General features: G+C 33.2%; 5 protein-coding genes and 2 pseudogenes across 8 annotated transcripts; 4 read left to right on the forward strand and 3 right to left on the reverse strand.

Moving 5' to 3' along the window:
• The first annotated feature begins 8,581 nt into the window (after positions 1-8,581).
• On the forward strand, positions 8,582-11,373 carry LOC107954402 (uncharacterized). 2 transcript variants are annotated; one of them, XM_016889946.2, is made up of 3 exons: positions 8,582-9,273; positions 10,193-10,360; positions 11,105-11,373. In XM_016889946.2, the coding sequence occupies exons 1-3, from the start codon at positions 8,797-8,799 to the stop codon at positions 11,306-11,308; spliced, it is 849 nt and encodes a 282-aa protein (XP_016745435.1). In that variant the 5' UTR covers positions 8,582-8,796; the 3' UTR covers positions 11,309-11,373. The 2 variants fall into 2 exon arrangements, with proteins under 2 accessions (XP_016745435.1, XP_040952615.1); XM_041096681.1 differs by lacking the exon at positions 11,105-11,373 and adding an exon at positions 10,531-10,614 and having other exon boundaries at positions 8,673-9,273.
• A 225-nt stretch (positions 11,374-11,598) lies between these two features.
• On the reverse strand, positions 11,599-14,837 carry LOC107956096 (putative expansin-A17; annotated as a pseudogene).
• Positions 14,838-16,153: 1,316 nt separating this feature from the next.
• Positions 16,154-16,657, forward strand: LOC121219148 (leucine-rich repeat receptor-like protein kinase PXC2). Its single transcript, XM_041096833.1, has one exon. It carries the CDS (start codon positions 16,154-16,156, stop codon positions 16,655-16,657), a length of 504 nt encoding a protein of 167 aa, XP_040952767.1.
• Positions 16,642-19,711, forward strand: LOC107954404 (LRR receptor-like serine/threonine-protein kinase RPK2). The gene has a single exon (XM_016889947.2). The coding sequence runs from the start codon at positions 16,660-16,662 to the stop codon at positions 19,525-19,527; it is 2,868 nt and encodes a 955-aa protein (XP_016745436.2). The 5' UTR covers positions 16,642-16,659; the 3' UTR covers positions 19,528-19,711.
• A 6,089-nt stretch (positions 19,712-25,800) lies between these two features.
• Positions 25,801-29,019, forward strand: LOC107956097 (mannan endo-1,4-beta-mannosidase 1-like; annotated as a pseudogene).
• An 11,201-nt stretch (positions 29,020-40,220) lies between these two features.
• Positions 40,221-45,297, reverse strand: LOC107954405 (glucose-1-phosphate adenylyltransferase large subunit 1). Of its 2 annotated transcripts, XM_016889948.2 has the most exons (16): positions 45,089-45,297; positions 43,959-44,323; positions 43,727-43,849; positions 43,450-43,623; positions 43,141-43,233; positions 42,878-42,961; positions 42,731-42,786; positions 42,337-42,430; positions 42,137-42,249; positions 41,823-41,895; positions 41,632-41,712; positions 41,454-41,540; positions 41,252-41,356; positions 40,904-41,010; positions 40,691-40,751; positions 40,221-40,478 (listed from the first exon to the last, which is right to left on the reverse strand). In XM_016889948.2, exons 2-16 carry the CDS (start codon positions 44,178-44,180, stop codon positions 40,377-40,379), a joined length of 1,575 nt encoding a protein of 524 aa, XP_016745437.2. In that variant the 5' UTR covers positions 44,181-44,323; positions 45,089-45,297; the 3' UTR covers positions 40,221-40,376. The 2 variants fall into 2 exon arrangements, with proteins under 2 accessions (XP_016745437.2, XP_040952617.1); XM_041096683.1 differs by lacking the exons at positions 40,221-40,478; positions 40,691-40,751 and having other exon boundaries at positions 41,004-41,141; positions 45,089-45,259.
• A 769-nt stretch (positions 45,298-46,066) lies between these two features.
• LOC107954406 (uncharacterized) lies at positions 46,067-48,704 on the reverse strand. 2 transcript variants are annotated; one of them, XM_016889951.2, is made up of 2 exons: positions 48,545-48,704; positions 46,067-47,848 (listed from the first exon to the last, which is right to left on the reverse strand). In XM_016889951.2, the coding sequence occupies exon 2, from the start codon at positions 47,759-47,761 to the stop codon at positions 46,448-46,450; it is 1,314 nt and encodes a 437-aa protein (XP_016745440.2). In that variant the 5' UTR covers positions 47,762-47,848; positions 48,545-48,704; the 3' UTR covers positions 46,067-46,447. The 2 variants fall into 2 exon arrangements, with proteins under 2 accessions (XP_016745440.2, XP_016745439.2); XM_016889950.2 differs by having other exon boundaries at positions 48,316-48,693.
• Between the last annotated feature and the right edge of the window lie 17,263 nt (positions 48,705-65,967).

Genomic DNA, 65,967 nt, shown 5'->3' on the forward strand with positions numbered 1-65,967 from the left:
AGGTTCCCATTTTTCTATAGGAATGATATTCTTTCTGCAACTACTAGTTGTAACTCCTGTATCTAAAAAAGCATGCAAGGAACATGTTTTATATTCTCTAAATTGCAATGTAATTTCAATATATGTATAATATTTCCTGGATTGGAAATTTAAAAATGTAATTACATCTTTTGTTCCAATTTTCATTTGTTGAATGATTGTTGAAACTTGTATTTCTTCCATTCTAGTGTTTCTAGAATTTCTACTTGGTTCAGTAGGAAAAATAGGTATATGATCTGTTTTCATTCCTAGTGGTGTAGAACTTGACTTATATTATCCTCTTCTCCCTCTATTGGAGTATTTGAGGGTAAAATTAAATTCTCATTTGCATTTATTATAGCAGTATTTTTAAAATATAATTTATTATTAGACGACATGTATTCTATAGTACTTACAGGTTTAGAAGTACTTGCACTACTTATATTTTCTATCATCCAGTCTTTTGGTATTGATAGATCTTTTATATGTAATAATTTTGGTTGTATTCAGGTAGTAAATTTATTAGGTTCAAAGAGTTCAATAATTTTATTATTAATCTCTTTTATTTCTACTTATGCAATATTTGTGTATTCATTAATAGAAATCCAACTTATTGCTAGATCTTCTGCTAAATCATTAATTTCAGAATTTTTTGTCTGAATTCTTAAACATAAAAACTATTCTATTAGAGGTCTGTAATGGATATAAAGATATTTGGTTTTAACTTTAAATCCTATTACACCAGTATGTAGGTTTGATTTAATTCTTCCAATAAGTGCTTTTATCGGATTTTCAAATCTTTTATCTAACAGAACTGCTATTATAGGTATATTATGACCTTTTCTAAATAAAGCTCTAATAGCTATCATTATTATTCCTAAATGTATATATCTAACTTGAGGGTATTTCTTTTTAATCCTCTCTATTTTATCTTTATTAAATAATGGGATTTCTGTTAATCCTCCTCTAGTATTGATACATATTCTAAAATCGATACCAAATTGACATTCTGTTTTCAATTTACACAAAAAGTATTGATACTTTACAAAAAGTATCGATACATTTTACTAGGTATCGATAATTTGTCTTTGGTATTATTGTAAACTAATTTCAACGGTCATTGAATTAGCCATTAAATGATAATAGTATTAATACCTTTTGTTGCAAGTGAATTTAATTATCTGGCATTTTCATCCCCAACGGCTCTATTAACCTTCACAACAACCCCAACGGTTGGAAATTTATTAAATGGTATAAATACCATGTTTCAAAGGTCCTACAATAAGTAAAGAGATCGTCAAGCTTAAAGATCAATCAAAACAACTTTAATGCTTAATTCTTTCATATCTTTCTTCTAAACACTTATGAGCTTTCATTGTATTCATTTAGCTCAAGTGTTATTCTTTGTATTTGTACTTAATTGGCAAACACATCAATCTTGTAAGGATTACTTCTTAGTTTGTTGTTTGTTATTCTCTTTGAGATGGTTGAGTTTTAAGGTTTGAGTAAAAACCATAAGGGAGTTACAATATTAAGATTTTGGGTAGAAATCTTAAGAGAGATTGTAAGGTTAAATATTGTCCTCAAAGGTTGTCAAATTAGTGAATTTGGGAAAATCCTTAATTGTGGAAAGCTAAGGTAGTAGAGTAAGAAATTGGGGTCAAACCACTACAAATTGTTGTGTTCATTGTTGCACATTCTTTCGTTGCTTCCACAAATTTTCTTAAAGGCCAATTCACCCCCCATCTTGGTGATTTCGAGTTGATCTTTCGAGCTAACAGTGGGCACGGGTTGCTTGTTCTCAAACGAGCATTTTATCACAGCCATCTGTTGACAGTGGTCATATTAATTATTAAAAAGACACAATGGTGACAACAAGGTAAAATAGGATTGTATTGAGTGAGTGAATTTAACTCAAGGGAATTAAGGATATCATATGAGGGTAACACACACATGATGAGGTCATTGGATAAAACAGTTAGATGAATTGCTTTCGTAAAGAGTCTATAATAAAGTGCGAATTATTGGAACAATACTTCTAGATATAATTGCAATTACTCAAGCCTAATTGTATATGTCTGATTGGCCCTTTCGCTAACTCAACAAAAGCTCAATCGGACTACATTTGAATTAGAAGAAAAATCTACAACTTTGAAATTAATTTAATTGAGTGGATTTAGTCGATGTGAAATTAAATTAGGCAGTCGTGAGAGTTATTCAACTAGAAAATTTGATTAAAGAATTTTCTTGAAAAATTAATTTGGAAAATCTTAGTGATTTTTGAAAAAATTAATTTTGATCAAGTAAAATTAAATTAATCAAATTAATTTAAATAAATATAATATTTTTGGAAATTAATTTTCAAGTCAAACAATTGGTCCAATAGGTAATTGAACTTGAAAATAGACCTGAGATCGAAAATTAGGCGCAAGAACCCAAAATCGAGACCGAGACCTAAAAACTGGTCGAACCAAGCATTGTATGTGAAACAGGGTCGACGGTCCAATCAATGGCTAGATTTGATCGGTCAGGTCGTCACTGGCTCGAACCGAACCGAAAACAGCTGAGTCAGCTTAGAGTGCCGTGAGGGTGTCGTACTTGCTATGGCACCATCAAGCACGGCGGTGCTGGCTACTGCAACATTCTGGTGGCCGACAAATAGTCAACGATAGTGGTTCTTCAGAGATTGAGCAATGGGTCATTATATAAATAGAGTCATGGGTAATTATTTTTCACATACTTAAATTTAAGAGAAAGTTGTAGAGAGAAAATTCATTGATGAAATTATTTCAGAGAATTTCTAGAGATATTTTTAATATTTACAACTTGACCCCAGAATTTAGAGAAATTGTAAAATTACCCCATAGGTAATTTTTGTGAAAAATTTTCTGATTCGAAGGAAGCCTACGTTTGACAGACGTGAGTTTGAGGATAGTGGAGAAGACTACTTGGTCGAAGTGTTTATCCTAGATGAGTAAAAAATGTACAATTTTGATTAAGTGTTTATTACTTTAGATATCACAACCAAGTTCCTATTTTTGAAAGAAAAATTAAATTCTGATTTTTCCTCAATATATTTTCTGTTGCGTTTTCCAAACTCAATTTTCCAACAATTTTCGTCTATGCAACACATTTTATTCAACCTTATGGCTTGTAATTGACCTAGTTAGGCTAGAAAACATTTCTATATATATTCATACTTAGGCTAAATTAAAAAGAGAGGGTTTAGAGAGCTATTTTAGAGTAGATTTTTAGGATTTAATTTTGGTTTCTGTTTATTTTCAATTTAGTCTTTTGTTCTAAAAACAATTTTTTTCTTCTTGTTTTGGCTTGAATTCAATTTGGATTCAAGGCTTCATTTATTTAGTTCTTTCTAAATTTCTTTTGCGTCTTCTCTTGCGGTGCTTTTGTTTTCGTTGGTATAAGTTGTAAAAAACGTCACTATAACCCTATTTTGTTGTAATGAATTTTCAAGAAAAAGTTAAAAGGATGGTGCGTGACATGAAAAAACAAGACACTCGCTTTATTGGCTTTCTTCTCACGCTAGAATAAATATATTTTTGTTATGCTTTTTTAAAAAAGATAAATTCATTAATTCATTTAATGAATGGAACCATACGATTTAGGGAGAAAAAATAACACACACTCGTCGTAAATGGTGAATGACAAGCTCCATTTACAGAACAAAGGTTTTAGTCTCAACATCAATAGAACATCATGACACGTTGACAATTGACTTTGTCACAACTCAAGCACAACACAGCTAGAGTGATTGTAAGCACTTAATACGATAAGGAAATCAACCTTGGATGGTCCAAAGCGGCGAGCAAAAAATCGAAAAAAGAGTTCATCATTTACCAAACTAGAGAGGACGACAACAAAAATATCCCTAAAATCACTTGTAAAACTGTAACAACCCAATTTCGACCCTAATCGGACGTAGTGGTTTCGAGACCACAAATCTAAGTCTGAAAAATATTTTAATATTATTTTCTGTGTTTATTATGTGTGAATTTACATGTGTGAAAGTTTCGTGAATTTATTTTATTGTTTGACTGCTTAATTTGAGAATAGGGCTTAATCGTGTATAATAAAAATTAGTGGTTAATTATGAAAGAGCCTAATTGTTGTTGTCTTTATAGTTTGGAGGTTCTATGATGCAATTAGCCCACTATATAAGTTAGTGGATTGTAATGGTCAAGAATGACCTTATATTATATGTTATATATGTATATTAGTAAAGGTTAACTTAGTAAAATAATAATAATGTTAGTATAATGATAATAAAATAAAAAACAAAATAAAAAGAACCATGCAAATGTTCATAAAATAGCCGAAACTTCAAAAGGAAAGAAAGAAAAGAGGAAAGATAGATTCGGCACTTGTATTCTTTGATTTAGGTATGTATTTTGTTGGGTTTTTGATAATTTTTACGTTTTTGAGATCGTTGCTTCGTGTTCTTCAAAACCCATGTCTTAATTTTTTGAATTGTGGATAATTTTGAAATGTGTCATTGATGAATGCTTGAGTTTTATGATGCTAGTAGGTGAAATATGAAATATATTTGTTAGATTAACATGTATTGTTTTGAATTTTTGGTGAAATTGAGTAATTATGGTTAAATTATGAAAATAAATTTTTAAGGGACTAAAATGCTAAATAAATGAAAAATATAGACTTGTATGGACACTAGGAATATTCGGCCATTAGGAGTGTAGTTAAATTTTGTGTATCTTGTGTTTTGAACAAAAATGATTAAATTGTAAAAAGTGTGAAATGTTAGGGGAAAAATTGTAATTTTCCCATTCATGTGTTTTAGGCTAAATTGAATAGAATGATGTTTAAATAAGCTTAATTTGAATATGTTTAGATCAAGAATTAAAGAAATCGGATTTGGATCAGGGAAAGGCAAAAGTGGTCGAGTAGCCGATTTAACAATCGACGACATCCGAGGTAAGTTTATAAGCAAATAGACGTTGTAAATTTTAGATAAATATTAATTATATATGCTGAAATGAAATATGCAAAATATATATATGTGTGGTAGCCGAATGTGTATATGTTTGAGAAGCAGGGATATACGTGAATGTGATTTGTTGATATTTAGCACTGAGTGTGCGAGTATGAAATAGCTACGGCTATATGATTAGCACTAAGTGTGCGAATTAAATGATGAGGTTGAATAACGAGCACTAAGTGTGCGAAACTAAATAATGATGTTAAATAATTGGCACTAAGTGTGCGAAACCGAGATCAATTTGTTTAAGTGAGAAAAGAGCACTAATGGTGCAACTTTATTAATGCTTCGATAAATTATTTAGTACAAATTGTACTGATTCGATGAATGATAAATGTGACACATATGTATATGTTGGTATAAGTATGTAATATTTAATTAATATATGCTATCAAATTTAGTTGGTTATGTCAATTGGGATACAAAAGTATGTGTGTGTGTAAAAAAGCCTATATATATTCGGCCAAAGGGTAAGTATATGTGTGAAATCATAACTATGTTTTATATGCATTTATATATGAATGAGTACATTCGGTAAAGAGCGGTATATGATTTGAAGATGAAAAATAACTATGTTATTACTTAAAGGTATATTTAGCCAAGCTGAAATTGGTTCATAGTTATATATTTGATATATAAGATTTGCAAGCTCGAATGTGTATATATGAATATGATTGCATTATTCGGTTTGTTATTGAATTATTAAGGTCATTGAATTGTTTAATTGCTTATGACTTACTAAGCTGTGATAGCTTATTGTGTATTTGTGTTTCCTTCGGTTTTATAGATTTTGGAAGCTAGTTACGGGCTCGGGGATCGTCAGCGTAGTCAATCACACTATCGTCCGTCCATCGGTACCTATAGAAGTTAAATTTAAAATCTATGGCATGTATAGGCTATACTACCCTTTTGAATATATTTTGAATGAAGTGTATATATATAATAAGCCATGCGAAAATGGTTTGTTTATTTTGACATGAATGGTTTCATGCTTTGATTAAATATTATGGTTGATGATTTGGCTATGTTTCTTAAATGATTGAGACTAATATAAGTGATGTTATGCTTTGGAAGATTTTGAATTTTGATAATTATGAATATTGATTGTGATAGACAAGTAAAGTTAATTGATATGATACGGTATAAGTATAAGCTATGTTTGAAATCATGGATGGAAATATTTTAATTTTCTGTAATTGAGATTGAATTTGAATTATCATTTACTATGTGAAAGTTGTATATTGATATACTATGAAATTATACAAATGCTTATGGCATATTCAACCCAATGTTTTTATTTGCTTGTATTTATAAGGGTTGATATAGGTACATATGTTAAAATATAATGATTATATGTAAAATAGGTAAAATTTTAAATGTGAGTTTTATATACACATTTGTGTCATTGTTGTTTGTAATTGATTTGTTAGTTGAGTAGGCGAAATGAGGTATGGCCAAAAGTAGTGTTTGAAATATTCTGCATAATTTTTAATTATTAGTTATGTGTTTACGAATATGTTCGATGCATGATATGAAATGACTTGTAATAAGTTGATATTACCTTTTTGATTTAAGACTTGGTTGGTTTAGTAGGTTGAACATGTGTATATATATGATTATTCGAATTTGAATTTGGTTCGGTAATACCTCGTAACCCTATTCCGGCGACGGTTACGGTTAGGGGTGTTACAAAAACCAAGGTTACATGTATAAGCAACACAAAAAAACATGCTACAAGAGCATACAAAAATTTTTAAAACTGAAAACTTATTAAATAATGGAAAATTTTAAAAAATATATAAAACTTAAGACAACATGAGTCCAAATCGACTCGTGACATTATTTATTATTCTGAAATGCTCTCAAAACAGAAACGGATTAAGAAACTGACGAAAAACTATCACTTTCCAAGAAAAACTATTGGTGGTCGGTGGAGTTTAAATGAATAATAGCCGTCGTCATTTATCCATCATAACTTGTGAAGACCGCAAAGATTATTTTTTTGAGTTAACAACAATTTCTATTTTAATATAGAATTATGTGTTTAAAAGACAAAAAAAAAATCAATTAAACCGTACTTTTTGTCATCCAATTGCATTGTTGACTTGAGAATTTCAGTCAAAACAAGTTTGTTAGACTCATGTTAACCAATAATTTGGGTAAAAAATGTAAGGGGCCGTCAACGGCTTCGTGGTGTGTTGCCCGCTGTGTAAAAATGCTAATGTGGCATATTATTTTGAAAATTTTCCACTTGTTTTGTGACATGGATATTGATTTTAAATAGGAAATGAAATCACTCCTTTGCCCATTATCCTCAACTCAAAACAAAACTCAAATCCTCATATTTTGATGAAAAACTTTCGCTTCATATTATCAACAACCTACCCTAATTATTCTTTTATCTATTAGAACTGATTTTGGGATACTCGTCTATGTTTATAAGTCCGTTCAAAAAATGAGAGAGTTTGATTTAAAATATAGGCTCAGAAAATAGGCTTAGACAAAAAATAAGGCATATTTTCTAAATGGGCTAGGCCTCGAGTAGAATTTTTTACCTGAATCCGTCCCAAATAAGTTATTTTGTTGTTGTTTTGCTATCATTTCGTTATTATATTGCTTTTTTATTATTATTAATTTTGCTACTAATTTATAGGTATTGTTTGCTAAGTTGCAACCATATTAGTGTTATTTAAGTATAATTTTTTTAATGTATTTTCAATTTGTTCGAAAATATTTCTTTTAATATTTTTAGTTTATTTGATGCATTGTATTTTTTAAATTTATTTTTATATAAAAATTAATCTAAAAAAATTAATACAAACAGGCCAAACTAAGTTTAACATTTTTAATCAAGGTCGAATTTAAGTAAAATTTAAATCTATTTTTTAAGTCGAGTTAGATCCGAGCCTGAAAAATAAACCTAAAATATTAACCTGATAATCAGGTCTTGTAAATACTCTTCCATTAGCGACATCAAAGAACAAACCCAACCTTTGTTACCCATGGATAAAATTTGTGAAAGTAGAAGAGAAGAAGAGGGTTTGTTTTAGGGTTTACTTCTCCAAGCCGTTCATGTATTTCTACTTTTTAAGTTTTAGTCAGACTAAAATTGAAAAATTACAAGAATCAAATCCAAGCAAATTGAAATAGAAAATTTTGACATTTCAGAAACCATCCTTCTAAATTACTCCAAATGGAATCGTAGAATGCGCATGTAATGTCATCTGCTACAAATTTGCTAAAATTTCTATATAAAAAATATATTATTTAAGAAATAAATTCGAGATTGATGTTAATTTATGATTCAATCAACATATACATGTTTCTTTATATAATCTTTCAAAACTTTTTAGTGGATTAAGTGGGAATTAAATATTTGATAATTCAAAACAAATACATAATAAAAGAAATTTGTTCAAATTATGTCTTTAGCTAACCTTTTCCAATGAACTCCATTTTTCTACCTCCGTCGCAGCAAACTACACTTTCTTGGGGTAATTTTCTTACTTATAATAATCAAAGTTTCACCAAGCCCAAAATGGAAATGGATCTAAATTAGGGTTTAAGTGCCGGTAGAGAGTCACTAGGAAGCCCAACCGGCATAAAACTATTGGGCATGAGTCGCATTTTCTATTTTAATTTAATTTTAACCCTTTCGGTGCTATTCCTGAAAGGAAGCGGGTGGTGGGAAATCAGCTGAAAATTCAGTAGCACTGAAAAATGTGGGGCTGTGCTGCTCTTTCAGTTGAGCTAAACAAAATATGCGCGCCTCTCCAGTTTCACCCTCGCTAACTGCTGTTTCCACCGTCGTATTCCCGCCTTTCCCCGCCACCACCCGCTTCCTTCTCCACCCACCACCCTCCTATAAAGCCACCGCCTCTCTTTTCCTCTCAGTTCCCTGTCCCAGGTTTCTTTTCTCCAAATCCAGGCCCTGCCCCTTTTGCTCTAACTCCGATGCTACCACAAACGAGGAGGATGATTTTTATTTTGACGTTGACGATGATGGGATTGTTTCTTCAGATGATGAGACACAACCATTGTCTGAAGACGGTGTCTTTATTGAGATAAAAAAGCTTGGAGGGAATTCTCGTAGAATTCGGTCCAAAATCGGGATTGAAGCCAACCTCGATACTGTTTGGAACATCTTGACCAACTATGAGAAGTTGGCTGATGTTATTCCGGGTCTTGCTGTCAGCGAAGTTGTCGAAAAGAAACACAAATTTGCTCGACTTTATCAGGTACATCATTATCTCCCGTTTCTTTTCATTTCCTTTTTTATTCTGTCTTCTGTTTATCTAAATTTTAGTTGCATGTGAACTTTGGCAATGTCGTACTTATGTTAATTAAAACTTTTAAGTAAGATGCAAACAAATTTAGGATTTTTAGAACAAAATGAAGGCGTTTCTGGGTTTCTCTAAATATGGGTAGGAAATTTGTTGCACATGTTGAGGGTTTAAATGTGAGTGCCAATTGCTGGGTGGATCATTTGGAAAAAGAAAAAGGGCTATTTTGAGTTCCTTGAGTCCTACAGAGGGATGAGAGTAGAATGTAAGTACTGAGATTGAGAAGCTCTATTATATTAATCTTTTGATATTCTGGGCAATGAATCCATTTCCTTCACTCCATTACCTTTATTAGGAGTCGGATTGCATTTTGCCCCCTCCACTCAAAAAATGAGCAAATTAGTCCCTCTACATTAGATTAAAGAGTAAATTGTTCTTTTGTTAAAATTTTCGATGTTAAAAACTGGTATTATAAGGTACACAGTGGCAAGCCATGCATAACTCTTTGATTATTTCGTCAGTCATACCATTTTTTACCAGTAGAAATTGATGAAAATTTTAACTAAAAAAACTAGTTTGCCCTTTGATTTAACATACAATAACTAATTTGCTCTTCTTCTTTTTTGAGTAAAGGGACAAAATGCACTTTGACTCCTAGTACAGAGGCCTCTATGGTACTTTTACCTTGGAAGTGAGGGCAACCAGCCAAGCACATGTATATAATTTATAAATATTGGTTTATTGATGATACATGTCCCTCAACCTCACATTGCTAATAGTATTCTTTTATATATAATTGCTTGACGTTTTGTCCTTGGGTTGAGTGATTGCCTTCTGTTATCGATGTAATCATTGTGTTACATTCTTTTGACAGATTGGACAGCAAAGCTTGCCATTGGGTTTGAAATTTAATGCTAAAGGAGTTATAGATTGTTATGAGAGAGATCTTGAGATTTTGCCTTCTGGGAAAAAGCGTGAGATTCAATTCAAGATGGTTGAAGGTGACTTCACCATGTTTGAAGGAACATGGTTGATCGAACAGGTAGTGAATTAATTCTTCTTAAGCTGTTGTGCACCTTTAAATCTTCTCCACAATCTCATTGTTATAGTTTATAAAAAAAATATTTAGCTTTTAGAATTTTCAAGGGAAAACCAAGAAAAATTAAACCCGTTTTAGCCCAAATGGTTATTAATGCACCCTTTTGTAAACAGGGGATTTCCACCCGAAAGGAAGCTCTCATTTCCTGCTAAACCGAGACAGAATTTTGATCCATTGGCTCGTGCTATAAGTTTATATCCTCTGCTGCAAATGACTGAACTGTATGATATGATGAATTTGCATTGGCTTTAGGCACAGTTATCACTTGTTTTTCTCTTATCACAAATGCATTTCACGTACACTTTTACTTTTGCAATTTTTGTTGTCCCATTTTATGTTGACGCTGGTGGTCTAGTCCGGGTTTTCAGTGGTGTTTGCCCAGAGTTGTTTTTTCGAACATTTTGCTCCAGGGTTGCATCTATCAAGTTGTATGTTATAGCTGGCATAAAGAAATCCATGTTTAGAAACTTGAGGCTTGGCTTTTCTCGCCATCTTTCTTGTTGGCATCTTTGTATTTTCGCTTCCTTTCTAAGGTCATGCAGCTTAGAGTTTGCAACCAGATTTTTCTGGCTGAATAGGTTGTGTATGTAAGGTTTGAACCTTGAATGATTTAAATATCTATTTTAAAGAGTGAATGTAAGGTTAATTATCCAAAGGCTAATGACTTTCTTAATTGATGGGCTGCAGTTTAATAAAAGAAAATATGAAGGCGAAGAAGCATCTCTTGGTGAAGAATTTCAGACGACCCTCTGGTATTTAGTGGATCTTAAGCCGAAGATATGGTTGCCTGTTCGCCTCGTTGAGAACAGGCTTTCTATCGAGATAAAGACAAACCTTTTGTCTATTCGTGAAGAAGCAGAGAGACTGATAAGTGCTTTGAACTCTGCATAAAACTATGTGCTTGGACATATAATAAACTCAAAAGTATATAATCTAGTGAAGATCAAGTTTTTCTATTTTGGATAATTTTATTGAAGATTTAAGTCTCACATTGCAATAATGATACGCCTCAAAATTCTATCTCAAGCTTGAAGTTTATGCATTTAAATATGTTTTATTTATTGGGAACTGGATAAATGTAATTTAAGGACTAAAGATTCTAAATTTCAATGTTCCTACAAAGTGAATACAGTTGCCAATGTTGGGCTTAAATACTCAACAAACTTGGTTGCTGGGCCTCATTGCAAACCTCAAACCTAAGTGCTTAATACTTTCTATATTACATCATGGGAGAAAACAGTATGGCAAAAATGAAATGCAAAACAAATGCATGAAAGGTGTAAATAAAACAAAGATCTAAAACTGCACGTTGCTTTTGAAGGACTGACCAAATTGCCAACCGGAAGGTACCACATTAAGAGCGGCTTTAGTCCTTCCGTTGCCGGCTTGGATCTTGAAGGATAAGCTCTGGCCGCTTAGATAGCTTAAGCTCTGCCATTTGGCACCCCAATTTCTCGACATTGCTTCCCATTTATTGCTCCTGGACCCCTTTACCCATACCTTGTTAATCTCTCCAGCACCCCCAACGTTTGATATCAGAACTAGCTGAAAATAGTTCCGTCCGTTGATGGTGAATCTAATGCCCCCACTTCTCCTGCATGTAACCCTGGTAACCACAAGTATTTAAACCGGTGATGTCAGTTACTAATATCGTGATAAAAATGTTACGGTACTTAACTGCGGTTATAAGGGAAGAATCGAATTTCATACTTCCTGTAGAGGATTGGTACAATTCCAGCTTTGTATTTGGCTATGGTCTCAAGCGCAGGTTGAGACATGTCGAAGTGTGGTCGGGGAGGATTACACCAACCACCAGTGTCACTTGGGAGTGCATAGTTGGGAGGACAGAAGTTGGTGGCGGTGATGGTAATAGATTTACCCTTGACACACCATTGGGGTGCATTTTTGGCATCACAAACTATTCGATAGCAGCCTCCACATGACTTTCCACCATTAAACAAAACTGTGCTAACTGCAGCTGAGCTTGTTCCATAACCATCTGTAAAGAGATTGCCATAACCTCAAGCTCCTCCTGGGAAAACCAACATGGTAATCAATAATCATCTGTTCAAGATCAACAGTTCTTTTATAGAAAATAAATTATATGAATTGAGATCAGCACAATGAAGAGGAAGAAAAAGTTGTTTAAACTTACCCATTGTACCAGAAGCATCAACCCCACCATAGAATGTTGCATGGGCTGGGAATCAAACTGGAGCTGTTTCTGCTATGTTAAATCTAGTGGGAAAATATAAACCCACAAGGAGTATCGCAGTAGTGAATTGATAGGAACTCTCCATTATTCTATTTCTTTTCTCCCTTTCCTCTAAAAACAAAAGGATTGTTTCTTTTCAATGGTAATGCGTGTAGAGCTAAGAATGAGTTTGATGCAGCAAAGGGAGAATCCTATATATTTATAATCACTGCTGGACCACTAGGTAGTTGATAGAAAAGATTGTTGATGGAATTTTTTAACATTAAGATATCATTGCTCTATGATGATCCATATATGTTAGAAATAACCGTAAATCATGATGTCATACGGAAAATCTCATTTTATATTCAAACCCATGTGACAGTAGTTAAGAACCTTGATGCTGCACTTGAGTTTCCAATCTATGCAATCTTGGAGTGAAGGTGAAATATAATATTGTCAAGCTAAATGCATCATCGAATTTTCGTTTTATCAAAAGTAGAAGTATTTAATCATTAATATTGCATTGTTACAATATAACCAAAAAGAAAAAGGAATCATCTTGGAACTTCTAAATTCTACAAATGGACAACCATCAATTTATCAAAACTGAACTCTGAAAAGATCAGATGTAATACCACAAGACAAACCTTTTATGTCAATTCCTTATATTTAAAAGTTCTAATACTAATTTTATCAACATGTGTGAAAAAAATAAGAGAAATTGGGAAAAAAAGGAGAGAGAAAATTGGGAAGATTATAATCCATATAGACAGATCACTGCATCAAAAAATTATTTAGCTGTTGAATAATACTAATAATAAAGAAAATACACCGACAAGATCCTATTGAGATTAGATCGAAGCAGGCTCTAATTATTATTGGCAATGACAAGTGATTTCCTACTTAATTTCATGGGATTCAGACGGTGCTGGGATTTTTATGTAAATTCAATGTATTATACTATCCGTGGTACTATATAAATCTGCACTACAGTAGTGCTTCAAATTGTCAAGCAGGCAATATAAAATTATAAGAGGAGTTTAAATAGTTTCTAGGCAGAAACCATATGCTTTAAATCTTGGAATCCATTTCTTAATTTCTGCAACTACGATTTTCAACAGTTACGAAATTCTGCAAGTGCAACCTATATTATCTGCACTCAGATGACCGTTAGATGCAGATTTAGGTTCGAACATGAATATGTTGATATATGACTTTCAAAAACAAAAGGATTATACCTTCTATAGGCATATCAAAAAGTGGAAAGTCCAAAAACGTAGACTGCTACTAAAGAATCAAAGTCAACTAACCCATAATTAATCCATGTTTATACAGATTTTGTAGCAGCAGTTACATTGCAATGCAACCATCATGAATCTGCAATTGTTGTAGCCTTATTTTTATACAAGAAAAACAGGCAATAAATATATATTTTATGGTTGATAAGTACAACCATATATCATGGCATGTCTTAAGGGACATACATCTATATAGCACATGGGTGAGACCATGCCATCTCTTACTAAACTTTTCATCTAAAAAAATTGCTCACACGTGGCTTCACGTTCATGAATTTAATTGGTTGGTAAGGGAAATTGTATTTAATTTTTATTACTATAAGAAAGAAAGTGAAATCAAGAGGGCTACCTTTCAAAGAGGCTTTTACATTGTAAATTTTACCTACCAAACAAGTAATTAAGAATGGGATACCTTAGGCATGTATTGATTTTCATCATATTAGCTGATATCAAGAAAGCATATAAAAACAGCAGCGAATGGAATTAATTATTATTCCAACCAGAAACTACTAAAAAATCTGGAAACCATCTAACCTCAACAAATCACTTAACTTCTATGTTCAAGAACAAATGTACATGGAATTTGAAATGGAATGCAATGCGAGAATTTACCTTTCAAGAATCAAATATAGGATTCTGAAGCAAAAAACGAGCATTAAACAGAGCACTAGCCTCCTCGTTTGATGCATCTACTAATCTCAGTTCCTTGATCTCTTCCTGCCATTTCTTCATCTGCTCTCTATGTATCCTAAAACAAAACCATAAATCTAAATTTAGAAAGAAAAAAAAGAAAGAATCTCATCCATCTATAGATTATAGAATAGAAAATAGTAGTAGTATCCCACAGTATCAGCCATTGTTCAAATTCATTGCTCAGTTCCTTGAACATTGTCTCCCTTGATTCCAATAGCTCCGAAACCTCCATAAGTTAAATGAAAACAAATAGTTATATAATTTATGAACAACTGCCTATATAAACCAGAAAGGACTGTGATTAATAATGCTTATGGTTGCCAATTGTGTAAAGTGCTCGATCCTTTCAAGAATATGAGAGATATTCAGTTCCATTCCTTCTAATCCAACAAGGTGTGTCTCAGATTGTTCTTTCTCTGTTACTTCCATAACATTTCCATTGCTAATTTGATCTTAATTTGATTGATAAACAAAATAAAAATCAAAGAGGCTTTACGTTTGGTTTCATGCGTGTCCTCAAAGCTTCATTCCTTTCACTTTCCATCTCAACACCATCATGAAATCCAGCAAACAAAACGGATTGAAAAATATTCCTCTTAATAAAACTCACCGAACAAATCATTGAGAAAAACTTACCTGAAAGAGAGAGCAAGATAGAGTTTGGAATTTGGAAAGACACTCGGTTTTTTCAAATTCGAAAATCAGGAATGCGCGCGAATTTTATGTAATTTGGGTTTTAAATTGGGTACAGTGGTAAAACGGGTCGGATCCGAGGGATGGTCCGCAAGAAAGATTATGATTGGGCCTTTTTAAGGGCGAAGAAGGAGATTTACTTTTGTATTTTTGTGGGTTAAAATTCAAACCTAACCCATTTAAAAATAAAACTAAAATCCAAAGCTTAATACAAAACTAAACTTCAACCAAAGATATTTGACCTTTTTTCACTTATTCTTCGGCTTTATTTTTTCTTTTCGTTTGGACTTTTAATGAATAACGACAAATCTTGATTATATTGGTTATGGGTTTGATTTCATCATCAATGTCTTATAATAAGTAAACGTATAATTACATATAATTGCAAATATAGTAAAAAAAGAAAGAATATACGAATGGCTTAATTGCATTAGTTGTTGGATTAAATCGGTGAGGTAAATGTGATGGAAAAAGGAAAAGGAAAGAAAAATAGTACTGAAAAGGAGTTAGTTTGAGTTTAATTCCCTAGACACTCATGCACTCTACAGTCCTATGTTCACACTTTGGAACTTTACCCAATCTTCTGTCTCCATCTGTTTTCTAATTCCTTCTCTTTGACGGTTCATTTCGTTGTCACCTTTTACACTTCTGCAGTTCCCCAGTTTCACACTTCAAATCAAACTCCTCCTACCTTTCGAGTTCCAGCCCGCCCATAGCTCCATATCTCAATGTTTAAATTCTCGCTTCACTTTTCTGCTTTTCCCTGGCCAACCCTTACAGCTTCTTTCTTTTCATTTTTTATTCCTTTCGTCGTTTGAAACTTGAAACGGAAACCTCCATCAGGGCAGCAGAAAGATGCCACCCGCACCCAAGTTTCAAAAACATCGTCTTTCACTTATTACACTGCTCTTCTCTGTTCTTGCTAGCCTATTGGTGTGCAAGGCAGTTAGCTTGGCAGCTGTTTTAAGTGATAAAGATGCTTTACTGCAACTCAAATCTGCTGTAGTTGAAGACCCACTAGGGTTCACTTCTAGTTGGAACCCAAATGATAAAGACCCTTGCCTTTGGCATGGTGTTTCTTGTGACCCACTTGAAGGTCGAGTCATCACCCTTAATCTTTCCTCTAACCTCAATTCTACATGTTCTGTACTTCAACTCTCTGCATCAAAAACAGCAGCAGTGAAAGGTGATCAAGTTAGAGGTAATTTTACTTTGCTATATCCTTGTTTGCATGTTGGTGTTGATGGCAATATTTCATTTGTTGGATTGAGGGTAGGTTATCTCCTGCTATTGGCCACCTTACAAAGCTTAGAGTTTTGTCACTTGGGTTCAATGAATTCTTTGGTGAGCTGCCTTTAGAAATGGGAAAGCTTAATCTTTTGGAAGTTCTTGATTTAGGTTTTAATGCTTTTCATGGTCCTATACCAGCCGCCTTAAAGAAGTGCACTTCATTGAGGGTTATTAATTTATCTGGGAATCAATTGAATGGAACCATTCCTGCAATTTTTGGGCCGATTACAAGTTTTCAAGTTGTTGACTTTTCTTTCAATAAATTGAGTGGTGAAATTCCAAATGAGTTAGGCGAAAATTGTGGGAGTCTAATGCATCTCCATCTTGCAAGTAATGGGCTTTCAGGTTCAATTCCGTCCAACTTGGGTAACTGTGGTGGGCTCAAGTCTTTGATACTGTCTTCTAATATATTGCAAAATGATATTCCTTCAAGTCTTGGTAAACTCGAGAATCTTGAAGCGTTGGACTTGTCCAGGAATTTCTTGAGTGGACTTGTACCGCCGACTTTGGGGGATTGTAAGCAGTTGAAATTGCTTGTGTTTAAGAACAAGAATGGTCCTCTGTTTTCAAGAAAAGGCTCCAGCTTTATATTTCATCAAGAGGAGTACGGGGAGGGAGATTACAATTTTTTTGAGGGTGAACTACCTGAGAGTATTGTTAAACTTTACGGTATCCATGTCCTTTGGCTGCCAAATGTGAATTTGGAAGGCATTTTTCCGCAGACTTGGGGGTCATGTTCTAACTTGAAAATGTTGAATGTAGCACAAAATTTCTTGACTGGACAAATACCTGCGTCCTTTGGTAATTGTAAGAACTTGTATTTCCTTGATTTGAGCTCCAATAACTTGTCTGGTTCGCTTCCAGCTGCAATTCCTGTTCCATGCATGGTTGTATTCAATATCAGCCAAAATTCCTTGTCTGGGAACATTTCAAGATTTTCTCATGGTGAGTGCTCTAATGGTTCCCTGAATTTGTCAATGTCATATATGGACCTGGTTGGATTGTACTCTTCTTTCTTTTATAGGAATGCTCTCATAAATGTTGGTTCTGGTCATTCCCCATTTTCGTTGAGTGAATTTGTTGTATTGCATGATTTCAGCAGGAATCAGTTCACTGGCTCAGTTCCCCCCTTTATTATTTCTTTATATACTTTGTCTGCTAAGCTGAATTATGGTTTCTGGTTGAATGGGAACAATTTTGAAGGTAATCTTTCTGTATATTCTTTTGATCCTTGTCTAAGGTTGGATGGTTTGATCTTTGATGCTAGCAACAACAAAATCGTAGGTGAACTTCCTTTAAACATGGGTCACACTTGCAAATGCTTGAAAATTTTGAGTTTAGCGAGCAATGAATTTGTTGGCTCAATTCCTACATCATTCACTGATATGGTTTCTCTGCTTAAGCTTAACCTCAGTGAAAACAGATTGCGAGGTCCTATTCCGTCATATATTGGAGAGATGAAGGAGATAAGGTACCTCTCGCTTTCTAATAATAACTTTTCAGGCACGATGCCTTGGGATTTAGTTCAACTGTCATCGTTAGAAGTTTTAGAGCTTTCTTCAAATTCTCTCTCAGGAGAGATACTACCTGATTTGGCTGAGCTCAAGCACCTTAGTGTTCTGCGGTTAGATCATAACAAGCTCACTGGGCGGATACCATTTGGCTTTAGTAACATGACTGCACTTTCAGTGTTCAATGTTTCTTTCAACAATTTGACTGGATCTATCCCTCTGAATTCGATTTCATTAAATTGTGAAAGTGTGAAAGAAAATCCTAACCTTCAGCCATGTCGCACTGATCAATCATCCTCTGAATTGGAGCGACATCACTTTGGAAATATTTCACAAGGAGGCCATTCTCCCAGGGAAAACATACAAACAAATCGCAGTGAGTTCAATCAAATAGAAATTGCCTCCATCACGTCAGCTTCGGTAATTTTTCCTGTCCTCATAGCATTGATTTTCTTCCTTGTATGCATGAAGAAATTCGCATGCAATGCTGTATCGGATCATGTATCGGGGAGAAAAGAGGTGGTAACTTGCAATAGTATCAGCATACAGCTGACATATGAAAATGTTGTTAGGGCCACTGGTTGTTTCAATCTCCAAAACTGCATTGGTAGTGGAGGTTTTGGAGCTACATACAAGGCTGAAATAGTTCCAGGAGTTGTGGTTGCGGTGAAGCGGCTGTCATTGGGTAGGTTTCAAGGTGTTCAACAGTTTGCTGCTGAGATCAAGACTCTAGGACGGGTGCAGCATCCGAATCTTGTAACTCTTATAGGTTACCATGTTAGTCAGGCTGAAATGTTCCTGATCTATAACTACTTGCCTGGTGGCAATTTGGAAAATTTCATTCAGGAGCGCTCAAGGAGGACTGTGGAATGGAGGATGCTACACAAGATTGCTCTGGATATAGCATGCGCCCTTATGTACTTGCACGACGAGTGTGTCCCTCGAGTATTGCACCGTGACATCAAGCCAAGCAACATTCTTCTGGATAAACACTTCAATGCGTACCTATCTGATTTCGGCCTTGCTAGGCTTCTTGGCACATCTGAGACTCATGCAACTACTGATGTTGCAGGAACTTTCGGATACGTTGCCCCCGAATATGCCATGACGTGCCGTGTCTCTGATAAGGCCGATGTGTATAGTTATGGTGTTGTTGTTTTGGAGTTATTATCCGACAAGAAAGCCTTGGATCCATCTTTCTCTTCCTTTGGAAATGGTTTCAACATTGTGACATGGGCGAGCATGCTTCTAGCTCAAGGACGAGGATGTGAATTTTTCATGGCCAGGCTATGGGATTCAGGGCCTCAACATGATCTAATCGAGGTGCTTCATTTGGCCGTAATGTGTACAGGTGAATCTCTTTCATCCAGGCCTTCAATGAGGCAAGTTGCCCAAAGGTTGAAAGCCATTCAACCTCCCACATCTTAAAATGCCTCTTCTGTAAGTCATCAGTGCCATTGATTAATGATTGATGTCCAATTAATAGCTCCTATATGCCTTTCTTAATGCAGCACAGGCAAATTGTCATTTTCTTCTATCTTCAGCCTCAGCTAAATTATACATGCTCATGCTTGTATTTTAAAATATTCTTCAATATTTTATTTAAAAGTGATACGAGAAATTTCAATTTAGCAAATCAACTTTGAGAAATTAAACTCATGTATATTCAATAGAATATATAGAACTTAAATTAGATGACGGAAGTATATACTCTTTTTGTATTTTTAAAAACAAATTAAAAAATTAAAAGCATACCTAAAACATAATGTTTGGATCATTTTTCATTTCCAAAGTTATCCCATATTCTTGCTTTTAACTAACTTTAACATTCAACTTGAAAAACAATTTATAAGTCAATTTAAAAAGTTAGATTTAAGCAATTTATAAATTTCCTTATAATTTATATTTATTTAAATTAAGTTTTACAAATAATTTATATTAATTACTTAGAAAAACATTTAAATTTTATATTATATATATACATCATAATATTACCATAATTATTTGTATTATAATCTAAGTTACCAAAATAGTAATAATATGGAATTGCGTTAATAATAAAGACACGGTAAAATAAGAATAAGTTGCATTTGAGTCAATTATGATTCATATATTAAAATTAGATATTAAACGCTTAAAAACATCTAAAATTAAAAATTCAATTATCGTAATATTAATAAATTTAACGTGATCGGATTCATAATCAGCGTATGAATAGTGGGTATCCAGTTGTGCTGGTTGATGGTTGAGCTAGGCATCTCTTGGCCTTCCCCCTAAATATTGGCACCTCATGTTTAGCCATAGAACTTGAGCTCTCTTCATGTGGAGGTTTGACTCCACAACATTATCATTTGGGTTGCACTAACAATCAATATTTATATTAACTTAGGTTGCACTAACTATTTCTTCAAATTTGTGCAGAGCCACCAGTACTCAGGAATAACATGTTTAAATAAACATGTTTAATCTTTTATGGGTCTTCTCCAACTACAATAAATCTACCAACTCTTACGTACTTTCCTATTAATCTTAAAACTTACAATATTGTTAATTTCAAGCCATTCACAATTTATTGGACATACCAATTAAAAGAGAGAGAGAGAGAGTAAGACATACACGTGCTTATATTTATGCATTTCCTCATATTTAATCCTATTTTTTATACAATTTAATTCAAAAACAATGATGACATTAAATTAACAATGACAATGATGCATCAATTATCCAATGGTTTATATTTTATGTACTACTTAATATATCAAATTTATATATTTAATTAATACATACAATTGGTGATAAATAATTTGTCAAGCATGAATCATGTCAATATTAATATTAATATTAAATTAAACTTAAATTTGAAATATCCTTTTCACTAAGAGTTATTTTCAGTTTAATGGTTAAAGTGTTCACGATACTATGTGTGACTTGAGTTCGAATCGTGTTAATCGCATTACTATTAGAACTTTATCCCCCTCTTATAATTCACCAAACAAATTTATTTCCAATTTATTCATAATGATAAGTATTAATTAAAATTAAAATTAAATCTAACAAAATGCAAACTATTAAATCTACAATCTTTCTCAAAATATAAATTAGAGCCTTGCACATATAATCAAGACTTAAACCATAAATTCAAATCACAACAAATAATGCAAGGTTTGTTCATAGATAATTTTCTTTTCTTTTATACATTATATTGGTTTTTTTTAAATTATATTTCAATCATTCAATTTTTGAAAGTTATATAATACTTATTAACATTATTAAATTGTTATATTTTTGTTACTTAATTTTAAACTTCCGTTAAAAAAATACAACAATAAATAAAAAATTCATATAAAAAATCAATTGCAGCAAGGAAAAACTAAAAGTTTTGTGGCTAATGTTTCCACCTTCAATCTCATCAAAATCATAGTCTTTGATCTGTCACCAAAAAAAAAAAAAATTCCCATTCATTTTAATCCTACTCATTTTTTCTTGTGTTTTTTTTGTTTTATGCTCTCTTTATTTTCATCTTTCTTTGCCTTTTTTTTTTGCTTTTCACGCAAATCGGCGTCGACTCCGCTCTTCCTAGATCATTAAAAATAACATATATATTTTATTTATACCTGAAAGTAAATTCTTGATTTGAAATGTGGGGGAAGAAATGGTAGGTTTGGAGAAGAAGAAGAGCGCTTTATATTGTAAATTTAAAAAATTCAAAATTCCAAAATTTAAAGTTACTCAAAAACCCAATCAATCTAATAAGGAGAGTTACAGAAAAGAAATTATGAATTTAGAAAAGAATTAGGGTACTTTGTATAATAATTTAAAAAAAAAACTCAAAATTTACCGAAGAACCCAAACAATGTAGTCAAACATTTTGCTTTTCTCTATTGCCCTTTTCTTTCTTAATTTTTTGCTCTCTTTTTTTCATAATTATCAGGAAAATCCGATCATTGATGGTAGAAATTTTTACGATTCTCAAGAATGAAAGTAGAATTGCAAGTTTAGATTTTGTTTCTTGAAAACACAAGCAGTAACAATTGGTCTAATAGTGAAATCTAAATCTTATATTTAGATGTATTTTGCTATGGTTTTAGCGCTTTGACAAAAAATAAAACAAAATAAAATAAATTTTGCAAAGAAATTTCTAGGTAAAACAAAATGAAATTGATATGATTATGAAAAATAAATGGAATTTAGTTTGAAAATTTTAATTTTTTTATATAATAAAAATTTACAAGAAATGTTAGTTTAAAATTTTTTTAAACTTTAAATTTAAGAATTTTTTAGAATTATACATATTTAAATATGTTTATATTTAAAAAATATTTTTAATTATTTTTATATATTTTCTAATAATTTTTAGTCTAATATTTTTAATTTTTTTTACAATTGTTAAGAAAATTTTAAAAATTTTAAAAACCAAATTAGCTATTAACCCTTTGACTTAAGTGCAACATTATTTTTTTAATGGAAGTTAATAGCCGGGTGACAAAAATGTAACAATTTGATAACGTTCGTGACTATTATGTAATTTTTAAAAGTTGAGTGATTGAAACGTAATTTAAACAAAGTTTAGGGACAATTGATATGGTTTACCCAAAAAAATCAAAATTGAAACTAAACAAAAAAAACATGTTGATAATTTGTGACAACATTGAGTGTGTTTGGATGAAGAATTTTGAAATTTTGAAGATTTTAAAATGCTGACTTTTTAGATTTCATCAATTCAAAAGACTAACAATTATAAATACTTTGTTTGGATAAATAATAGTTTTAAGAAAAATTAGTTTATTAGATTTTTTATGAATTAAAAAATAATTATAAAAGAAAAATAGTTATACTAAAGATAAATAATATGAAAAATATTCAATATGTATATTATTATATTTCTAAAATATTATAAATATTTTTAATAAAATAATTTTTTAAAAATTATATATTAGAATTAAACAAAAATAATTTTTAAAGTTTATTATTTATCTTATAGTAGGACCATGTGTATTAAATAAAATAAAATGAAAACGAATTTTGAAAAACCTTTTATTTAGGTGGAATTTAAAAAGAGAAATTAAACTAAAATTCTTCTAATTTTTTATCAAACAAGTAAACTTTTAGAATTTTGAAAACCTTTATTAAATCCATATTACAAAAGCTTATATGCAAAGCAATTTAAGGAAGGTTTCTAAAAGAAAATTAAGCTCCATTTGTTTTATGTAAAAGTTTTTATGAAAAATACTTTCAACTTTTTCTAATGTTTATTTCATGTAAAATAGGATGATCAACATAGAAAGTTTTCCAGTCAACGTAAAATTACCCTTTTAATCCCGTAAAATGTCTTACCAAAATTTTTTTGTAAGACATTTTCCAAATTGATAAGGCTCTGTTTACCAAAATATCTTTAGACATTTTTTAGCCGACATTAGCTACTAATTAATATAAAACATAGCACTATTAATAATCAACAGATTCACATTCAATTATCAATTTATACACAATTTAAAAATTATTTAATTTAGTCCCTAAAACCGAGACTAACATAACTTTCGATTTAAAGCTTCAAATTGAATTTTGATTTCACTATTATACATCAAGGACTTCCTATTTCTTATTTTTACAGTCAATTTTACATTTTATTCTGTTTAGTCCCTAATGTACAAAACTATCAAATAAGCTTAACAATTTAGTCATTTCTCACATCTAAGCTTAAAATCTATCAATTTAACACCTAAACCTTCAAGAAATCAACAATGAAAACTTTATAAAACTCTAACAATTTTACAAATTGGCACATGGGCTAGTTAATTCAATCTCCCATGACCTCAAATCTATAAAAATTACGAGAAAATAACCAATGACTTACTTGAATTTTGAAGTTAAAAGCTCAAAGCCCTAAGAATAGAGTCTCCCTAATTGTCTTCATGTTTTACGATTTTACCATAGATTTGAGCCCCTTTATTCTACTAATTGAATAATAATAAACTTGTAACAGCTCGTTTTTCAGTGGTGTCGAAAATAGTGGTTTTGGGGCCACTAAATCTGACGAGTAAGTTCATAAATATTATTATTTAATATTTACTAGACAAGTGTGATTTTTAAAAAGATTTTTGATTTGATAATTTATGTTATATAAGTGATTTATTAAGTTTAAGTGGTTTTAGAAAATGAGGTATCAGGACCTTGTTTTTAGAAACCGAGTCGTAAATATTTTTATAAATATTTATGGAGTGTCATTAAGGTGGTATTAAAGTTTCGTTGAAAAAATTTAACGTTTCGATAGTTAATTAATTAAAAAGGACCAAATTAAAGAAAAAGTGCATTCTCAGGACTCCGTTCCCATAAATCAAACTCGTTAATATTTATTAAAAATATTTACGAAGCTAGTTGTATAGTTAATTAGATTTCGGTTAAGTGAATTTTCATAAATTAAAAGTAATTAGGAAGAAGGACTACATTGCATATAGAGTGAAAGTTGAATTATAGATTAAAGAATAATTAAAGGGACTAAAGAAGCAATTTACCCATTGTTCTTTAAGTGGGACGGTTAGTGATATATATTATATGTAAATTTAATTTTTATATATTTTATTATAATAAAAAATATAAATTGTTAAGTATATATATTATATTTATAATAGAGCAAAAAAGTAATAAAAGAAAGAGAAAGAAAGAAAGCCAAACAAAATTAGAAAGAAAAGAAAGAAAGAAAAAGAAAAAGAAAAAGAAAGAAAACCCACGGCCTAGGGTTTTAAATTGTTCAAAGTTCAACTGGTTAGTCAATTTAGTCCCTTTTCTTGTAATTTTTATGTTTTTGGAATCTCGGTACCTAGAGTTAACTGACCCATGTTGAAATTTTAGCATTGATTGAGTTTTTAAATGTTGTTAATGTTGAATAATTTTAGTAATAAAGATTAAATTGATAGATTTTTAAGCTAGAAGTGAAAAAGGATTTAATTGTAGAATAAATTGTAAATTTTGAGTAATATGGACTAAATTGTGAAAAATTCAAAATTTAGGGGGTTTAAGTGAAAATATGGAGTTAAATTTAGTTTAAAGTGGAATTTGCATGAAAATATAGAATTAAATGTGAAGAATAAAAATTAGTCTCGATTTTGTGACTAAATTAAAATTTAGACAAATATTGAGTAAAAATTGAAATATTCAATATGAAGTTGAATTGTGTTATATTGATGAATTTTAATTGTTTTAATTCCGAAGCTAATGTCGTACTGAAATCCTCGACTAAATGTGAAGAATAAAAAGAGGAAAGATAAAGTCAACGTCAAATAGCTCGGAATTCTTGGTTCGTATTTCTATAATTCTAACCTAGTTGTTAATTGTTATAATTCAATTTAATGCATATGGTAAGTATTGGGGTGAATAATTGACATTTGATAATTGATTGAAATGGATTGAATTGGTAGATACATATTGAATGTATTGATTATTGAATTGAAATGAATATATGTGTTAATGTGAAATTTGGATATTTATTATTATAGATTGAATTTAATTCATGCGTATATATATGTAATTATATGAAAAATTAGTATTGGATATTGGTTATCTATGAAATGTGAAATTAAATCTTATTAACTGTATGGGGCTGAGTCGGATATAGATGGCATGCCATAGGATATGAAGAGTTTAGGGAATTCTTCGACTTCGAGTCGATGAGGCACTGGGTGCCAATTTACTTTGGTTTAACCAATGAGACACTGGGTGCCAATTTATATAGCGCTAGGCGCAGCTATTACTTCGAATTTATCCGATGAGGCACTGGGTGCCAAACTGGTGTGTTGGTTGGATCTGTATATCCGTCCAAGTTCGAGTCTTGTTAATAGGGGTAATTAAATAAAACGGTACTATAATTGATATTGGATGATATTGTATGTGATTTGAAAATGGGATAGTAAATTGAAACATGAAAATGAGATACATGAATTATGTATTTTTGAATTGGAATGGATAATGTTAATGTTTATATGATATGTGGATCAAATTGTGAAACCCTATTATATAGCAAGTGATGGGAATTGAGTATGGTATAAAATGATGTATTTATGATTTGAGTATTGAATGGCTAATGCCATTGTATGAATAAATGTGATTTTAAATATTCAATTGTACTTATAATTAATATGTATATTATCTTGTCTTTAATATTCGGATTATAGAAATACCACTGAGTTTTACTCAGCGTACGGTTTTGTTTTCCGTGTGCAAGTTAGGTACTTAACTTTTGATCACCGATTCAGCATCCAACAACGATCCCGAACTTAAATGTGGTGATATTTATCTTTTGTATCGGCATGTACCTAGGGTGTCTAAATAATAGTTATTTTGTGAATTGATTGTAAATGAGGTTATAAGTTTAATGTTGGTTTGGTATATATATATGTAAACATGTGTTTGTTTTGAAACCATATCATGGCATGGTAAATTGAATCAAATCTAAATATGTGCATGTGAATTTAAGTTGGTGTTTAAGTGCTTATGAACTAGGCAAAATGGATTGAATTTGGTAGGTTTATAATTTGGATTTGAATGATGCTTTGATGATATGAATTGATGATATAAATGTGGTACCAATGAAGGCACATTGGTTAGGCACATAAGATGATTGTTTTGGCATGTTTTGAATGTGTTTGATCATGTTTTGAACATGTTAAACGAATAGTTATTAAGTTTTTTAATACCTGAGCATGTAGAAAATGGTAAATTGGTTATTTAAGGCACCTTTTAGGTTCACACGGCCAGACACACGGGCATGTGACTCGGCCATGTGAGACACACAACTAGCACACGGGCGTGAAAGGACATTTCGAAAGAGGTACACGGTCGTGTGAACCCTGCAGCTTTGAAAATTTTTCTGAGTTTCTGAATTAGTCTCGACTTATTTCTAACGGGTATTTTGGGCCTCGAGGGCTCAAATAAGGGACAGTATGTATGAATTTGATTGGTTTATGATCTGAATAGTATATGTTGTGAAATATTTGAAATTTCTGTTTGTTTGATCTGTAAATTCTGGTAATGCTCTAAAACCTTATTTCGACGACGGATACGAGTTAGAGGTGTTACAAAATTATCTTTTATTTAATCTTTATTCTACTATTTTTTAAGCTAATTTATTATTATTCAAACAAATATTGTAGTCATCATGTGGTGTACTATTAAATATGCACTTGGATAATATTATTAATTTAATGTTATATAATACTAATGTGATTTGGAAGCTAATTTATTATTATTCAGTCTTCGTTTTTTTTTTTTGTTTTTTTATAACACAATCTTGAATCAGCTGTTCGGTTTTGGTTGTTTTTAATTTATAATTGTTAATATTCTAGCTTAATAATTGAGTAATATTACATATTTAATTTAATATATTTATTTATAAATAAATTATTGTAATATATGCCAAAACAATGCAAAATATAGATTTATAGATATAAAATAAACTCAATTAAACAATGAAAAGATAAAAAAAAAACTCAAATGTATGTTTGTTAATATTCTAGCTCAAATGTATGTTTGTTTCATTAAAAATAGATTTGTTGTATTGGATGTTTGGCTGATTTTAACGGCTTCGTTGGAACAAGAGGAACTAGTTTTATTGTGAATGGAAAGCCTATATATTTAAATGGTTTTAATTCTTATTGGTCCATGATGTTTGCTGCTGATTATTCTACAAGGAACAAGGTTATTGAAGCTTTCCAAAAAGCTTCCGAGACTGCCCTGAATGTGGCAAGAATTTGGGCTTTTGACGACGGTGATCACAGGCCTCTTTAGAGTTCACCTGGTTCTTGTAATGAAGAGGTTTTCAAGGTAATTAACATAATTTTTTTTCTTTTGACTTCTTTTCAAGGTTATAAAATTGATGGTTGGTGGTCATTGTTTAGGGATTGGACTTTGTTATAGCCAAAGCTCGGAAGTTGGGAATTTACATGATTCTGAGTTTGATGAATAACTGGAAAGATTATGGAGGAAAAGATAAGTATGTTGAATAGGCAAATCAACACTATCATAACCTTAATCGTAACATTCGCAACCTAACTGAAGATGATTTTTTTATAGATTCTCTTACCAAAGAGTACTATAAAAATCATGTTAAGGTACGTTCTTGTCGCTTTCTTTCCTGAATTGGAGACGAAGATCTTTAATTTTTAAAAGTTAAATAATGATGATTGTAGACAGTGTTGACGAGAAACAATATGATTACTAGAGTAGCATATAAAGACGACCCTACCATTCTTGCTTGGGAACTCAAGAATGAGCCTTGTTGCCCTAGTGACCCTACTGGATCTAATCTTCAGGTTTTTACACGCTGTCTCTTCATTTCTACCTAATTTTGCATGGTATGATATCCTTTTTCTCTATTTACAGGTTTGATTAAAAGAAATGGTTGCGTATGTGAAGTCCATTGACAACAAACACTTACTGGAAATAGGACTAGAAGGATTTTATTAGGAATCCAGACAACAATACAATCCAAATTCAAATCTTGATGGGACAGATTTCATTGCCAATAATCAGATCCCTGATACCGATTTTGCTACTATTCATCTCTACCCAGAGTCTTGGTAATATCTCTATCTTTGTCTTTCTCCAAAACCCAGTATTGCAGGGAATTTTTTTTATTTTTTCCTTTAATCTTATTACAGGTTACCATCGACAAATAAAACCGAAGGGGAACAACTTGCTTTCGTAGACAAATGGATCGAATCTTATGTGTTGGACTCGAATGCAGTGCTAGAAAAACCAATTGTGATATCAGAGTTTGGGAAGTCTTATAAGTTAGAAGGGTATAGTTTAGATAAGAGAAACAAGTATTTCCAGAAGATATACGATGATGTGTACAACAGTGCTAGGTTGGGAGGACCATTTGTTGGTGGGCTGTTTTGGCAACTAATGACAGAATTAAGAAAATAACAGAATTAAAGGTTTGGATCTGGAAACGAAAAATAAAATAAAAATAGAATTAAGAATATTGAATCGAAAATTTGAGAAATTAAAAATAGAGTTGAGAGAAAGGAAATTCTTATGGGAGGTTTCAGCCTCCAGTTGTCTCGTTCCGCCTTGGGTTCAATCTACGACTTTAGATGATCCTTCCCAAACCGAATAAGCCAGTTATAGTGGAAGAGGACGCCTACGACTACCAGCTCCAAGGATTTAGACTTACGATTTAGTGAAACCTGGCTTTAGCCAACAATCGCTTCTGTGGGATCGTCTTATGCTAGATCAATACTTCTCAATGGCAAATCCCGCGCCATTTTGTCTCTTGAGCTCGCCAACCTCTGACGCAGTAAGCTAACAAACCGACTGTGGAACCTTCCCAAAACATACAAAGCGGCCGCCTTTACATACGTTGAAAAGCTTACTTCTTAAGGGACATAGACGGAAGCATCATCCCCGTAGTACGGAGAAATGATGAATACTCGGCAAGAAGGCTAAGTACGGACTCTAAGCCTCAAGAACCCTTTTGAGGAATATCGACAACCTTCGGCTAGATGAGTTTAGTGGCTCATGGTTGTGGTGGAAAAGAAAATAAATAAAATAAAAATGGAGATTTTATTGAAAGGAAATATGAGAAGAACAAAAGCTTAGACTTTTGGGGAGAGAGTGTTTACAGAAAAATATGAATGCCTTTTGAGTCACTTCACCCCCTATTTATAGTGTTAGGGGAGATAGTCTAATCCTACTAAAACTCCCAAAAGATAAATACATTTAATTGAAGATAAATAAAGATAAATTAAATAAAATCCTAAAATTAAATAATCATTAATAATTATCTTAATATTAATTATCCTAATATAATTAAAATAGAGTCTGATAGAATAAAATCTCTTCTTTTTTCATTTCAACCCTTGTTTCCTCCATGCTTGCACTTTTGGCACAAACTTTTTCTTGTGTCACACATTGGCCCATTTTATCCCTAAATTCACGCTTTTAGCCCTTAATTTTGCTTTTACCTCAAATTTAGTCCCTATGAGATAAAAGATCATAAATAGCTTAAATTAGTAGGATCACACTCAGAATAAATACATAATTAAGAAATAAAAATACGTTATTCTAGAGTGTTATCAAATTCCCCCTACTTAGCCCATGCTTGCTCTCAAGTATGGTTCCTATCTACTGTGAAAGTTAGATTCTACCATAAAAGAAATACCACTCCAAAGTTTTATAAAAATCAGTCAAAAATGCATATGAAAAATAAAGAGAACTCTAAGATTGCTTTAAGTAAAACAGAAAAAGTTTTTCAATTAATACACACAAAAATTAGAATCGACTTGAATTATTTAATGAAAATTAGGTAAATTACCAAACCTACCAAGACACCTTATTTGTTTCCTCCTTTAGTCCCTAATTTTTTTCTTTTTCTTTTGTTTCTTTTTTATTTATTTTTGATTATTTATTTATTATTTATATTTTTTATGCTTTAGGAATATACTGAATCTTTTGACGCGAAGAGAGATGACAGCCAAGCGCCCCACCTCGGTTACTCAGCCCAGCAGACTCCTAATTTATTATAATTTTTTCTTAAGAACGCATCGAACCTTTTGACGCGAAGAGAGATGACAGCCAAGCACCTCACTCCGGTTACTCAGCCCAACATGTTCTTAAAAAATAATTCCGGTTAGCAGAGTTTTACCTAACACGTCACACAAACTTTTGAAGCGAAATAGGATGACAACCCAAGCATCCTACCCCGGTTACTTAGTCAGTCACGTTTTTAAGTTGCACTCATAACCACAGAAACATTAAATGACATTTTAATAATAACTTTTTTTTATGAGGACTTTAGAGAAAAAAACAATCAAGTGTCAAAAATAAGCTTCGGTAATCACCTTAATAGTCATGAACATATTTTAGCATGCAAACATATTAAGTGTCCACTTTGTATTAAACTTGATTAATTTTACGAAAAGTAAGATAAAGTTAACTCTATGAATCACAATTATTTTTAGCCTAATAAGAATAAAACAGTGGAGATGGCATCAATTATGGAAATCCGTAATTTTCTCAGAAAATAAGAATCATCTTGTAGGTCAAACAGTACGCAATTCTTGGTAAAAATCTTGTGCATGAAAAGAGGCAGGAGATTCTAAAAAAAAAATATGGATAAAATGGAGCCTCAAGCAGCAACACCAGCCAAATAATCACAACAACAGCAACAACAACCAAAATCACAGCAGAAAATGACAGTAATAACGAAAAGTACCTCCCCTTACTGAAAGCACATTGTCCTCAATGTGGACGAAAAGAAATAAATAGGTAAAAAAGTTTAGAAAAACTCCTCGTGTTGTTACTACCGATCGCATATGATGGTTGGGGTATCGAGAAACGACGCTGTCGTGGGTTTATAGTGAAGGAGGACTCGGCGGCGGAGCGATTATGAGTCTGAACCATGGTGGTGGCGATCGATGGTGAGGGAGAATGGTGGAGGGAAGAGCGGCAACTATGGTGGTTTTGTGGGAAAAGGAAAAATATGTTTTAAAATTTTAGGGTTGGGGGGTTAATTTGTGCTAAGGGGTAGTGCTTGGGTGTAGGGATAAGGGTGGTTGGCTACAAGAATAGGGTAGTTTGGCTGCAGGCATTCTGGGCTGGAATAGTATCTAGAATAGAGGGTGTTTAGTACCATGGATAGGGCTGTTTGGTTCTATTTTTCTAGTTTTTTCCTTTTTCTTCGTATTTTCGCTCTGTTTTATCTAAGAAAAAGAATAGAAATTTATTAATATCCAAATAAGTAATAAATAATAAAATAAAATAAAGTAATAAATAAAGTAAATAAAATAAAATAATAAATAAAAAACAAAAATAAAAAAAATTTGGGTTGCCTCCCAACAAGTGCTTGTTTAATGTCGTTAGCTCGACGCCGTTATTGGTTCTATGGTGGTTCCAAATGGATTTTCTCAACCGTGTGGGCTTGAAAATTCTTATAAAATGGCTTCAACCACTGGCCATTGACTACGAAGCGCTTTCCAGATTCTTCACTCTCTATTTCAATCACTTCATGTGTGAACACTTTAGTAACAATAAAATGTCATTGCCATCGTGATCAAAGTTTACCTGGGAATAACTTTAACACGGAGTTATAAAGTAAAACTTTTGTCCTACCGAAAAATGCTTCTAAGCCATTCTCTTATCGTAAAATAACTTTGCATTGTCTTTACAAATGCGAGCATTCTCATAGGCATTATTGCGAATTTCTTCTAACTCTTGGATGTCTAATTTCCTTGCCTTTCCTGCGGGTTCTAACTCCATGTTACATTGTCGAATGGCTCAATAGGCTTTATATTCCAATTCGACCAGAAGGTGGCAAGCTTTTCCAAAAATAAGTCGATACGGGGTCATGCCAATTGGTCCCTTATACGCAGTCCGATGGCCCAAAGTGCGTCATTTAGCCGAAGGCTCTAATCCTTTCGGTTGGGACGAACTGTTTTCTCTAAAATAGTCTTGATTTCCCTGTTCGAGACCTCGGCTTGACCGTTCGTTTGGGGATGGTAAGCCGTAGCTATACGATGGTGGACTCTGTACTTTGCCAACATTGTCTCCATGACCTTATTGCAAAAGTGGGTGTCACGATCACTGGTTAGGGCTCAAGGTGTGCCAAACCTGGAAAAAATAGTTCGTTTTAGAAACTTCACAGCAGTTTTGACATTATCATCGTGAGTAGGCTTTATTTCTATCCACTTAGAAACATAGTCTATTGCAAGAATTATATATACATTGCTAAATGAAGAAATAAATGGGCCCATAAAATCGATGCCCCATACATCAAAGATTTCACATACATGAATCGGGAAAAGGGGCATTTGATTTCGATTAGTGATGTTACCTGTATGTTGGCACCTGTCGCAAGACTTACAGAAGTTATATGCGTCTCAAAAAATTGTGGGCTAATATAGCCCACATTCTAACACCTTATGAGCGGTCCGCTTAGGGCCAAAGTGACATACGCAAGCTTCAGCATGACAAAAATAAAGGATAGAAGTTACCTTAGTTTCTGGAATACATCTTCGTATTATTTGGACTGAACAGTGTTTCCACAAGTATGGGTTATCCCAAATGTAATATCGAGCATCGCGTCTAAGCTTGTCCCTCACGAAACATGCTAACTCAGTGGGTAACGATCCTATGGCTAGAAAGTTTACTATATCTGCATACCATGGGAGACGTGCTTCGATCAAGAATAGGCTCTCATCAGGGAATTTTTCCTTAATATGGATGTCGTCAAAAGGTACTTTTATTTTGCTTAAGTGGTTAGCCACTAAATTCTCGCATCCCCTTTTGTCTCGAATCTCGATGTCAAATTCTTAGAGCAGTAAAATCCACCTAATGAGCCTCGGTTTTGTTTCCTTCTTCGTGATCAAGTACCTCAGGGCTGCATGATCAGAAAAAATAATTACTTTAGATCCCAATAAATAAGGTCGAAATTTATCTAAAGCAAATACAACTGCTAAAAGTTCTTTTTCCGTAGTGGTGTAGTTACTCTGCGCAACATCTAGGGTTTTCGAGGCATAACATATGATATGTGGTTCTTTGTCTATCCTTTGCCCCAACATGGCTCCTACACTGCGCTCGCTGGCATTGCACATAATTTCAAACGGGTATTTCCAATCTGGCGGTTGTACTATATGAGCGGAGACTAACTTTTGCTTGAGTGTATCAAATGCATTCTTACATTTTGGGCCAAACTCAATTTTCTTATCCTTCTACAACAACTCACACAGTGGTTCAGCTATCTTCGAGAAGTTATTTATGAAGCACCTATAGAACCCTGCATGGCTAAGGAAAGAACGAATTTCCCTCATAGTAGTAGGATAAGGCAAAGAATTTATAATATCAATTTTGGCCTTATTGACCTCAATTCTAAAGATAAAACAACATGACCCAGAATTAAACCCTTGTCTACCATAAAATGACACTTTTCATAATTCAAGAAAGATTAAATTCTATACACCTACTCAAAATTATCGTTAGGTTTTTAAGGCATTTATCAAAACAATTACCATATACAGTAAAATCATCCATAAAAATTTCGATAATTTTTTCCACATATTCGGAAAATATACTCATCATGCATCTCTGGAAGGTGGTCGGCGTATTGCAAAGACCGAATGACATCATTCTATATGCAAATGTACCGAATGGGCATGTAAAAGTGGTCTTTTCCTGGTCCTCCGATGAGACTGGAATTTGAAAGAAACCTAAGTATCCATCAAGACAACAAAAGTGAGTTTTTTCGGCTAATCTTTCGAGCTTTTGATCTATAAAAGGAAGAGGGAAATGATTTTTTCTAGTGTATGAGTTCAACTTCCTGTAATCAATGCAGACGCGCCATCCATTTTGTACTCCAGTAGGTACCAAGTCACCTTCAGCATTTTTCTTTACTGTCATGCTCATTTTCTTGGGCACGACTTGTACCGGACTTACCCACCTACTGTCAAAAATAGGGTAAATTATGTCAGCGTTTAGAAGCTTGATTATTTCATTTTTTACTACCTCCATCATATTCAAATTTGCCGTCTTTGCACCTCTCGCCTCAGTTTCGTGTCTTCCTCCAAGTAGATCCTATGTGTGCACGTCAAAGGGCTTATCCCTTTTAAGTCTGCAATGGTCCAACCAATCGCCTCCTTATGACTTTTTAGTACATGAACCAAACTTTCCTCTTCATGTGTGGAGAGTCTATTGGAGACTATGACTGGTAGGGTATTACCCTTCCCCAAAAATGCATATTTCAGATGCTTAGGAAGCAGTTTCAACTCCAACTCTGATGTCTGTATAACAGAAGGTAACAGTTTAGTATTTGGAGATAATAACTCATTAACAAATTCAAATTTATCAAGTTCATAATTATCTCCATAAATTGACTCAAAATTCTCTTCCACTAAAGAGTCAATTATGTCGATACAATTTACGCTCAAGATTTCGCTTGGATGGCTAATGGCGTCGTAGACATTAAATTTTACGATCTCCCCATCAAACTCCATTGTAAGAGTTTCACTTCGAATGTTAATTTTAGTACTAGCTGTACTAAGGAACGATCGACCCCATATGAGGTTTGAAGATCCAAGAGTGCTATCCTCCTCCATTTTGATCACATAAAAATCTATAGGGAAAATAAGTTCGTTAACTTTTACCAGAACATCCTCAAGGACTCCTTTTGGATGCACAACAGACCTGTCCGCCAATTGAATGATATTTTTTTCAAAAAACCCGCGTTAAGTGATTCCTAAATAGAATATGACATTACATTTATAGAAGCCCCTAGATCACACACAGCCTTCTTAATTCCCAGATGGTCTATTTTGCATAGTATTGCAAACATGCCCCTATCCTTGCATTTTGCCGGCATTTTCTGTTGTAACGCTGCAGATACATTCTCACCAATATTCACCCTTTCATTACTAGTTAATTGTCGCTTGTTGGTGCAAAGCTCTTTAAGAAATTTAGCATATCGCGGTATTTGCTTGATGGCGTCCAACAGCGGAATGTTGATCTCGACATTCCTAAATGTTTCGAGGATTTCCTTGTCCTCTTTACCTCTTCGACACTGATTGAATCGTTCTGGAAATAGAGGTTGAATTTTAGGCAATGGAGGCTTCGGTCGGACCTGTTCGTCTTTCTCGGGTTTTTCTTAGGTAATTTTTTTGCCAAGATTCCTATCAGGAATCGGTTTCAGTACCTTTCCGCTTCGCAACGTCATGCATTCGCATTTTATCTAGGGTTTGGTTCGGTTTGTGATGGTAACTTCCCTTGAGAGGTTAATTTTCTATTGGAAATCCTTCGTCTCTTTTTAGAAATTAAGAGTTTGTTGTTGGATTCACTGTTGAAAATCAAGAACATTAGTTGCTAACTTATTGACCATGGTTCTAGAGAATTACCTGAACCTTGCGGCTGTTGCAGAAACCGATTTTGGTATGGCTGGTTATTTCGTGGATTGACCCCATAACTTAAGTTAGGATGGTCCTCCACCCTGGGTTGTAGGTATTAGCGTAGAGGTCGTATCGCCTTTGTAGCGGCCCAGGGAAATTTCCCACAGCATCTAGATGGGTCATGGTATTATCATACAAACTGGAATATGCATCAGTTGCATGATCAGGTGTAGCACATATTCTGCATAACCAGGCTGTCTTCGCTTTTTCTGCAATAAGAGAGTTCATCATATTAGTAAGTCTATCAACTTTATCCTCTAAGGTTGAATTACTTAGCTGGTGAACTCTTCTAGGGGGTTCAGTATTGGCTCGGAACTGTTGAGAATTTGTAGCCATCGTGGAGAGCAAGTCTCTCGCTTGTTGGAGAGTCATGTTGACCAATGCTCCTCCACTAGTGACATCTACCATATTCATCTCCATCGGCTTCAAACCTTCACAAAAGTATTAGAGGAGAGATTTCTCCGTTATACCATGTTGTGGGCAGCTTGCACACAATTTCTTAAACCACTCCTAATAATTGTAAAGGGACTCAGCTTCTTTTTGCCTTATTCCAACGATCTCTCTTCTTAGCTCAACTGCTCGAGATGCTGGAAAAAACCTGTTCAGAAACAAACGAGATAGATCAGCCCAAGTTGTAATAGATCCAGGGGGTAAATAAAAGAACCATTTCTTAGCGGAATCTGCTAGGGAGAAAGGGAAATCACGCAATTTAATCTGATCCTCAATTACCCCCTGAGGTTTCATGCTAAGACGAACCATATGAAACTCTTTTAGATGCTTGTGGGGATTTTCATTTTGCAACCCACGAAAAGTTAGCAGTAACTAGATTGGACCTGACTTCAACTCAAAATCGGTATCCACAGTAGGATACGCGATGCACAATGGCAGTTGTTTTGTCGGAGCTTTGACCAGTTGCTGAATCGTTTGAGCCATTGGTTAATGTGCTAGATTCAGGTTTTCGTTAACCCTGAAGTTAAGCACTTTTTCTGGTGAGTCGACTTCTACTTTTTCGCTTTCAAGTGTTCGAGTAGGGTTTTCGTTAACCCTGGACTCAACTTCATCGTCGACTTCGATTTTTGGTAATGGGTTACTTTGAGTTCCAACCACCGCTGACTATTTTTTCCGTAACTTTGTCTCTCTGCGATTGGCTCTAGCAGTCTTCTCAAATTCTTAATCGAACGTAAGAGTACCTAGAGCAGATCTGGTCATAAGAAACAAAAAATAAAATTAGTACGTTGCCAGTCCCTAGCAACGGTGCCAAAATTTGATGCGGTCGTTGAAGCACCAAAAATATCTTATCCCTAATAAATAATGAAAAAGAATAGTAAAAGGGAAGTAAGGTCAAATCCTCAGGGACTGGATTTGCACAATATCTTGTTCTGTGAAATCCCAAGCAGAATTTTGCCCAAGAACACTGACGTTCCTGGAAAAAAAAAAGAAAATAACAGAATTAAAGGTTTGGATCTGGAAATGAAAAATAAAATAAAAAATATAATTAAGAATATTGAATCAAAAATTCGAGAAATTAAAAATAGAGTTAAGAGAAAGGAAATTCTCTAGCCAATAAGCCAGTTATAGTGGAAGAGGACGCCTACGACTACCAGCTCCAAGGATTTAGACTTATGATTTCGTAGAACCTGACTCTAGCCAATAATCGCTTCTGTGGGATCGTCTTATGCTAGATCAACGCTTCTCAATGGCGAATCTCGCGTCATTTTGTCTCTTGGGCACGCCAACCTCTGACGTAGTAAGCTAACGAACCGACTGTGCAACCTTCCCAAAACATACAAAACGGCCACCTTTGCATACTTTGAAAAGCTTACTTCTTAAGGGACATAGACGGAAGTGTCAGCCCCGTAGTGTGGAGAAATGATGAATACTCGGCGAGGAGGCTAAGTACAGATTCTAAGCCTCAATAACCCTTTTTGAGGAATATCGACAACCTTCGGTTAGATGGGTTTAGTGGCTCATGGTTGTGGTGGAAAAGAAAATAAATAAAATTAAAATGGAGATTTTATTGAAAGGAAATATGAGAAGATTAATGCCTTTTGGGGGGGAGAGTGTTTACAGAAAAGGATTAATGCCTTTTGAGTCACTTCACCCCCTATTTATAGTGTTAGAGGAGATAGTCTAATCCTACTTAAACTCCCAAAAGATAAATACATTTAATTGAAGATAAATAAAATAAAATCCTAAAATTAAATAATCCTTAATAATTATCTTAATATTAATTATCCTAATATAATTAAAATAGAGTCTGATAGAATAAAATCTCTTCTTTTTGCATTTCAACCATTGTTTCCTCCATGTTTGCACTTTTGGCACCAATTTTTTCTTGTGTCGCACATTGGCCCATTTTATCTCTAAATTCACGCTTTTGGGCCTTAATTTTGCTTTTGCCTCAAATTTAGTCCCTATGAGATAGAAGATCATAAATAGCTCAAATTAGTAGGATCATACTCAGAATAAATACATAATTAATACATAAAAATACGTTATTCTAGAGTGTTATCATAAAGCTACAGTAAAAATGAAGAAATTAACAGCTAATAACTAACTAAGCTAAAAAATGAAAACCTAGAAAACTAAAAATGGTGAAAGGAATAAAGAGAATACCCAAAAAGATATAAAAGAGCCTCCTTTATGTTTGACATCAAATGACCTTTAATACAACAAATTCAATAACCCTAACATTTGACAAAAATGCCCTTAAAGGTTAGGAATTGACTTAGGTAGTTGTTGGACACAAAATTGCCCTTACAGTACTTTTTACCCCGTCAAACTTCAATGTTGCAACACCCAGGCTTTGGTTTCGCTACATTCTTGGAAGTAGGTAAAATATTAGCTTGAGGATTTTTGATGTTGCGACATATCCTAGCTAGTGTCATGACATCCTCGACAGTGACATTAGGCTCCTTCACTTCAACCATTGACTTGGAGTCCCAACCTCGAAGGCTTGTTGTCAAGACATCGAGGTTCAGTGTTGCGACATAGCATAACTAGTGTCGCGACATCCTTGCTAGACTACTCCAAGTTGGTTTTCATTGAAGTTTTGCTCCCCTAAGGTGATAAAGGGTTAGTGTGGTGACATCCTAGCTTTAGTGTCGCGACACCCACGACAATTGGTGTTTTCCTCGATGTTTGGCCATAGTCATCTCCCTACATAAACTCAAATCAACCATGAGACTCACAATGACATTGTTTTGCCAATTTGGGTTTTAAAAGGAGTAAGGAGTAAGAAGTAAGAAAAAATTTATTACCACTAAAAATTAAAAAAACAAAAAAAATATTGAAAAGACTCGTAAACTGCTCGAGAACAAACTCATCAAGCGTTCAAGAGAGCCTAATTTGAGATATCAAATTACGACAGATTAGTGACTTGTGTAGTTTGTTGTGTTTATGCTTAGGTTGAAAGGATTTTTTAGTTTGGGTTTGCAACATTCTCAGGGATAACAGTGGAAGAATGAGCAATGGTGGTTCGGTCCACATTTACCGCACTAATTGTTTACACAAGTGTTCAACAAGGGAGAGTTAGGGAGGAGAAGATGGTGGTGATTGGAAGTCGATTCACCTATGACAGACAGAGAGTTGGAATTGGAGATTGGGAAAGGAGAGGAAAAGAAAGGAGAGGAGAAGAGAGGAGAGGAGGAGAGATTGGAGGAAAAAGAGAGGAGATACTTGGGAAACACTTAGGTTTTCTTGGGGAGGAAGAAAGGATCCCTTGTCTTTCATGCTCTGGGGTATATATAGAAGGTACCCCTTGTTTGGTCTTGCCAATTGTCGACTAGGTGGTAGGGTTGTTACATGTCAATTGCCACCTAGTACTGTGTGGTCTTGCTCTAACATTCTCCTTATTAAGGTTGTACAAGATTGTTACGCCTTAATGGTCCCCATGGAGGGCCCGTAGCGGATGGTTTCTGAGAAGGCTCAAGTGGGATTAGAGGGTCCGTCGCAAATGGTCTTGAATGGAAGATCACCCCAGAGAATCCTAATCTAAGGTTTATTCATAGGTCGCATCCAAAGAGGGGGTCCTTATCAAATTGTACCATGTTTTGCCATGTGTGATTATTGGGTAGAGATATAACATATATCAAAAGGTAATTTAGTAATTTCACAACTGAGTTGATGTTATATTGGCTCGTTAATAAAAATATAAATAGATAATAGTACTTATTTACTCATATTCAAATAATATAAGACTAAATTGCTCCACTATTTATTCCGTAATATTATCATTTGGGAAAATAAAATTCTAAAAAACAAATTAATGGAATAATTTACACTGCATCTCCCAATAAATCAACCTCACCAACAACTTATTCATATTTTTCCCGCTGATAAAAACAAGTACTAAATTATTGTTCCATCCTTAATTACAGCATTTTTTACCACTACAGTAATTCCTGATCGAATATAGAATCCCTCAGATGGTCTATCTGCCTCTTCCACATTCTGCAGTTCATCCAAAAAAAAAAAAAACAATATAAATACTATAGCCATCAACCACATAAGCATAATCAATTAAAAAAAATGCTAATACATAAATTAGTCCCCGAACTATATATCTTGGGATGATTTTGTACTTTAAAGAAAAAAAATCACAATTGGATATTTAAACTTTATTTCAGTCAAACAAATTAATCCAATAGATTAACAATGCTTACATCCTTGTTTGCAATGACAACATTTTTTCCAATTCTTGTATTTGTGTCTATTATACAATTCCTGCAGGACAAAAGTAGCAATAAGCAAGCATCATAAAGAAATTAAAACTAAGATGTTCTAAGACCTAAATGTTGTAACTGTAATGCATATCATATCATATAAGATTCTCTCATAGTATGTATATGTGAAGACACCGTTAAAAGGAAACTTACATGATTTTAGTATTTCTGCCAATGCCTAATGGAATATTGCCCTCTGATATACAGGATGCTATTTCTGCCTCAGTTTGGTAATGGTCAGCACCCATCATCAATGTATCCTGAAAACTCTCATTTAAGTTAAGAGATTTGCTGCTGGCTGCTTCCATTGGTTCCATTAAAAGTGGTCATACTCAAAGTTTGAGGATTTAAACTGGTAGTAAGAGGAATGATATGACATGATATGATGCAACTGTGTAGAAGATGAAATTTCGCCACCCAAGGTTAACGGATTGTAAGAGCTATAATGCTGTGAAGTTATAGGAAGCTTATGAATGAATGAATCAGAAATGTGAAAGTTACCTTCAGCTCCACCCCATATTCCAATCTTGAGCGAATTCCCACGATGGAATGTTTGACACTGCATTCTCTCAAGAAGCAGCCATGTGAAATTATGGAGTCCACGACCTACAAGAAGCAAGGGTAACTTCATGATCATTATATTTATATGAATCGAGTTAGCCATGCCAATTAATCAGACTCGAATTCAAAACGAAATTATTACCCGGCACTGCTCTATTCTTGATGGAGGTAGATACCGAGGAGAGGTGAAGATTGGCTTTAGGGGATCATAGAAGTGAAACTTGGGGGGCTTTGGACATGGAGACAACAAGTTGCAGCTTGTTAAGTCCTAACACGGTCGGATAAGGAATAACTGCAGGGATAGTTGAAAAGAGGACTACCTTATCTGTGAGGGCCAAATTTGCATCAAAAAAGGATTTTATGGTTCCAATATCTTCCCAATAGCCATCAAACAAATATGCCTGCCATGTACAAATAACTTAAACTTGGGGGCTCCACTACGAACAAATTGTAAATGGCAAGTTTTAACTTTCAAGTAAAAGTGATCCCTGATTATCTTTTGATACTCTACCTTAACATTGTAATCTTTCATAGCCATTGGAATGATTTCAGATCCAAAATCATTGGCTTCTGGATAATGCCACCTGAAGAAGCAAAAATAATACATAGAAAGATCATCTCTTGTTGCTGCACAAACTTAAGATTACCACCATATACACCAAAATGGTCCATCTTTCACATCTAAAATAAAAACAATCATCTCTTAAACAACATGATGCATTGTTGATCTGAGAAGAACAATAATAGTATATCTTTCCTAATTGAATCAAATCAGAACATTGAAGCAGTTTATGGTAGATCCTTTGCAGCTTAAGCCTTCATTACCTGAGTAGTTTCAGTAGAACATCTGTTTTGAATAAATATATACCCATTGATGCAATGTATGGTGTTTTCTTTGCATCTTGAGCTGTTAATCCGAGAAGAGTTGTATCGACTTGCTGTTACGGTAAGAAGTATCAATAATCAATTTAAGAGTTAAGAGCTAAAACAAAATTTATGCATTAGAACAAAGGACAAGTACCAACCATTGACCTCAAACTTTCACCCTTAGGTTTCTCTAGGAACTGCCTAATCTGTCCATTTTCATCAATCTTCAGCAATCCAAAATCAGAGGCACGACTGCAGGATAAGAAGACAATTTATTTAACCAGGAAAAAGTAAAAGCGAAAGATATGTTTGAACCAATTTCTTGTATTGCAGTTCATTTTACAGGTACTATATAATCTTAGACCAGGCCAGAAAAGTTAACTAAAAACCTGACAATTTGTTGTTCATATTCTTCGGTCACTGATAAACAATTTGTTGGACAATACTCAATGTCAACTCTGACAATGCAGTTTCTAAAATATACAGTTTCTAAAATCATTACTGTAACTGAGCAATAATATTTTTTTTCTAAATTATCTGTTTTATAATTACCTTTCATCCACAGGGAGACATGAAACAGATATGTCAGCACCAGAATTAATGTGCTTCTGCAATAGAAATTGACATTACTAAGGCCTACGAATTAATGAAAGAGACAAAATTGCAAGGTGAAGAATCAAGTGGGCAGCTGTAGTTCACCTGCAAGAAGTCCATGTAATCCATTCGGTATAGATGATCGCCAGATAATATCAGAATGTTCTCAATATATCTGTGTTTAGCATCCTGCAATGGTAACCACAAATTTACACAAAATTGGTGAACTCAAGAATTGATGTATAATATACATATCACAAGGTAGCATAAAACTCTTCCACACTTATCTTATGACTTGTAGAGCACAGATCAATTAGGAAGGAGGAAAATCTAAAAAAAACAAAAAAGGACATACAAGCTTGTCATACCTCAAACAGCCATATGAACTGTCTTACAGCATCTGCTGTACCCTGGAACCACTTCTTTCCTGATTCACCTGATGTTTGTGTAGCTGCTAATACCTAAGGCAAAACAAGGAGCAGAATTAGAAGCATATGTAGCAGAGAGCGAGAGACATGAGAGGTCTCATAATGTTTAATCTCTTTAACGAAATGTTGAAAGTTCCACGTTATACAATCATCCTCACTAACCCACCAGCAATAATGCAGTAACAGAGTTTGGAACGTTGATCTGGTTCTAGAAGATTAATCTTACAACTTCAGAATTGTTCAACCTACCTCAACAAACCCATCACCGAAGGTCACACCATTGCCCGAATTATAAGTCCGAGAAATGTGGCGGTTTAGAGATTGAGAATTGAACTGGGTGAGGATGTAAATCTTGTTAATCCCACTATTGATGCAGTTACTCATTGGGACATCGATCAGCCTATAACATCCCCCAATGGGAACCTAATAGATCGTGTAGTGTATCAAAGAAAACAAATGTTACAAGTATTTAGCCAAATCTAATAAAAAATTTAAAGGTGGCATAAACCATGTCAACTTAGCTTACAGCTGGCTTGGCCCTTGTTCCAGTAAGGGGAAAGAGCCGTGTTCCAGCTCCACCCCCTAATATGATAGAGGCAACAGTCTTGGGATCTGCCTCATGTTTCGGATAAATGTTCGCCCGGAAAGCCTGGATTGCACGTTTAGGATTGGAGAAACACCCGAATTCAATGATCATAACACAAAAGAGAACTGCCAACTTAAGAATCTGCATAACGCACAAAAGAGAAGGAAGTTACCATGAAGTCTTTGGTAACATCAGCTAGAACAGCAGAGGTGGAACATCTTTTGGTTGCAGAACATTTCCTCCTAGAAATGTCGACTTTTCCGAACCGAATACCAGAAATTGCACTGTTGCATTGCCCAATTCCCACTGCATTACTAAAGAATGAAGATGACAGAATCTTGTCGTGGTGGGATGGTGGCAGCTTTGATGATGGAACACAGCAAGAACCCAACATGTTTTGGTTGCGATGTGCTAAACAGAAATTCTTACTATTAAAGATTTCTCTTGTTTAAGGAAAGAATATAAAGCTCAAAGAACAAGCCTTTTTCTTGACACTTGTTCAGTTCAGTTTGTTGCTCTTCTTTGTTATCTTGATGACTGCTCAACAATATGAAAAAGTAAGAAAAATCAATATCTTGAGAAATGGAACATTGCTTACCTAAATTTGGATACCAATGTTCCCAATCTCGAGATTAAAAATAAGCAGAAGCCGACCACATAACATTTTATGCTATCTAGATCGTAAAATATAAAGCAGAAAGCTTGAAGAGGAGCTTACACATTCTTACTAAATTAAACAATTACATTATAAAAATGAAATAATAAAAATCTGCCTTGATTCTCTTATAATGGGAAATTTAATTACATGAAACATGATGTCGACCAAAGGGCAAACTTGACAAAGTTCCATCGAGACAAATTAATGCTTCCTTTATAGGGTCAACATTAGAATTTAGAAGCACAGAAGAAGGAATGAAATAAATATATAAAAATTGCCTCAAAATGGAGCAAGGAATGGCTCCAAGAACAAGATGAATACCCATCATCACCGACTTTATTTCTCCTCCAAAGAAAAAACCCAGTTTAAGTTTTCGAGATTCCTAAAACACGTAGAATAAAAGCCTTTACCATTTTTATAAGCTAATTATAATATTTTTTTATAAAAAAAATATGCTCATTACGGACATTTAAAAAATATAAGCGGTTTCCCCCCTCTTCAGGTTTCTTTCTTACATGTGCATAAATCAAATATTATATCGTGAAAACCCATTTTTTATAACCAAATTGTTTCTTCTTCTATAATCAAAAGAGAAGCAATAAATAAATAAAAACAATCAATAACTTTAACAGTTAGAAAGATACCACCATAGAGAAAAAATGGGAAGATTTGGTTTCCCTGTGAAAGACACCAACAGTGAGCTTTATAGCATTGGGATGATGAAGAAACCAGAGTCAGGTTTCAGGTTTTCATCAGAGAGGGACTGGAGAATACTGTGGGTTATGTCATTAAGAATTACTGAGAGTTCGAAGCAGTTAGCTAACGGCTCAGGATTACCCGGTCTTTTCATTTCTCGCTCAAACAGCTGCCAAACTAACCATTTCTTTTTTACTAAATTTTTATTTTTTAAATGGGTTAATATACTATTTGGTACCTTACTTTGGTTTCAATATTCAATTTGGTACCTAAGATTAGCTTTAATGTTCACGTGGGTACTTGGGTTTTTTCAATTTGATACTCAAGTGTTTTTTCTTTATTTAGTCTGGGTACCAAATTAGAGATTGAAGCCAAATTTAGGTATTAAATTGAGACAAAAAAAACCCATGTACTAAATTGAACATTAAAACTAAATTTAGATATCAAATGGTGTATTAATTTTTTTAGTAATGCATAAGAAACATCGATATATTTTAAAAAAGAGGTGTTAGGTTTTTCGTTAGAAAAGATTGTATTAAACAATGATTTCACATCATCTTAGAATGTCAAATTAGATTTTTTCTTTTGATTTTCAGATTTTTCCTCCTATTGAAAAGAAATAGGATAACGATAAATCACATTTTCATACCATCCCTTCTCGATTTTTTATATACTAAAAAAATAATCCAACTATTATGTCATATAAAAAATACACTCACCGTTAATTTTGGTTTTTTTTTTTTAACTCGCAAGAGCATCATAAATCCGTAGGCTATTATTTCCACTTCTTTTGAACACAAAAGTAACAAACAACTTTGGCAATTAGATTGCATCTTGCTTAAATCTTTTTCTTAGGTTAGAACCGATAACCCAATTTCTTTTTTGTTACATACCATTAGAAAATGAAAGCAGATTATATCACTTCCTTTCTGCAATATACCTGATTTATACATTCAGTGGGAGCCTGTAACAAAGGAGGCATTTATGTTTAGAACCATAAGAAATGGATTTTATTATACCAAGGAGGTAATTACATTTTTGTTCCTCGACATGCTATTTAAGCTTCCCTGTTCATAGGACCCAAGAATTTAAACTTGAATGCATTTACACTGTTCCCCAAAGGTTGGTTTGATTCTTTTGAACTACTAGTTCTTATATCGATACCTGTTCTGAGTGAATTGGTGAGGTCCGATGTGTTTTTGGCTTGAGACTTTCTTCGCTTGTAAGTCAATGGAAGGGGAAGATCATACTTAAGCCTCTTTGAAACACTAGGTTTATTTGTCTTCTCTGAATTTTCAACATTAAAATCACTTGGGGTCTTTATTTGGTTGGGAAAAGCCATAAACTTTTCCTGCATGCGATCTCCATTTCCTTTTGTGTGTCTTTCCCACGTCAAAGTTCTTCCACAAATTCTCACCACCCAATTTGTGTCTCTTTGAATCTGCAAAGTCAACTTCCTTGCTTCTGAAAGTACAATCCTGGTGATTTAACATACATCCAGATCGCTCAGGATTCATTTTGCTACCAACAATGTTCTGCCATAGAAACGATGACCCGCTAAAACAACCCGCATTTCCCAAGATTGTACGTTCGGGTTTGGGGTCCCGTAAAACTTGGGCACCAACAAGCAATGCTGTTTGTGACCTTCTTGAGCACACTTTTGATAGCGGTGGAAGAACAGAAGGAACTTTGGTTACTGCTTTCAACAGAACCTTTGGCACTGATAGACATTGTTCCGATTTGTCACCTACAACCAATTTCTGATTGTGGTTGTGAATTGCATTACTGCCAGAAGTCTTAACCTTCAGAACACTCTTTGTGCTGTAGTTTGGAGCAATAATAGTCATTCCATCGGCAGATGGACTGGCAACAATGTTTTTTGTACTAACAGTTTCCCAAGTCTTCATTCTCTTTGGCAAATGGCACATGACTGAATCTAAGTTAGCATCCTCATTTAACAGATACCCATCACTTGGTACGGCATTAAGGTCAAGCAAATTGGAATCCCTGCAACTCCTCCTTGTTCTCCACATATAAAGTCTTTCTTCAACACCAGTGCTCACACTACATTCATCCCACAACCTTCTCATGTCTGTGAACATTTGTGCCATTTTGTCATGATAAGATCTTAACGTGTGGTAATATTTTCTCCTCTCAAGAAACTGCAAGGACTCTCTGAGACAACAAACCTTGGGAGGATAAAATCCACCTTTCAATCTTTTGAAAAATGTATCCATGGGATTCCCGAAATACAAATCACTACTACCGAAGAGCTCTTTCATGGTCAACCAAAAGGTCCATTCATCCATATCTGGAAGATAGGCTGATAAACAGAACCTGTCTTCCTCTGTCAAGCATGAGTTCCATGTTTCCAATGACAATATCTCCCTCAAATCAGGTAGATCAAAGAGTTCATACGGTATACTACAAATCTTACCTTCCAGCATGCACAGTTCACAGTTAATTCCCTCCAAGTCACAGTCATCGAGATCCTTACCCGAGTCTGCCCCATGTACAGGGTTATCTTCCTTTCCCTTGCCTTCATCTTCTAATGAGCCAGGAATGTGAACCTGACAACTATTATCCCCTGATTTCCAAGGGCAAATCTTTGTTATGCCCATTGAAACCAGTAGGATATTTGGTCTACAGAATAGTCATATGGAGATGCCAAACAAGAAGCAAAAACTTGATTCACTAACGAAATGTACCTGCAAAGCACAAAGTTTTTTTAGGGGAAAAAGAAAAAGGGTAGAAGAGCAAGAACATGACATCCCAATTATAAATCTAATTTGACTTAAATCAAAACCAGCAGCATAGCTACCACAACAAACAAGAACAGCATAAACATAGTCAATTTTTCACAACAATAAGCCAGTGCAAAATACATATCTAATACACAGTTCATTCCAGTCAAGGGAAAAGAAGAAAAGAAAAAGAAGGCAGCAAAAATAAGACAATGAACAGATTTACAACAACAGGATCATAAATTCTTCATCTAGAGAAAATCAATCAAGTACCATGAGAGATAAATAAGATAAAACAGATGGAAATTTCAGTAAAAAGGGAAAAACATTAAAAGCTATCAAGTACAGAAGCAAGCAGCAGAGATCAGAGCATAACAACAGCTAAAGAATTATTTCATGTTTAACTATAAGAAAGAAAGAGGAAGACTCACTGAGTAGTAGGAAAGCGAAAGAGATGAAGCAAAATTGCATGAGAAAACAAAAAAGGGAATTCAGGTAAAGGGGAAAGAAGGGAACAGTAAAGGAGTGCGTGCGTGAATCAATGTAGGGAAATAACAGTGATTTAGTTTTCTTTTACGTTTGGTCGCATTTCATAGAGAAAAGGAAATGGCGAAGCAAAAAGTAAAGAAAAAAAACAGGAGGATTCATTTCAATATTAACCATTCAAAGTTTCAAGTCCAAAGATTGTTGTTCCTTTCTCTCACAGCTTTTTTGGTAGAACGGACGTACGTCCTGGATCCCGCGTGGCAACACTGTAACCTGAAAGGTACCGGTCGTCCTCCCATGCACAGGTGTTCACCATTACCCCTGGATTTCATAAACCTTTCTTTATTAATATTTTATTTCTTTCTATTTTTCATCTTTTTTTTTATTTAAAAATGTTAAATTATTTACATTAACCATAACCTACAATATTCGCTTTTTCCAGATAAATTTTTTAAAAAATTTTAAAACTTTCGAAAAAGTTATATAAACTAATAAATAATATTAATATTTGATAAATCAATGTAATAGTATTATAAAATTATTAAAATAATATTAAAAAATACATGAAATAAATTTCAATAACTCACAATTTTTCATAATTATCCATGCACTTTCTTATGTGTTAACCGATGGATTATCTGCCCTTATCAATATTTTTAAAAATATGAAATAAATAATTTTCAAATATCAATAACATAATTACATGTAGTTTTAATTTTTACTAATATATCAAATTAATTTTCCAGGTCAGCTCGTGCCTAAAATTTTACCCAAGTCCGGCCCAATCATATTAATTTTTTATATAAAAATAAATCTAAAAAATATAATACATCAAATGCACTAAAAATATTAAAATAAATATTTACCAACAAATTAAAAATACATTAAAAATAATCTTTATACTTAAATAACACTAAAATAATTGCAACTTAACAAACAAATGCCTCTAATTTAAGTGTAAAGACTCTTCAAATATGTATTACTCATCTTAATTTCAATCTTTTAAACTCTACTATGGCTTTATTAAGGACGGTGAATCATATAACGCAAGTAGCCATTGATATGATTTTTTTATTAATTTATTACTTAAGCAAGTATATATTTATTTGTCGTTTATATAATTTTAGTTTTAAAATATGTATAAATTGAATTTAGAAAATTGATTTTTCTTTTACTTTTTCATTTATGTACTAGGTTGAAGAATGAAACCTCTGAATTCGTAGTAACGTAAAGTATTCGATACTTGACAAAAAGGATGCTCGACTTAAAAGTCCATTTAAATTTAACGATTTTTTTTAAGGTGGTCAAAATGCATCATATTCTGTTGCAACCATCATTGCTCATTGTTTTGGTGGAAAGGTAGAGATTGGAGACTCTTACTTCCCACTTCTCCTGTCGCGAAGCGATGATTACATTTGAAGACGTAACCCTAGTCATCTGCATTCCAATTTAAAGAGTCATTATCGGGATAGTTGAATTTGATGTCGAGCCAAAAATGGGGAGGTTACTTAGCCATTATCTTGATGACTAAAAAGATTTCAAAGGTAGTCGAGTGAAGTTCACATAGCTGCATACATTGGTCATGCACTCACCAACTAACAATATGAGCAATGAAGAGTTTGACCAATATTTTAGGGCATACATATTGTGCATTATCAAGGGACTGCTTATAGGAAATAAGTCTGATAGCCTTTGCCACTTAATATATTTGCCATCACTAAAGGACTTCACTCGTGTATGCTCTTATAGTTGGGGGGTCTACAATTTTAGCATTCCTATTTTGGGCCTTTAGCAATGAGATTGATTAGAAAACAAAATAATTGAATGGTTGTTGAACCCTCTTTCAAGTATGGCCCTTGATGCGAATGTCCTTTATTAATAAGTGCTAAAAGTAACATGTTTTAACATCATTCTTAATGTGTCTTTTGGTGATTATTCGATGTTAATTGTGATTTTTATACTCTTAATCCTTTAAATTCATGTTTTAATGTTTAATAGAGCACTTAAGAGAAAAAATAATGAAAACCAGAGCGTCGGAGTAAACTGCAAGAGCTACACGAGCTAAACCACCCACACAAGCGTGTGGTAGGCCATGTGATTTTCATGGGATTGTGTACTGAATTGCGAAAAATCATGATTTTTAGGTTTTTCAAGCATTCTAAAACATATATATGACAAAAATACGAAGATAGAAGTGAACCGTCAGAGAATATTCAAGAAAACAACTCAAAAAACACCATTGAAGCTGACTTTGAAATAGATTTCCGTCAAGATTGAAGTTTCCCAGTTGATTTCTTAGGAAGTTATTATGAGTTTCTTTATTTCTTTGGTTATATTGTATCTTGGATATTTCTGTTTTCAAGCATAAACTAATTTTCTAAATACCTAGGGAGATGAACCTTACGATGGATTTTGTCTTTTGATTTTTATTTTACGCAATAAATACTTAGTTTCTTGTTCTTAATTATGTGTGCTTATTTCTTGGTTTAATATTTCTAGATTATTGATCCATTTTCGGGATTCAAATACATACACACATGAAAATGAAAGCTTGGCCGAAAGCTTAGTTAAACTTCCATGGTGTTTCGGTTCTTTAAAAAAAGATGATAAGAATATCTTTTTTCTTTTCTTTTCTTTTTAATGTTTAAAACATTAAACAAATCATATAATTTTTATAAAAAATATAATAAATCATATTTTAATTAATAAACATTCCATCACCGCCCATTACCATTAAGAATGGTATATTACCATTTAAAGAGGTTTAATTGCACAATTGGTCCTTCAATTATTTTAAAGTTTTAACTAAATAAGCTTAATTTCAATTTAACCTTAAACTAATTAAGACTTAATAAGAAAATAGCCCAAAAGCTATTGGATTGATCATATCCACCATCGCTTGGACTTTTTGACCTTGGTTTAATCACCAATTTGGACCCTTTACTATTTTAAATCTATAATGATTAACTTTTACCTCTTTTACAATTTAATCCTTTTACCTTAATTAACTATCAAATCACTAAAATTTCCAGACCAAACTTCAATACACCAATATAGTAACTTCATAAATATTTAATAAAAATATTTATGGCCTCTATTTATGGAAACAAGGTCTCGATATCTTATTTTTGAAAACCATTTAACTTTTAGGGGTAACTACTTGACCATTGTTAACTATCCAATTAAAAAAATCATCGAATCAGGATTTACTAAAACACTATAACCAACTCATAAATATTAATAATTACTATTCACAGACTCACTTGTCAACATTGTGGTCTCAAAACCGCTATTTTCGACACCACTAAAGAATAGGTTGTTACAACAAGTGAGGGAAATTTTAGAGTAACTTAACCAATAAGGAAGAGAGGGAGAGTTTCAAGTAATACACCTCCTCACTTTACGCCTCAATTTAAATAGCCAAACGTATAAGGGAAGTTTGGTTGAAATAAATCGAAATATTCAAATCCTCGAGCTCGGTAGGTGATATTTGTAAAAAAAAGGGGGGGAAAGCGGGAATGTTTGCCAAAGCCAAACGATTATTAAGTATTCGCTATAAGTAATGCATGCTTAAATGGATCTAGTCCCATGAATTTGATGCAGAGTATGCTAAAATACTCCGCTAAGAAGGTCAAAAAATTACTTGTTGATGGATGGCCTTTACTCATGAAAGGCCCGAATCCGCCACTTCTGCAGAGTAGTTTAAAAAGTTGGGAACAGGTTAATCTACCCAGGTGAATAGGGATGTCAACCTCTAAGTTAAGATTGGGTGGTCTTAAGAAGGAAAAATTTATCTGGACACTGCTCTAGTTTTACCCTGAGCGAAAATTTTGAGGATGGAATTTTCTTTAAGGGTGGGGGAGTTGTCACACCCGAATTTCCAAAATACCTAAACTCAAGAAGGGGTTGAGTTTTTGATTGAATAGTAATGGAAAGTTAGGGTCACTAGCGAGATATTTAGAGAATTTGGTGGCTAGTTAGGTGAAAGTTGGCCTCTTAATCTGATTTGGTTAGATTGGGATTGGCTAGTTACATAGTGGGGAACATAATAATTAGGATTGTATGGTGGTAATTGTCTGTAAAGATCGCGCCATGAGGGAATATATAGGAAGGGGGATGAAAGAATGAGAGGCCCTGCATATTGCAGCAATCGTAAGCATGGATATCTAGAAAGGTGAAAATTGAGGGACTATTGCTAGGTTTAAGAAGCCGTTAACATTTGGTCAAGCCACAGTGACAAGAATAAGGAAATAAGGTGAGTTTTTGCACATTGTTCCAAGGTGATAAATGATGATATGTTTATTGCATGAACTAGGGAATGCATGGGTAATCTGTGCATGAATAGGGTTGTAGTGTCACGATAAGTTAATTTCTATTGCTTTAAGATAAATGATTATTAGATGCATGTCTTTCATAATAATTGGGGATAAAACTCATGGGATAAATAAAGTTAGGATGGGAAATGAGAAGAGAACTTATTATATATCGCCTAGGGGGAAGCTCCAAGCCTTACGGAGGGAATACTGCGATGTTCGAGCATCAAGGTTAGGTGGTGTAAATGAGGTAATAGGAGGAGGATTCGGGTAAAATGAGATCATGAAATGGTATTTACCGTAACAACGATATTGATTGGTCTTTCGAGGCGACACCGTGACGACGATATATGGCATAAAATCATAGATGAAAGACGGTATGGCAGTCTGGTATGTGGTACATAGCGTAAGACCATAGATGAAAGATGTCATGGTAGCATGGTACAATGTAAAGACATATGGCGTAAGACTATCGATGAAAGACGTCATGGCAGCAATGTATAAGCTATAGGGTATAATGTGTAAGACCATAAATTAAAGACATTATGGCAACTAGGTATAAAGAGTAAGACCATGGATGAAAGACTCCATGGCATCAGTTGATAAGATACTAGGATGGCAGATAGGTGTAAGACCATGGATGAAAGACTCCATGGCATCCGCAAAGTAAGTCCCTTAGGACTGTAAACATAGAATAGATAGTCTACTGAGACAGTAAACATGGGGTGGTCTACAAGGACTAAAGGAATATGATGAAAAAAGGGTGTAAAGCCTTAGCTAAGCTAAAGCAACTAAATGAATCCGTCGTTATATGGGTGCAAATAGTCTACCAAAATGTTAAACATAAGGATTATGTTGAGTCATACCATGGTAGTATGATGATACGACATTACAAAAAATCTGTCAGATTAGTAATGTGGATTGATCCACCAATAAGTAAGATGTAAGACCCAAAAGGGGAAGTTCTTTGAACAAGAGGTACGCCATGGACTAAGATTGAAAGATCAACGTGAATGACACTATATTCTACAGGTATGCATAACCGATGTGCGCCCGAGAGGCATGGATCTCTGAATTAATGAAGGGATTCACGAAAGGCGACGTGAAATAGGGCCAATAATATGTTAATCGAGTCCGTCAGAGAGATGACTCATATTGTGAGAGTAGAAAGTAGCAAAATTTGATCTAGTTGAACCCAAACGGTAAGGATTCGTAGGCGAAGGTCCACTAGGGCCAGAATAAGTCTGCTAATTACTTAATGGATGGCAACTTGTCAAAAATAGTGAAGAACGAGAAAAAAGGTGAAGTCGGGGTATGGCAGAGTTAGATTGCCCCATCAAGTGATCAATGTTATGAAGGAACGTGCCTATGTTTCATATTGAGATTGAGTCAGGATTGCAAAAAGCCAGAAGGGTAGTGGAAAGACCATGACAACCTTGGTAAACTCGGTAGTATGCCATGAAAAAAAAGGGAGTCGAATTCTTTGCCCAAACCTTGTTTCTTTTTGTACCATTTCAAGTTGGCTATATTATATTGTTTAGTAGATTCTCATTATGTTCACTAGAACTTATAGATTTCACTACTTAATCGCAGGACAAAGTGTGACAAGAGAGGTGAATGGAGGGACCAAGCTAGCCATCACCCGATCAGTGTAGCGTAGTAGAAGTTGTTCGTGTATATATGGTGGCACCCGTAGAGGCCTCAGCTCAGGGGTTAAAGGAAAAATAATAATTGTAGAACCATATTGAAACAATAAAATTGTACACAGAAACTAAGGCCATAGGAAATTATTACGAAATCTTTTTAGTGTATGTTTAAGAGGCAATTAGGTCTAGGCGAATAAGTTGTTTTTAATGTAAATTTAATTATGGATGTATGATAAATTTTAACGGGTTCTTGTAGCATCCAGTACTTAGGCCTAGTGATCGGGTCGAGTATGAGGTGATATAGGAATTGCCTATAAGATTGAACGCCAAAACCACTAAATAAGTCCATTGTCTTATTGAGAGGGATGAACACTTGCGCTTGTCATGGCCTTTGTGTTAACATTGACTAAACTTTTTCTAATGACCTTAGTTGGCATTTTTTATACAGTGTTCTAAGAAAGATGTGTTTTCCTAATTGGTGGATTGCAAGAATCCAATTTTGTATCTTTAATGTTAGTTTCCATATTTTGTTAAATAGAGGCTTGTCCAAACCCTTCGTTTTGGAAAAAATGGATTAGAAAATAGTGTTTGTAGCATAGTGGTAGTCTAAAGGTATTTATAGTAATAAACTCTAGACCAAAATAGTATATGTGCTTTGAGCGAGGCAGTTTCGGTCGTTTCCTGGCTTTCTACCAAACGATCTTCTCCAGTATCGTCAAACCTCGGCTTGCTTTGAGTTTGGGCTCAAACTATACGAACCGAATGCACATAATGAAAACTTTCTGTAATGATCCAATTTCAAATGGTGTTGGAAAATGTAGTTTCGGGACCCTGTTTTCGTAAACCAAGTCTGTAAATATTAATAGGAATATTTATAGAGTTAATGTATAGATAAAATGGAATTTGGACAGCCAATGTAGTCGGAATTGTAAAGTCCAATCACTATATATTTTTATTTAGTAAATGGCTTGGGTACTTAAATTGCAATTAAATAAAGGTTCAAAATAATAATTATACCATGTTAAATTACATGTTAGTGGACGGTATGATTAAGATACCAAGTAAAATAAGGTTTGTTTAATTAAATTAAGGTTAATTAGGTTAATTTACAACTTAATCCTTGTATATAAATGGAACTTTGGTGGAAAGGAAGAGAAGTTCATCTTCTCCAATCGATTCCAAGTGAAAAAAAAAAGTTGCTTGATGCCATTGTTAGGTTTTCCAAGCTTTTAGCCTTAATTTCAAGTAAGTCCCTGGCCATTTTTCTTTGATTTTTATGGAAATTAAATCATGGGAGCTTGATTTAGCTAACCCATGTACTAATTTGTGAAACTATTAAAGTTTTAGAAATTTTCCATAGTTGAGAATTTAATGATTTTGGTGTTAAATTGTTAGAAATTAAACTTAGTATAAAAAGAGACTAAATGTTAAAGCTTAATTTTTAGTTTTGTACATAAGGAACCAAATTGAATAAAATGCAAAACTGTCATGAATTGTTGGTAATGAAAGAAAATTAAGGGTCTCTAATGGGTTTTGGTGAAATCATATTTTAATCTAAAGCCTTAAAGTGAAAGTTATGCTTGTCTTGGTTTTATGGACTAAATTTAATAATTTGCAAAATTTTTAAAAATTGGTATTTGATAATGTGATGTGTTTTATGATTTTTCTTAGCTAACGACAACACCGAATTGTCTAAAGGGAAAGGAAAAGTGAAAATCATCAATGAGTGATGCACGAAAATCTCGGTTTGTACATTTATAATTTAAGGTCAATTTTGTTGATTGCATTTGCATGTTTTCCTACATATGGGAGTGTTAAGGTGAGTATATGTTGATAGTATGACATATTTTGATTGAGAGATTGGTATGGATTATTGGAATAGAAGACTAAATTTAATAGAATAGAAAATAGTGTAAATTGATGAAAATATGAAATTGACTTTGAATTGGGCTAAAATATGTTATGTTATGTGATAAATTGATTAACCACTAAACTCTATTGCTCAGCGTACAAATTGTTGATGAAAATAGTGTAAATTGAAATATGCATACTTAATGTTGTAATTGGATATATGCATACTTATGTGTAAATTGATGAAAATGTGTAAAACCAATTGGGCTAAAATAGTGTAAATGTGGATACTTAATGTTGTAATTGGATTGGGATGGATTAACCATTGAACTCTATTGCTCAGCGTACAGTTTGTTTTCTCCGTGTGCAAGTTTAGGTGATTCTCGAAGCCCCGAGACTTGAAGCCAGCATCCAGACTATTGTTTACAACTCAACAAAGTTTGTAAATTGTATTTCATTTTGGTCTTGTGGCATGTACCTAGGTATTTTGGTTAAATGGTCAAATGGTCAAATTATATATGTTATAATCTTATGTTAATGCTTTGAATTTGTGTTTGGATATGTTTATCTAGTTAGTTTTAAGCCATAAGGTTGTGAATGCACTACAACAAAACAGGCTTAATTCACCCCGATGTTTCCCCCGATGATTCCGAAAACATTGTCAATAGTGCAGTTGGCATAGGTTCTGCAACACTTTTGAAAAAGTGTCCGCATAATTCAACATAAGTCGACCTTTATTGAAGGGTTGGCAAAAACCTAGTCAAGGCCGATGTTTAGAAAATATTGGCATAGGTGGAAATAGACAACAGAAAAAAAGGTCAAAATAAAACATACATATGCCGACCTTTAAAGAGTCGGCTCATGCCCATGTCAAAGGTGACTTTAAAAAGGTTGGGATAGACCCGTCTAAGGCAACCTTTAAAAGGTTGGGATAGACACATCTAAGCCAACCTTAAATATGTTGGGATAGATAAGTCTAAGACAAATTTTTTTTCTATTTTTTATTTCAATATTAATATATTTTCATAAACATTTATAGTGAATAATGATAGAAATCGTGCTTTAAATACAACTAAAAAATATAAAATTAAAATTAAAATTAAAATAAAGGTTGAATATTCACTACAACAATCGATCCAACAATCAAAATACACTAACATTTAGCCGAAATGTATACCACCAGCATTCAACTGAATGTACAGAAGTAAAAAAAAAGGAAAATAAAATAATTGCTCTAACAACAAACAAGCCGGAACAAGTCCATTGAGGTCCAACATTAAATCCAATGAACCACCTGCACAACCACACCTCCATCAGAATCTCTTTCCTCCTTCATGATACTAATTTTTTTCAAATGCACCTTCGAAGACTACAATATTTGAATCTCTTGAAATCATAAAATTCTCTTAATTAGAAAGGCAATCAAACATATTTAAAGAAGGTTCATGTGCAAAAGGAAAAGAATGAAATTTAAAGGGCAAAAGAGAGAAGAGATATAAACAAACACAAAGGCTCACCTCAGCTTCACGAGTCAAGTATGTAAGAAGCAGTAAGGCTTCATTCCGTATAACTTGGAAGACCAACAATGATCAACATCGCAAAAAAAAGAAAGGAAGTACATAATATCATCAATATCTTATCCAAAAAAAAAACATTGAGACAAACATGAAATTTAGGTAAGATAAGCAGAAGGTTTATGAAGATACATACTCAAAAAGCAGACCTACAATAAAGTACAACATGGAAGTTAACAAAATTTGCATAAAAAACAATTGGCTAATAGAATCCATTTAAGCAACAACCAGTGAACATATATATACATGACCTTAACCAACAAATGCAATAAGAGGAACAAAAACTTGTTGCTTTTGTAATTATTTTTTCTAGAAAATGCAGAGTCCAAACTGTGCTTTTAATAAGAAAATCAATAGGCTAAATCTAATTTACAAACAGTGAGAAACTATAGAACCAACACGAACTTATATATTTGCTAATTTGGTTCATCATATTAATTCTAACATCAATCTTGAGCTAAAACTATATCAAAATTTCAATTTAAATATGTATACATAAAAGATTTAGTAGAATAACTTTAGCTCCAATCAATGAACGAAAGAAAGTAATAATTACAAGAATTAAACGTAAAACTCAGCTTGTAATGAGTTGCCAAATCCATCTAAGCTCAATGAAGGAGCACAAAAAATCCTGAATTAAAAAGAACAAAAAAGCGAAGAAATATACAATTATTGAAAGTGAAAATCATTGAAGGAACACAAAAAATCATGAATTAATCATGCATTGCTTTCAACTTGAAAACTTAACAGCAATACTAGCTATTAAGCTATTGTTTTATTTTCCTTTCCCACAATTTCTCCCAATAACCATATTGTAAACGACTAAAAGCAACTTCTAACTATGTTTCTTGGGTTGAATATAAGTGCTAAAATGAGCGTTACCATGTTAACATTGATAGCAATCGCAACACCAAAACCTTGGGAAATATCAATGAGGTTCCCAAATAGAAACCCTAATATATAAATCAACGTGAGAGGTTAGGCATAAAAGAGAGATTAAAAATGTGATCCTAAATCACATCCACGAAACAAAGGTTTGGGCTTGCCTTAGTAATAGAATGTTGGGATGGGCAGGCATTAACAACGAGGAGACCTCGACAAGTAGCGAGAGTCATTCTTCCAGCACGGAGACCTAAGGCGGGATCTACCTCTCTCATTATTATTTTGATGTACCAAATCATCTAGAGAGGTAGGCATGAAACAAAGTTAAAACAAAAATAGAAAAGCAAAGTAAAATAGATATTTATTGGTCAATCAAAGAGAATGAAGAGAAAATTACCTGAGCTAAGGAATATAAGAAGACTTGGGTTCAGACTTAGACTCAGGAGGAAAAGGGAAAGGAACAAGGTAATTAGTATTTAACTAATTTATTGAGAAACTTTAAAAATCACCATCTATCTCTTCATTCAGATTTTAAGGGTTTCACATTTTCTTTCTATGTATAAAAGTAAGAATTTTAAATTTTGAATCCCTTAATGTCATAGGCCGCAGTTCAAAGCCCGTGATCATTGCACCAAATGCATCCGATGAAGGTCTATTGTGTAGATAGGGATCATTTGGCCCTCAACAACTGGCCCGATCAGGTAAGCTGTTGGAGAAGCCTGTCAGATTGAAGTCTAGTTGGCCCGATAATAAAGAAATGGCAACTTAGGCTATTTTGGTAACTAATCTTAGAAGATTGATAGAATAATATCTTGTAAAGATTAGATTAGTTTTGATATGGCATATCTTGTAAATCCCTAAAATCAAAGAATATGGTTAATCTCGTCCGTCGATGTAAATGTATCTTGACTGTCGGTTTTGAGAGCTTAACTATAAATAGAGAGCCTCCCTCTCATTTGTACTGACTCCATTCATTGTTTCATCATTCTTTGTGAATAAGAGAACATTGAGAGAATTTACTTAAACACCTTGTGTGCGTTCTTTCTGTTGTTCTTTTGTTGTTGTTTTTGGCATAAATTGCTTCCGCTATACAAATTGGTGCCTTGAAGGACTTCTAAAGGAATTCTCACTTGAGTAAAGGCTGACTTGGGTGAGTTTGGATGAACGAATCGCCTAAGGCCGCACGGATCACGAGATGAAAGATCTAGCCTCGTGACACTAGGGGTTGAAAGCAAAAGATTAAGCTCTGAAAAGATATTGACGGGATTAGGGTTTAAGAGGATAAGTGGACGAGCTTTTATTTAATTTGTTGGTAATGAAAAAAGTGTAAGATAATATTTTTTGTATTAAACAAATAGATAGTGTAAATTTAATGAAATTTTGGGTATTAAACAAATAGAGAGTGTAAGATAATATTTTATTTAATTTGTTGAGTTAGGCCAAAGACAACACAAAAAAGTTTGGGTTAGGTCAAACATTTGGAGACGAAAAAAAGGTTGGGATAAATCATGAGCAAACAAAGGCAACACAAAAAAGGTTGAGTTAGAAAAAATATTTGCCAACTAAAAATAAAAGTTGGGATAGGTTAATATTTTCCCAAATCTTCCTAAAAAGTCGGGATATGATTAGATTTTTCCAACACCCAAAAAAGTTTAAAGATACAAATTTAAACAACCCAAAAAAGGGTAGACATAGTCCAAAAAGAGTCGTGTTAGGTTTTTCATATGGAAACACTTTTATATAGTTAGGAAAGGTATAAAAAAAGTTGGCATAGTGTTGAAAAAAACTGACTCTTATTTAAGCGTTGCCTTAGGCATACATAACCCAACCCTTATACAAAGAGTTGGCCAAAGAGTATGTCGGTAAGTCTATCCTAACACTTAGGAAAGTTTCGGCCCAAAAGTGTCGGCATTGTGACAAATCCGAATCTTATTTAAACGTTGCCTTAGGCATGCATATCCCAACCCTTATACAAAGAGTTGGCTAAAGCGTATGTTGGCAAGTCTATCCCAACACTTAGGAAAGTGTCGGCACAAAAGTGTCATCTTAAGACTGTTTTGTTGTAGTGATATAGTCTTGAATATGTTTTGGTTGGTTTTTGGAAATATGAATGGTTTAAGCCAAATTCATTAGTTAATATTAGAAGTTAGTAATTTGATGGTACTTGGAAGTACCAATTTTGCACAATTTGTATTGTATGCTTTGGTAGATGTTTGATATAGTAGTATGGAAGATGTTTAAACATGTTTTCAAGTCATCCAAACTTGTACCAGGTTGATTCTTGTGAAAACAGTGAGTTACATCGCAACAACAAACATGTATTGTCACCGACAAGTAACAGAGTAAAGTCTATCCTTACAAAGAGTTGCCTAATGACGAGGAACCCTTGGTATCACAATGTCGACTCAAAACTTTGTAATCCTTACAATTTGGTCTTATTTCAACCTCGGGTTAACAAAAGAGCTTTTGTAATCTCATATTAAGAATAGTTTTATACACTTGTTCTAGTTACATTTGAATGTTTAATGGGTTGTAATTTGATCATAGTTGCTCCGACAATGAATGTGGCACCTTGTAAATTAGATCCGACAATCGAGTCGGGTAACGAGATGTTACACTTTCAATTAATTTTTAGTGGGAAAATTAATTCCTCTCTATGGGAAATCAAAAATTTTTTAGCTTTGTAGAAGATATAATTTATTTTATAAATATTTTTTTATTATTTTATGGCAGGGTAACAACGCTCAACTAGTGTGTCATTTAGGTTATCTTATAGTTCCTACTTATAGGAAAAAAATACAAGAGTTTTACTTGAACAAAGGGTAATTAAATAATAATATTTTAATATAAATAATAATATTTTAATATAAAAATAAATTTTCCTATTTAGGAAACCCTAGGAGCGGTGGCAACCTTTATTGAGACTAGGGTTTGTCGCCCCTTATGTAATGGGATAGCTCTTAGACTGTCTCATGTATCGAGTACAATTATATGTGTTATCTGGATTTTTAACCAACACATATAATTGAATCAATCCAATAAATACATTTTTTATTTCCTAAAACATTAATTAATTTACATAAATAAAATATTTTCTCAACTCAATTCTTATTTCGCTAGAGTGGCAGTTTTATCGTATTAGAATATATGAGGAAATATATTTAATCACATTGTTTAATAAATTTGCTATGAATAATTAATTTAATTCTCATTTCAAATTTCAATTATTTAATTTTAATCAATTAAACAATAATTCAAAGAAATTAATTTAATTTCTAAGTTATCTTTTGTATTTAGCGAGAAACATGTTCACTACAAATAGTGATGCATGCAATCTATTTCTCTTAATTGTCATTTTCATTCATTCCATATTATAAGTTCTACATGCAATCCATTTTGGGTTACGTTGAGCTAACAAAGAGATCGATTGAACATATGTGATTAAGGCTTAAATAATTTATAATTAACTTTCAACTCTTCGTTTATTAATTACAACATTATTGAAATATGGAGTCATTTCAGTAAAGTACCATGATTGAACTCTCCTTTATTATATATCATTACGAAAGAAACTTAAATAAGTGTTTGTCCAATAACCTTGTCATAAATGTATTACCGTCATAAAATATCCTTTACGTAACGACCTGAATTTTAGTGGTATCGAAAAATATGATTTTGGAATCCTATTTTTGTAAATCAAGTCCATAAATATTAAATATGAATATTTAAGGGGTTAATATAAAAATATATTGAATTTTGGTCGAGTAATTTTGTAAATAAATAGTTAATTTAGGCTTAGAGACTAAATTGTAAAAATTTAATCGCTATAAATTTTTAATTGACAAAAGGCTTGGGGATTGAAATGGAAAATAGCCAAAGGTCTAAAGTGGTAAATAGACCATTTTCTAATAGGTGATAGTGCTTGATGATGACACACTGCACTTAGATTTAAGTATGATTAAGTTAAGTTTAATTATATATTAACTAATTGATTAATCAAGGTTAATTAAATTAATCTAAAGCTAATACAAGTATATAAAGTAAATATAATGAAATGTTTTCATCTTTCATAAACCTTCAACTGTCGAAAGAAAGAAAAACCTAAGAAGAAACATTTTCCTTTATTTCAACATTCAGCCAACTATTTTTCAAGGTAATTAAGTCCCTTTTCATGTAATTTTCATAGATTTAAGGTCATGGGAGTTTGATTTAGCTAGTCCATGTACCAATTTGTGAAATTACTAAAGTCTTAGAAAGCTTTCATTGTTGATTTCTTGAAGAATTGGACTTGAAATTGATAGATTTTAAGCTTAGATTATAAAAATGACTAGATTGTAAAGTTAATTTAGCTTGTTTGTTAACTTTATTACTTTAGGGACCAAATTGAATAAATTTAAAACTTTTCATAAAATTATGTTAGAATTATAAAATATAAGGTCCTTAATGAGAATATATGAAATCATATTTTAATCTAAAGCTAGGAATTGAAAGTTATATCTATCTCGAGTTCAAGGACTAAATTGAATAAAATGTAAAATATGAGGAAAATAAAAAAACTGCATAGATTCATGCATATAATAACATTGTATGAAAGTTATTGGTATTGATTTGTTATAAAGAAAAATAATTGTATAAATCAAGAGTTGGACCAAAGGGAGCTAATATGAAAAAAGCTAAAATTTCGAATTAGTCCCTAAAGTATTCAATCTTTTTCACATTTTGAACAGATAAGTTCATATGAAACTTACTATCTTATTTTATTTTATGTGAAATTTTGTGTTTGATTCCATATATATATTTGAATATAATTGGAACATTAGTGAATTTGGCATATATGGCTAGCATGAATTGCATTGAAATGTTATATGATATTTGGCTATAATGAAATAGTTTAGGGTACAAATGTGAAAGTCTGAATATGTATAGGGCATATAATTGAAACATGCGGTCATATATAGGGTACAATATAAAATATGAATAAGTAATGGGATTTGTTATGCTTATACGTGTAAATGATGCCCATGTAAACTTAGTAAAATGTTATGATACAATTGACGTCAATAGGGTCTTGTGCGCACTTGTACGGGGATTATTACAGATTTTAATGGGATCCAACTTTCGTTGCGAAGTCTTGGGTATTATGTGACAAAGGTTTAGCTCGGACGAGTAACACGATGTGTCGTGATATAGGTTTAGCCTGGATGGGTAACTTGATATATATTTATTTAGCTCAAACAAGCGACTTGGTAAGGTGTAGTTCACCCGTGTATCTGAGTCCATTTTAATAGGGTTCCATTAGGCGAAATGGTATAAATGAATTTGAAAACTTGAAAATGTGATGAAATAGACTTGGTAATCAAAGTTAAATGTCATGGAATGGATTTAATTATAATTGATACATCTTATTGATTGATAATAGAAAAAAGTGATTGTATTGAATCATGTGTACTTGGTATGATTTTATAATTTGTTGATTGAATATTCCATTGTGATAAGTATATGAAAGTAATATAAATTGGTATGCTTAGGTTACATGTAGTATCTAATGATTATGGATATTTCTATATGCTCACCTTGTTGATGTTTTGGGTGTCATGTTCTAGCCAACAATATGTCAAACTACGATTTTCTTTTAAGCTTAAATAAGAACAAGGTAAGCATAGTATTTTCCATTCGAACTTACTAAGCATTTTAAATGCTTATTCTAGTTATTTTCCTCATTTTGTAAATTGTTACCTTGTGGAATTCACCGAGCCGGATTAGCACAAAGCTCACACTATCACTAAATCGGTAGTAATATGTTTATTTTGGTTTAAGGTTGTAGCATGTATATAGGGATAAGGTGTTATGGGAATGGTCAATTTCTTGATGGAATGGCATGCTTGAATTTGTATTAAAGGTTAAGTTGCATGTGAAATTTAGTGTATGTACCAAATGATGTATAGATTAAGCTATGGATGATGCTATGTAAATTATGCTTTCAAGTTTGCACATGACATATTAATATGCTAAGATTTGCATATAGAAATAAATGGTAAGTTATTTGTTTGATGGTTTGAATATGTTTAGGTTTTGAACATAAATGTTTAGGCCATTTGAATGATTATTTCCACAAGTGTTATAAACCTACTTTAGCTTGAAATTGTCACGTTTTAGTATAGGTGAAATTGGTATGTGAGTTGTGTAATGGCATTGTTTTGGTTAAAGCAAATGAATAGGTATCAAAATTTTAGTTTGCCAAAATAGGGGTAACGTCGTGACCTCAAGTCTCCGACATCGCAACTTGGACTGACAGTGAGTGACGTCGTGACGTTGAGATGCTTGAAGTCGTGATGTAACTCACTATTTGGCGAAGTTGCAACGTGAAGGCCATAATGTCACGACGTCAGTCCTTGATTTTCAAAACTTCACAATTTAGTTCTAATTCAAGCTCGAATTGACAAAAAAGCTTTTGTAAGCTTGTATGGGGCCCAAAAATGATTATGTAACATATTATGTATGTGAATGTTACTTATTTACATGTTTGAATGATCCAATGGTGTACAATGGTCTGTAGTTGCTTTGGCAACAAATGTAGTATCATGTAACTCGAACCTGACGGCTGGATCGAGTATGGGGTGTTACACTTTATCTCTTTGGATTAAATTCGCTCACCCAATATAATCCTATTTTACCTCACGGTAACTATTGCATATTCCCTCATGAAAATTTTTACTAACAAATAGTAATTAAATCAATTTTCCTAGACAAATGACCCTTGGCCACGTTACTTTTTCATCTATTAAGTAATGTCAATGAGAGGATACCATTAACCCTTTATCAGACTTGAATTCCACTATTGTAAATGAAGTTATGTCATGCAGAAGTCATATACTCAACATACCAGCTTTCTGCTCTTTAGTTATTTAAACTTGGGCTTTTAATACATAAAAGTATATGAGTCGCATACACATAATTAATCACTTACTCGGGATTGAAGTAAGTCGAACTATGAATATCACAAGTGAATTAATCCATAAATGAATCTATGATTAATTTGATTTGGGTCATTTCAAATATATTGTCAATCTAGACAATCACATTTATATTTCTTTCTAGGAGTCAACTGCTCTGATACTCAAGATAAAGTATCCCCCTTATCGGACTTGATAGACAGTATACTAGTTCTTTAATTGATTTATTCAATTTCAATTCACCAGTCTGTGAACCTTTTATATTACCTACTAATATAAATTATTTTCTCAGGTTATAATTCGATCACATAATGTAACTTAGTATTAGTTAAATGTTAGGTAATCAACGAATTAATATTTGCTTATATTTTTCTTTGT

Source organism: Gossypium hirsutum, chromosome D07, assembly GCF_007990345.1.
Source record: "Gossypium hirsutum isolate 1008001.06 chromosome D07, Gossypium_hirsutum_v2.1, whole genome shotgun sequence".
NCBI classification, from domain to species: Eukaryota; Viridiplantae; Streptophyta; class Magnoliopsida; order Malvales; family Malvaceae; genus Gossypium; species Gossypium hirsutum.

Coding starts and splice junctions, on each gene's coding strand:
- LOC107954402 (XM_016889946.2), top strand. CDS start 8,797: ATGCGCGCCTCTCCAGTTTCACCCTCGCTAACTGCTGTTTCCACCGTC. Junction 9,274..10,192: donor AATTTGCTCGACTTTATCAG/GTACATCATTAT, acceptor TTCTTTTGACAG/ATTGGACAGCAAAGCTTGCC. Junction 10,361..11,104: donor GAACATGGTTGATCGAACAG/GTAGTGAATTAA, acceptor GATGGGCTGCAG/TTTAATAAAAGAAAATATGA.
- LOC121219148 (XM_041096833.1), top strand. CDS start 16,154: ATGCCACCCGCACCCAAGTTTCAAAAACATCGTCTTTCACTTATTACA.
- LOC107954404 (XM_016889947.2), top strand. CDS start 16,660: ATGGGAAAGCTTAATCTTTTGGAAGTTCTTGATTTAGGTTTTAATGCT.
- LOC107954405 (XM_016889948.2), bottom strand. CDS start 44,180: ATGTTGGGTTCTTGCTGTGTTCCATCATCAAAGCTGCCACCATCCCAC. Junction 43,850..43,958: donor ATGTTACCAAAGACTTCATG/GTAACTTCCTTC, acceptor CGTGCAATCCAG/GCTTTCCGGGCGAACATTTA. Junction 42,250..42,336: donor GTGAAAGTTTGAGGTCAATG/GTTGGTACTTGT, acceptor TTACCGTAACAG/CAAGTCGATACAACTCTTCT.
- LOC107954406 (XM_016889951.2), bottom strand. CDS start 47,761: ATGGGCATAACAAAGATTTGCCCTTGGAAATCAGGGGATAATAGTTGT.